At 40.4% G+C, this 72089-nt stretch overlaps 2 long non-coding RNA genes across 2 annotated transcripts; one reads left to right on the top strand and one right to left on the bottom strand.

Moving 5' to 3' along the window:
* Positions 1 to 2028: 2028 nt before the first annotated feature.
* Positions 2029 to 20724, bottom strand: LOC124284833. Its single transcript, XR_006900650.1, has 3 exons — positions 20606 to 20724; positions 13229 to 13230; positions 2029 to 2040 (listed from the first exon to the last, which is right to left on the bottom strand). It is a non-coding gene; the product is annotated as an uncharacterized LOC124284833 (long non-coding RNA).
* Positions 20725 to 40110: 19386 nt separating this feature from the next.
* Positions 40111 to 67669, top strand: LOC124284837. The gene is made up of 2 exons (XR_006900651.1): positions 40111 to 40355; positions 67506 to 67669. It is a non-coding gene; the product is annotated as an uncharacterized LOC124284837 (long non-coding RNA).
* Positions 67670 to 72089: the final 4420 nt, after the last annotated feature.

The following is a 72089-nucleotide window of genomic DNA, read 5'->3' as shown; positions in this document are numbered from 1 at the left end:
GAATTAACTACAACTTTCAACTCGTTTTATGGCAAGCAAGCTACACAATTCCAGATTTTGACTTGTACCATATGGTTACCTGTTTATCTTGCGTTAGGGTTTTGGCTTCTCCGGTGAGCAGTTGATATGGCTTTGCATGTGTTTGTGACGGGTTCCGCCGGTGGTGGAGGATACGCTCATGTTTTGAGAACACCTGGTACTATAACTTTATTGAACTTTTCCATTTTGTTAAGTATATAAGACATCGTTTGTACAACTGTGCATCTTCGTTAAATTTGTATCCAGCCTTCTACTTACCGATGAAGGAGTCAGAGAAATCACTCTCCCCTGAGTACCTCGTCAGTCTGTGGGGTATCACTTGAGTTCGATTAGTTATACTTTATCAGGACTAACACTGACTTACGAGAACGGTATTCGAGGAAAGACACATTTGATTGAACAGTCCGCACGATAGCAAGCTTATCTAATAAACGTGCGTACTGAAGGGAACATATGGAATTACTTACATGAATGAGGGAGAGATGGTGTAGAATTGTCATTGCAGTTATTGTCAATACCATTGGTTGAGACCAGTGAAGACTCGGGTTACGGATGGGCTTCAACAACCCATGTTCGTCGTGAGAGGATTCCGGTTACAACTGACCTTCAGTAACCCATGCGTCGTAAGAGGCGACTAACGGGATCGGGGTGGTCATTCTCGCTGACTTGGTTGATGCATATCATCGTATCCCAGTGGCGTTGGCCGATGCTCACGATGTCAGTCACTGGAGTGTGTGGTTCAGGCTTGAATATTAACAGACTGGAACAATTGTGAGTGCGGCAGGCAAAGAGATGATATTATGCCAGAGAGCCGATCGTGAAAAGCATCTTTTTCTAAACCATGACTTTAAGGCACCTAAAGACATATGACCCTGTTTTGGAATGAGCGAGGTTTTTATGGATTTAAGGAAACACGAAGAATAATGTGTTGTGATTTGTGAACTGAATCACAAGCTTGAATCACAAGCAATGACGTCATGAGTGATAAGTATGTAATACTATTCACGGTGCAATGACGTCATGAGTGATAAGTATGTAATACCATTCACGGTGCAATGACGTCATGAGTGATAAGTATGTAATACTATTCACGGTGCAATGACGTCATGAGTCATAAGTATGTAATACCATTCACAACACGGTTGGATGGCGGTGGGGTAGTCTAGTGGTTAAAGCATCCGCTCGTCACGCCGAAGACACGGGTTCGATTCCCCAGATAGGTGCAATGTGTGAAACCCATTTCTGGTGCCCCTGTATAATTGCTGGAATATTGCTAAATGCGTCTTAAAACTAAACTCACTCACCACAACACGGTGAACACAAAGAACAGATTCTCAAATCACTGTCGACAATCGAACTAAGATCTACAGTGTACTGATCAAAATACTCAAACCAGTAATGCTAGCCTCCCGTCCCTGAGATGGATGTTACTGTGTACACTTTGATATTGCTACTCCGTGGTGTGATAGTTACAGCAGTAAATTGTGCTGACATTAAACCTCTCAAGTTTTAGAATGCGTCGCACACAGTATGCTTCCAATCTAGCATAATTCGTCATGTCTCCTAGGGGTTAATCTGTCCATGATGCAATGAACTCAGCGCTCTAAGATTTGCAACTTCATTGTGAAATTGTGTCTCTCCGTTTGAGCCATCTTAAAGTCTCAGGTGGATGGTCTTATCTAATTTGAAATACAACAATGTGTATCGATCGGGGAAAAGCGTATTATCTCACAAAGAAGACAACCTGTAAAACGAGAAAGCGATACTTTGAAAAGGTTAAATTCCATTGCATTAGAGTCTCGAGATGAGCTCTCACCAGAACCCCTTACTGTGAGATACAAGACAAGGTCGGCTGCCGGTGAATGGCAGGGGGAGCGTGAGGACGGTTTATACTGATAGATTTAAACTGTAACCTCATTTAAACACACACGAACTTTCAAACTGTGACAAACTAGAAGCTGACAGAACGTTCACGTTATAGAATCTCTCGGAAAGTAAGATCTGTATGAGTGAATATGTTTGAAAGACATTCATATGCATGTTCATGATGTGGACAGAATTATAAAATTGGCTCTGAGATTTCTGATGAATGTGAAAAAGATTGTGTTAAAAATATAGGCAACGACCTCTATGAGCGCATTGTATCTCATAGTTCGACTTCAGCCAGAACTGGTATTAGGAAGAGTGACTTAGTAACATAGCAGGGGCGGTGGGGTAGCCTAGTGGTTAAAGCCTTGGCTCGTTACGCCGATGACCCAGGTTCGATTCCCCACATGGGCACAAGTGTGTGAAGCCCATTTCAGGTGTCCCCCGCCGTGATATTGCTGGAATATTGCTAAGCGCGCCGTAAAACCATACTCACTCACTCGTAACATAGCAACAGAGGGATTCGATCATATTCGACGAGATTTATATTATTAATAAATGATAAAGGTCCTGTTTGTAGTTAACAGCATGGGACACAAAGAACAACATATTGGGCAAGATTTGCGAGCTCCAAACTCTCAATGCACACTTCGGCACATGTGCGGGGGAAAAGGAAATTCAATTTTTAATTTTTCAATTTTATCCAATGTGAGCATCGAACAATCTGAAAAGAGGTTCAGTCTCAGTTTTATTCTAAGAGGAAGTGAAGCCCATTTCTGGTGTGCCAACCGTGATATTGCTGGAACATTTACTAAAAGCGGCGTAAAATCATACTCACTCACTCACTATTCTAAGAATATTCCATATCTGGATTTTTGTTTACTGTAAAATTTAGAACAGCTCGTTGCCCCTTTTAACTTCTTTGAGTGGAATTTTAGAAGTAGGGGGCGTACAAGATTGAACAAACATTATGGATAACAACTTCTTTATTTAGTAAGTGTTCAATATCGTAAATTTTTGTCTTCAAACGTTTCGTAAATATAACTTTGTATTTATAAATGATTTTTTGTGTTTTAGTGTAAGCTTGTTTCATCTTTTTATGGCTGAAATAATGCATGACATTCTCAAAATACCCCATTGTATGACCTAACGCGGATGGCATCACCATGATATTGCACCTGAAACATCATAACAATGACTACACAAAAGCACGAATTTTTGATATAAGAGTATCGCATGGGGAACCAAAAGCCATTTAACAGAGGAAGAAGTATAGATACAGCCAGGCTATTATTCTTTAATCTCTAAAAGACAATCACATGTTTCAAATTTAATATTCTATTACCATATTATCCTTGTAATATTTAGGAAAAAAACTTGTAACCAATGTAGATATATGATACCATTGAAATGTAAGTGCGTTCATGAATTATTGTTGTGTGAATGTCATGGATATTCTTGAGGTGACAACATCCAAACAGAGATAATTAGTATGCATGTCTATCAATTGTTTATCGATATGAATTACAATGAAGCGTTAGGCTAAAAAATGTAGTCCTCTATTCCACCACATGCTAACTGTGTTTTACATCAGATTAAATACAAATACTTTATCCTGAAAAAATGCATCTTTAGATAAAACTTCATAAAGACAGCTCCTCGACTTTGAGGTCATGATTCACGATTTGCACGTGCATGTTCATGCATGTCTCAAAGTGTGGATGTTCGCACGTTGGTTGGGGCCATGGTGCTCTCACGCGTGTTTTCGTTATGTGGACTGCATATTCGAGTGTTTCGCTATCTGGTGCTCATTTTAAACGCTTTTGTTTGACAGTAAATAATGCTTATGCAAAGCCATGACCTGCAGAAAAATCAACGTTTACGCTGTGGGAAGGCTGCTAACAGGAATAGCGCAAAACGAAGTTACCAGACATTTTAATGTTCATCAAATAACAATAATACCATCTCTATAGAGATGTTTTCTACAGTAGGACAATATTCCTGAATTGTTACGTCACGTCCACAAGGCAACCATGTTTGGTTGGTGCATCTCCAGAATCGATCCTAAACTGTCTCATAAAGTGCGTGGACATTTCCTAGGCTGAGACCAGTGAGTAGCAGAACCATCGTAACCGGTTGATGGAGCTCAACATACGGCGCGCGGCTACGCCCAGCGATGCATCCAATTGTGCTTCCACGTCACCGGGACGACGTCATTCGAGATTAGCTTCTACGCGCTAGTTCAGGAACGTAACGTCACGTTGCAGCAGAGTAAAGCTCGTCTACATGTTCACCAGGTATAACGGACTTTTGGAGGTGGCACAACCTGGCAGTTCTGTCATGGGTTGTTGTTTCTCCAGACCTCCTGAGATCAGATGGAACAACGCCTGTGACGTGAGCAGTGGTCACTGCAAGGTCATCCAACCTTCACCTTTCCGAGAAAACTCTGTATCTACCAGACATTCCAAACATCCAGGATGGGCAAGGAGATGTCTATTTAACTAGCCCCAAGACTTCACTGTACACCATGTCGTGCTGAATGAGTTAAGCTTGTATTGGAGTGATTGAGTGAGTAAATTTTATTCAATTGTGCATTGACCTGTATTTTTGTTATACCAAGGCGTGCTGATATGAGTGTTAAATCTGAGGTAACATATTAGATGCGGACATAACGTAAAATGTGATCAGGGAAACCCACGATCACCGCTCTATTGCTGCCGGAATTGACTAAATGAATTGGGGATTGTGTGGGATGATAACCATAATATCAGCCAGTGGCCTGTCTGGCCCGAGCTGTGTGCCCATCGCGATGTAACGGCATATTGCTGACAATGACGTTATTTAACACAAGTCCCCCTCCTTACACCCACAACGCACACCCACACACACACACCACACACACACGCCACACACACCCAACACACACACCACACAATCGACACACACACACACACACACATCACCCATGCCAATCGATGCCACATCAGTCAGGATCTTGGTTTTATCAAAAAGCTTGCAATTAACTATGACGTGTGTTAAAGTTTATTGGAAACCTCTTTCTCAAACATTTGAAACCTCACATTAGACGACATTGGTTGACCAGGGTTTTGAGTCGTATAACGGATGATTTGATGCATGTTAAGATCAAAGAAATGATTCTCAGTCAGCATTAGCATTTAAACTCTGTCAGTTCCTGTGTTGATAGGCCATTTTACATATAGAGGTGTTTATTTGCTTGTAGTTGCAAGAAAGAGCCGAATATTATTGCTGACGATAGAAACTATTAGGCTTGAATTAAGTCCAAGTATATGATTATTAATGCATGTAACGTAAGGAGATCGTGGAGACTCGTAAAATTGCACTTATCTACTTACGTTGTTGATTTTACGAGCGTTTCCAAATATTCTGAATTTGCACTTGAGATCCGCACGTTGATGTGAGATCTGTATATGCCAACTTGAAAATATACTGGTATCCATTCTACAAAACACAATCTTAACTAGCATGTATTGCCTTGAATAGAAGTGAGCAAAACCTTATTCATAATCATATGAAATTCTTCTTAAAAGCAGAGTCGGTTGAAGGAGTCCCACCACTAGCATATCAGGAGCATATGTTTATGAATTATGTTCAAATTGTGTTGACACCATGTTTTCTCGAATAGGTGAGCATCGCTTGTCTCACCAGGGATATCAGTCATACTAGTCACTATAGAAGATGTTGACAATTGGAATATTGCCTACCATGGTTTAAAATGATTGTAATGATTACTTTACTCTATATAAAAAACTCAACTCATCTTGAAGGAAAATATGTAACCGACTGAAGGCATTTAGAACACAATAGTGTTTTTTGGTTAACCGATTATTAACAAATTTATCATGAGGTAACTATCAATTGTATTTTGTTGAACGACATTTATTTCCACAACCGCTCCTCAAACACCGATGAAATAAGATTTGGCTTGTGATTAGGAATCATGCATGATGCAATCGCTATATAATTACTAGAGATTGGTGCTGCAGAGGCAACTAAATTATGTTTTTGTTGCGTTCACCACATGTTTTTTGTTTCGTTGTACGGTGTGCAGTTTTGAGGTCAACTGATTTTACTTGTACCACACGTTTGTTTCAGCGCTACTTCTTCTGCAATACCACATCAAAACCAGCTTCAGCAGTGTCATACCATGACTCGACATCTCGGTGTTTTGAAGTTGTTTCCTATGTTTGGTGTGGGATTTACAAGTATGAACAGCCAAGCAAGCAATTTGTACTTTGATAAGTATTTCAGTTATGCCACAACAGACTCGAAACCAACTGGGATCGTAGACAAAATCCACTTCTGTGAAACATGATTGCAAGTGCTGAGAGTAAAAAAATATGTTATCGGGTCGAGTTCAGGTTTCGTACCAACGATTACCATGATTGGCCCTTTGTATTGGGTGTTGTATATTTTTAGGTGGACAACAGACGTGCCTTTTCGTGTGTTTGTGACGTGTGCTACCGACGGGGCAGGATACGCTGATCGTTTTGCGAACACCGGATGTCACCATATTTTGATAGTGATCCATATCACGTGCTAATTATGCTGTCGGGATCGTACTATCGAGTCTGCTTTTCGTAGGAATTTTGTGGGGGGTTATCTGGAATTTATTAATTATGTAAACTTTTGTTTCCAAGGGTTAGGGCTACGAGTGACTGAAACCTCTATAACATTGCTGGTGGTTCCATATTTGACACGTGTCAAAGTAACATACATGTATATTATGGGTTAGATTTTTACATAGTTCACAATGACTTGAAAGTTGACAATACGGTTAACACAGATGGTATTATTGTATCTTTTTTGTCGATTTGAGCTCTATTTGTGTAAACATCCACCACATTTGATGGTGCCAATAAGTGTGTATCGTGAAACGCTAATAAGGTTTGCATGACGCTAAGAAACAGATTCACAGACTTTAATCAGAACCGTTGATCTGCATTGGGTACACACATGCGTATTGATGAAGAAAGCAATGGTGTCATTTTATAAATAGTGGTATCACGTTGTAAAATTACAGATCATTTCATGTGGAAAATACAATCGTATTCAAAACATCATTTCCGTGTACTTACAACAGTTACCGCACAACTAAACACATCTCAGCATCTTGGCAAATATGTGCTTAGGTGTGGTATATCATTTATGTAATGATGCTTTGGAAAGGAAAATAAGTCATGGTGTATTCAAAGGATTGCAATCGATGGTATAAATAATCCTATGACAGTGTAATTTCCTCGATAAGGATATATCATTTGAAGGGAATTTGTGACAATGGGAATCAATTTATGGAGTTCTGGCAACGCCTTTGAAATACTAAGGAACGTTCAATGGCTGGAAACACAGTCAACGTCGGGGGCCACTGTGTTAGGTTTCAGGAAGACATTCTGCCGGGATATATTTACACAAATATTTAGAGTCCATCATCGCACCACAATTGCTTGGTTTTCGGGAGTGGTGAAAAGAATCATGTGCTGGAATCAATGGCCTGTGAGTTTTGGATCTCCTATGGCGTTTCCTTGAGCACTGAGCAAACGCAATGGTCAGGTTTTCTGAGCATGCACATTTGCTATATGATCAATTTAAAACGTCACGTCAGACAATAACCCCTCGATTTTACGGCGCAGTACATTCCTTTGGGAGTGAATGGCAAACCGGCTGTAATTCCAAATTTGCCGCATCACTTTACTTGTACTTAAATTGTTTGTTAAGTTCAAGACTATGTCTTTACTTGCCATTGCATGTGTTACCACCGTTGGGAAGGAGAGTACGGCCAGCTTTACGCTAACATGGGGTATAATCTATAATTATAACTTTAGATGGCGATTCAGAAAGACATTCTTACACACATCACACACACACACACACACACACACACACACACACACACACACACACACACACACACGTGTGCGCGCACGCACGCATGCAAGCAGACACACACACACACACACACATACATGCGTATATATTCATTTCGCATTTAAACCCTATACCTGACTTTTCAACTTATAAATCAATACCTACAATATGTTTTTTTCACATTTGTTCAGAATGATGTGAGATACGACTCAAGTATTTCTACATTCAGTGACATGAGTATTCGTCCATACTACACCCAGTATATAACGACAAAGCCATTTCGAAAACCATAAGATCATTCAGTCCAGTTTACTATTCCAACTACATTATATGCATTTATGAGTTGGAGTGACTATTTTATAGCCTTGATACCAGGAGCAGACATCTGAATACCTCATGATACCACGTGCATACACCGAATCTGCAATAATAAATAACGATAAATGCCATTACTATTGCGTAATAATATATAAAGAAATGGGTAACTGTACGTCTTAAAAATATCAGCAACGTTTAATTTGGGAAGCGTTTAAGCTTTAAGCTGATAGTCAGCCATTGAATTCCGATATATTCCACTTGGAATTATATCAAGTTTTACAGCTCCAAATATTTTGATCAATAAACTCTGCAAATTATAATTTCTGTTCCGCAAAGGATGTGAAATATGACATTATGACGACATTTATCGAAATGCGTATTACCTAACTTTTCTGCAGGACAAAAACAATTTCATTCATCTTGAATGTCAACTTTAGGCTTTTCAAGAAAACAAAAATACGTTCCTTAAGTGCTCTGATGAACACCACAATATCTTCTGAGTCATTGTTCAATGAAGTGTATAAAATGGCACTTTGGCACAAAGAGAGAACTAACTGTTTCGTGCTTTGAAGTAAAGTGACTGGAATTTACTGCATTCTTGCCAATAACGGGAAAAAGGCTACTTTACAACCCGAAGGGTCTCGACCTCATTTTATGTAAAGAGCCGAAGTGAAATGTTGCCACCTTTCAATATGAAATTTACCAGCTATTCAGTGCCAGGCTAACATACGAGGTCCATATTATTGTTGCTAGGCATTATATTGCTGGACGTTCCACTCATGGAAGAATATTGATTGGAAGTATGTGATGTTTCAATGGTAAAATACTGTAATGCTGATTTCTAATCGATGAAATTATCAATAAACATTAGGGTCCTCTGTGAGTTATATTTGGTCAGTTTTAACGTTTAAAGCTTGTAATAAAAGAATGTACCCGCTGTAAACATCCTAATACAGTAACAACACAATTAACCCCCATACAATAAGCACTGCAACACATATCCAATAACCACTAGAAAAAGACTACTGTAATGCTCGTACAAAGAACAATACAACAGACATCAAATAACCGCTGTAACACACATCCAATAACCACTGTAACACTCATACAATAACCGCTGTAACACTCATACAATATATGCTGCAACAATCATACAAAAAAACCTGTTACACACATCCAATAACCGCTGCAAGAATCATTCAATATCCACTGCAACACTCATTCAATAACCACTGCAACACTCATAAAAAAGCCCTGCAACACATATCCAATAAGCCAGTGGATAACACTCACGGAATATCCACTGCAACACACATCCAATAGCCAGTGGATAACACTCATGGAATATCCACTGCAACACTCGTGCGAAAGTCACTGCAACACATCCAATAGCCACAGCAACATATATAATATCCACTACACCATCCTTTCACAAAACACTTAAACGAACATACAATGCCCGTTGTTACACTTGCATGTAACGATCATACAACATCATATACTACCTACTGCAGCACATATACAAGATATAAGAAGATTTATCCGCAAACACCTTCTGGTACACAGGCTTGTATGTTGTTCTAAATGGTGTTTCAATGCAGTTGCCTAATTCAGGCAGTGTAATTTGCCGTTATACACTGGAGTGGCAGTTGTCATACATATAATGACGTGAAGTGCCCCCAGGTAGTTGTTTGTTCCTGGAAATGGAAATTCCACAAAGTCTTTCGGATAAAAGAAACTCAGAATAGGATCATGATCGATCACAATTGCCACGAGACCTGTTCAAAATCGCCGGTCGCTGTCACACTTAACAGCTAATGTGATGCGGTCAAGGCTGTAAGCAAGTTTACATCCGGCGGAGATGGCAGGTCGAAATTGCCCCTTTGTAGAATGCGAAGAATCAATGGAATATCATGTTTCATTAGCAAAAGGCCTGTCAACGGCATGCAAAACAGAATTCGATGACATTTATCCTCAAACCAATGCAACAGAACAAATGGTAGTTACGCTGTGAACAAACGCGGTGCATCAAGGTGAATAAGGGTCTATTTAAGCAATGGTTCACAGATTTCTAACAACTATAAACATTAAATTGATGCATATGTAAGTTAGTACAGGTGTGATACATAGACGCGTTAGTTCGTTCGATCAGGGCGCCCGAAATGAGGCAAAAAGTGCACTTGTTACACTTACCAAAATAATATTATGTGTCCAAGGAGTGAAAACTACTACATTCAAATTTACAATTGTACACCGTCAACTGTTATAGATTATCTATTATTCATAATCTGTTTTCTATTATTTTTTATTGACAGGTTGCCATTTCGAAAGGTCTGTCCCTGCTCGGACGCCTTTGGCCTTTGTCTGTTGGAGTAACTGGGATGCATGTGTTGTTATTGCACACTCCATTGGTAACATCCTGGGTAAATATGGTACATATATGGGCGATTCCCCTTGCAGTGGTCCTGGGCAAATATGTTAGATCCCCCGTGCAGTGGTCCTGGACAAATATGGACTAGTATATTCCCTTTGAAGTGGTCCTGGACAAATATGGTGGATTCCCCTTACAGTGGTCCTGGACAAATATAGTAGACTCAGCCTGCAGTGGTCCTAGGAAAATGTGGTAGATTCCTTCTGCAGTGGTCCTAGGCAAACAAGGTAAATACCTCTTTCAGTGGTCCTGGGCAAATATGGTAGATTCACCTTTCTCTCTTCCTTGGCAAATATGGCAGATTCCCCTTGTAGTGGTACTGGACAAATATGATAGATTCCCCTTGCTCTGGTCCTGGACAAATATGGTAGATTCCCCTCTCAGTGGTCCTAATAGAATCTGGCAGATTAACATTTGCAATTGTCCAGGACAAATATGATAGACTCCCCTTTATGAGGTAGATTCCCCCTGCAGTGGTCCAAGGCAAATATAGTAGATTCCCCTTGTTCTGATCCTGGGCAATTATTTTAGATTCTCCTGGCAATCTTCATGGGTAATTATGGCAGATTTCCTTTCCAATAATCCTTGATAAATGTAACTGTTACAAATTTACATAATTCCCAGGCAAAGAATGTAAACCAAAGGAATCATCAATACTGGCGTAGAGTTTCAAGTACTCTCCTTCCACATAACGGACTCTCACACAAAGGTAACAAGCTGTACAACGTAGCATAATGAGTGACAAATGTGTTTTATGGTGTGTTTGTCCATGTCTGGTTACGTTGCTCATGTAAATATGTTGAATAATTTATTTAAAGAACGACTGTGTTATTTCTAACAAGAATCATGGCAGTTCTGTTTTGTAATCCATTAAGATGCCACTATTCTGAACACTTTGACATGTAATTACAAACATGCATTTATGTTTGGACATCCATGGATACATAAAAGTAGTTTTCTCTCTAATTGGATCCAGTAATTCAACAATAGCTGCTAAAACCAGTCTTTTGAATGACAAAGCAGGACACAACCAATGCTGAGTATAGTCTGTATATTGAGTTGCGTCCATTAGATTGAAAACGAGGTTCAGGTTTTACTTATATGTGATCATTGCATTTGGGCAAAGTATATCTCTTGCCTTGTAAAAGAAGCATTTTATGCACATGAAAATGACTAACAGAACAAATACTTGGTCTTATGTGGTGGAATGTGGTCCAGTGCAAAATTGAGTTTCAGCCAGCTGAAAATAGGTACACCGTGGTATAAGTCATGTTAACCTTCTAGGCAGCTTGCGTCATACAGGGTAACTTGGGTTATCAGGGGTAATAATGTCCATCACGTTGTATGCGCTTAGAGATACCATGCACACTTCTGAGATACCATGCGAGCCCCAGAGATACCATGCAGGCCCCTGAAATACCATGCGAATCTCTGAGATACCACGTGAACCCCATACGAGTCCCAGAGATTCCACCCGGGCCTCTGACATACCATGCGAGCCCCAGAGATTCCATGCAAGCCCCAGAGATACCACATGCATGCCCCACAGATACCACGCAAGCCTGAGATACCATACCCGCCCCATGCGAGCCCAACAGATACCATGCAAGCCTCTCAGGTACCATGTGAACCCCATACGAGCCCCAGAGATACAACGGGAGCCTCTGAGATATCATGCAAGCCCCAGAGATACCATGCGAGTCCCAGAGATACTATCCGAGCCTCGGAGATACCATGAGATGTCATAGGAACCCCATTGACACCACGCAAGCCTCTGAGATATCATGCTAGTCCCTGAGATGTCATGCGAGCCCCAGAGATACCATGCGAGCCCCACAGATACCATGCAAACCCCTGAGATACCACGGGAGCGTCTGAGATATCATGCAAGCCCCCGGGATACCATGCAAGCTCAACAGATACCATACGAGTCCTAGAGATACCATTCAAGGTTCTGAGATACTCCAAGCCCCTGAGATACTATGCAAGGCTCTAGATACTATGCAAGCCCCTGAGACACCATGCACGGTTCTGAGATACCATGGAAACCCCATGGGAGCCCAGGAGATACACACGTGGTCTCACCTTAGCAAAGTGAATTTGTTCAAAATTGCGTTCCGTTCACCCAACAGGTACGTAGTGGGATGATATGCTCATGTGAATATTCGCTTCTGGCGAATGATTTGTCCTTAGCGCCACTGAGCATCTTTAAGGTATATATATCACAACATCATCTGTGACAATCCTGCTTGTACATCGTTCCACAGTCCTTTCAGAAACCAAACGCCTTCAAATCCAGCAAATCATTCGTAAAGTTAAACATTGTGACGTTCCCGTCCATGCACCAATTTCACCGTTTATTGCAAAGCCGAGGAAACACATTTGAAAAGATGGACAGAAAAGACGCACAAGTGCTTAGTATTTTCAATGACAGCAGCTTACACATATCCTGTATATTAGGCCTACTTCTGGACAGATTTAAGCAACATTTTCAATTGGCCAAGTCATGTGATGGCTCAGATATTGATCGGCGACAGCTCAATCAGACCCTTCAATTTGACAATCTGTAGAAATGTGAGATAAAATAGCGACTTTAAAGCGTCGCCTAATGTCAAAATAACGACTTGGCCGCAACTCTAATAAGTGAGAGCGACCACTGAAGGCAACTACTGCTCAAGTGTGGCTTTTAATCAACCAAACAGATGGTCCAAATGACAAAGTAGTCAAAAGGACGATGGAGGCCATATGAATGGCTGATTAAAATTCCTACGGGCAAATAATCAAGAGCGGCAAATCCGTCTAAGTTAGATATTCTTGGGGTCAAGATTGTGTTCTTAAGCCCATCCGCACAAATACCATCTTATCTGATGACGGATGGCTGTGATGACGCCCGGGTTGTATTCGTCCTGAGAGTTTTGCTCAGATGACAAGCAGCTGTTGTACCCATTTTTTATGTAAACTTGTGTAAATATACATACTCGACCCCATGGCTGTGTTTCATTAGCTACCTACAATGGACATTGACCGCATTATTAACTCAGGCACACCGCAGGCATTGTCTCAAGCAGAGCTCAGCTGATCCTCGTGGATGGAGGAAAAAACACTTCACTTGAAATTTACACTATATCTGTCCCTCCCGAAGCACTCACCATGTAGCAGTTCACGCCTCGGGGATACATTTAGCTTTGCATAAGCTAACACCAAGTTCTTCTTTTACCACAGGTGATGCCTACCTTGGTTTCAGTAGAATATATCAACATTGTTACCACAACAGTGATCTGCGGTTCGTGTCTTGTTTTAGTAACATAGTCTGCGTCAGTGTTATGTTGGGGTTTTGAGAATGTCCTAGACAAAGTCAGTAAAGAGTTTAATGAAGGCTTCTTCCTGGATTGATTTCTCCCGAAGGTGGAATGCTGCTTTTTGATCATGGCGAGAACATCAATTTTGTTTCTCTGACCACATGAAAATAATTAAACTATATTTCCAGATAGTTAGTATGGCGACGAAGGTCGGATCATTTATGAGCTTCATATTTGCTCTTCGTTAAGGTTGAGGATATTAAAAGATACAAGATCGTAATTGAAGAGATGACAAGACTTTATGGATGATTTGTTTGAGTGGCATTCTAGAAGTTGGTGGTATAGAGATGACAATCCTTTATGGATGATCAACTTCTTTATTTTGATAATGGCGACGTTTGGGTATAGATTCTTATACCGGTTTCAAGCATATCATTGTAATTGCGTAGATCGATGCTCATGATGTTGATCGCTGAATATCTGCTGGATTATTTACAGACCGCCCCATATAACTGTAACATTGCTGAATGCGGCGTTAAACAACAATCAGTCACGAAACTCGCTGGGATCCTTAAAGCCAAGGCTTTGACAACTAATGGCACGTTTTATAGTTTGTACTCTTCCACGGCCAATATGCACTGAGGTTCACTGCCTGTGATCTCTCCACCTACCACTATAAACCCACGCCCCAAAATCTAGCTGTCGTTCTTTAACGTCCACATGTCGTTCGTCAGGACGGCTCCAGACGTGTCCGCCCAGAAAGCCAAGAATGAATTCACCTGATAACATTACACGACACCATCGGTGATCATATAAGTAGCTTCCGCCGTCTAAACACCATCGGCGTCTGGCTTGTGTGTGTCGAAAGGTGGTACAACACGAGATCGCCGTGCATGTAGATTAGCGACTGGAGGACGACTCCTAATAATCTGGTCAGTTACTCCTGTAGCCTGACGCAAGTGACCAGCAACGTAATTGACTCTCTGTGGTTGATTTAAGCCTGGTTTCGGATTAATTGATCCTGGACTTGACCGAGACGGCAGTGGGCGGGGTCATTCATTAACATTTAGAGTCTCCAGAAACCTGTTCCAAGACCTGTTAGTCTCTGACAGACATACGTGTATGGTAATAACTACATTTGATTCAGTATATAAGACGAAGGAATAGAGCGTCCCGCCCAAAGCCTGGGTTAATTCCCACAAAGGTACAATTATATTAGTGGTTGTGATGGTGGTGGTTTAGTTTAGAAGTTTAGTTTCCTAGTACTAGTAGGTGGTAGTTTAGTTAAGTAGTAGTAGGCGGTTTAGTTTAAAAGTTTAATTTAGTAGCAGTAGTAGTAGTAGTAGTATTAGCAGCAACAGCAGCAGTAGTAGGAGTAGTGACTGAGTAAGTGAGTTTAGTTTTACGCCGCACTCAGCAATATTCCAGCTATATAAATAATCGAATCTGGACCAGACAATCCAGCATGAACATCAATCTGCGCAATTGTGAACCGATGACATGTGTCAACCAAATCAGTGAGCCTGACCACCCGATCCCGTTAGTCGCCTCTTACGACAAGCATGGGTTTTGAAGATCAATATTCTAACCCGGACCTTCACGGGCAGTGTCATCAGTAGTAGTGGCAGTGATGCCGGAGGGTGGCAGCAGCAGCAGCAGTAGTAGTAGTAGTAGTAGTAGTAGAAGCAGTGGCATTAGTAGTAGTAGCAGTGATGGTGGCAGTAGCAGCAGTAGTAGTAGTTGTAGTAGTAGCAGTAACCAGTCATTGGTCGTGCTGATGGTGCTAGTATGGATAGTAGTAGTGGTGGCGCTGGTTAATGTGGTGGTGGTGGGAAACGTAACAGAAGTAATGGAACCATCAAAATATATCTTTTGAAAAAAAAGAAACCGAAATCCTGAAACCAAGTAGTTAACTGACGCCAGTTTTCAATATTGTGACCATGTTTTACTTAGGTCTTTATAGGATGTCATAGCGAACCTGGTGACCTTTTGTGTGCAGACTGAGAATAATTGTATCTGTCACATTACTTACCTCACGAAGCTCATGTATACCAAGCTAGACACATCGATTTGTCAACTTCAGTATCATGCCTGACCACACCGAAACGCGTTCCTGGCCACTCATATCAAATATGCTTGCTAAAGACACAGACGCCGTCCACCTGGCTTATATAACACCTATAATATCATCTATCAAAATTACATCTTGTCGCGTGTATGATGCCATCATGACGCCAAGGTTTTCAGACAGATATTTCAGAATTATGTTGTCAAACAAAACATAAATCTTGGCATTCACAGATAAGACAATTTTACACGTTAGACTTGGAAATCTATCAAGTTCTTTTTCTTTTCAAATTAAACCTTCAACCATTTTCAAAGGCAATGTCACCTGTTTTCAAATGCTTGAACGTTTCACCAGTATTGTGAAAGTTACAAGAATGGATGACTGGAAACCGACAACGTTCAAGATGATGACCTTCCAGGAAGCATACAAAGTCTGCATAAAGACGCAACTCTGAAAAGCTAACTTAAAGCACGGAGCCAGGTTCCGTTCTGAACTTGTCCGTCTGTTCTACTTTTACGTGGCTGTATTTTTATATTTCACAAATATGGCAATCCATTGCAAATCATACTTCCGATCCTGCGATGTCCATTTTGAAGAAGACAGAAACCTCTTTACCAACGTAGGCGCTACATAACACCGACTCCTCCATCTGACATTATGGATGGGGATGACGTCATCGTTTCAAGATGGATTCAGTACAGAGGAAGGATTAGCATGACAAATCATTTCCTGGCATAGCCACGAGACAAATAATATGTTATGATTCTTCGATGTACATTTACTTTCGACTAAAAAATACAGATTTCCGTTTTTTATTTACGGATATATCGTTGTATTGGAAGTGACAATCTCTACAGTCTTACATCTAATTTTTCTTTGGTATTTCGTAAAGAGTTCGCAACGATGTTCCATGAAATGTCATGAAATGAAACGTCTTGCATGAATTTAAAGATGTACAAGGTATAACAATATCTGGACATCGTGCCGTCATCGTTATAAACCAGTATAATAAGTAGAAAGACGATATGTTCCTATAAAAGGGATTGGATGGTTGGATTGTTTGTTGTTTAACGCTGCACTCAGCAATATTCCAGCTATTTGATGGCGGCCTATGAAAGGGAAACCAGAAAGTTTATTATTCCCTGGATTGTGAGCTGAGTTGAGTTTTACATCGCTTTTAGCAACATCATGGTCGTGGACACCAGATGTCGGCTTCATACATTTTACCCATGTGGGGAACAGAACCCGGCTTTAACCACTTGGCTCTACCCCGACGTGTAGTGCAATAAAGTACACTTTAGCCCCGAACTATTACAACTTTAAACCACTCGGACGCAAGCGTTCTCGTACTTTATTACACTATACACGGAGGTAGAGCGAACTGCATTTCTTTTTTTAAGATGCATCTTGTAATACTTTCAGACGATTAATCTTATGCAGAAAACAAACAGAAAAACAACGGTGTCGGTGGCCTAAATTAACGATCCTCGTTCAGGGCTGGAGTGCTGTTCTAATGACGTGTCTGCCTCCTACGTTAAGCCGAGCGTTACGAAGAAAAAGATTACATTCAGATTATATATCTTCTCTGTATTATTATGATTAAATCTGAGATAATCGCAAACCAAATAGGGTAATATGAAAGTCGCGTTCTGGTTTCAATATAGGTTTAGATAAATACATCCATGCCCAGATCTGAGCTCACAAGGGTACGGTTGATTACGAAGGGCAGACTAGAATGGCATAGTGACGTCACCACATTATGACGTAATGCAAAATATTGTACTTTATCGTCTGTCAGCGCCTTTGATTTTTAACGAATCATCATGTTACTATATTCCTTATGTTGATGTTTTGGAGTACAACTTTCAACTCGTTTTATGGCAAGGCTACACAATTCCAGATTTTGACTTGTACCAGGTTTGTTTATATTGCGTTAGGGTTTTGGCATGTGAGTTGATATGGATGTGTTTGTGACGGGTTCCGCCGGTGGTGGAGGATACGCTCATGTCATCTTTGAGAACACCTGGTACTATAACTTTATTGAACTTTTCCATTTTGTTAACGTATATAAGACATCGTTTGTACAACTGTGCATCTTCGTTAAATTTGTATCCAGCCTTCTACTTACCGATGAAGGAGACAGAGAAATCACTCTCCCTGAGTACCTCGTCAGTCTGTGGGGTATCACTTGAGTTCGATTAGTTATACTTTATCAGGACTAACACTGACTTACGAGAACGGTATTCGAGGAAAGACACATTTGATTGAACAGTCCTGTCGCACGATAGCAAGCTTATCTTATAATAAACGTGCGTACTGAAGGGAACATATGGAATTACTTACATGAATGAGGGAGAGATGGTGTAGAATTGTCATTGCAGTTATTGTCAATACCATTGGTTGAGACCAGTGAAGACTCGGGTTACGGATGGGCTTCAACAACCCATGTTCGTCGTGAGAGGATTCCGGTTACAACTGACCTTCAGTAACCCATGCGTCGTAAGAGGCGACTAACGGGATCGGGGTGGTCATTCTCGCTGACTTGGTTGATGCATATCATCGTATCCCAGTGGCGTTGGCCGATGCTCACGATGTCAGTCACTGGAGTGTGTGGTTCAGGCTTGAATATTAACAGACTGGAACAATTGTGAGTGCGGCTATAAAAAGCATGCAGGCAAAGAGATGATATTATGCCAGAGAGCCGATCGTGAAAAGCATCTTTTTCTAAACCATGACTTTAAGGCACCTAAAGACATATGACCCTGTTTTCGAATGAGCGAGGTTTTTATGCATTTAAGGAAACACGAAGAATAATGTGTTGTGATTTGTGAACTGAATCACAAGCTTGAATCATAAGCAATGACGTCATGAGTGATAAGTATGTAATACTATTCACGGTGCAATGACGTCATGAGTGATAAGTATGTAATACTATTCACGGTGCAATGACGTCATGAGTCATAAGTATGTAATACCATTCACAACACGGTTGGATGGCGGTGGGGTAGTCTAGTGGTTAAAGCATCCGCTCGTCACGCCGAAGACACGGGTTCGATTCCCCAGATAGGTGCAATGTGTGAAACCCATTTCTGGTGCCCCTGTATAATTGCTGGAATATTGCTAAATGCGTCTTAAAACTAAACTCACTCACCACAACACGGTGAACACAAAGAACAGATTGTCAAATCACTGTCGACAATCGAACTAAGATCTACAGTGTACTGATCAAAATACTCAAACCAGTAATGCTAGCCTCCCGTCCCTGAAATGGATGTTAACACACTGTGTACACTTTGATATTGCTACTCCGTGGTGTGATAGTTACAGCAGTAAATTGTGCTGACATTAAACCTCTCAAGTTTTAGAATGCGTCGCGCACAGTATGCTTCCAATCTAGCATAATTCGTCATGTCTCCGAGGGTTTAATCTGTCCATGATGCAATGAACTCAGCGCTCTAAGATTTGCAACTTCATTGTGAAATTGTGTCTCTCCGTTTGAGCCATCTTAAAGTCTCAGGTGGATGGTCTTATCTAATTTGAAATACAACAATGTGTATCGATCGGGGAAAAGCGTATTATCTCACAAAGAAGACAACCTGTAAAACGAGAAAGCGATACTTTGAAAAGGTTAAATTCCATTGCATTAGAGTCTCGAGATGAGCTCTCACCAGAACCCCTTACTGTGAGATACAAGACAAGGTCGGCTACCGGTGAATGGCAGGGGGAGCGTGAGGACGGTTTATACTGATAGATTTAAACTGTAACCTCATTTAAACACACACGAACTTTCAAACTGTGACAAACTAGAAGCTGACAGAACGTTCACGTTATAGAATCTCTCGGAAAGTAAGATCTGTATGAGTGAATATGTTTGAAAGACATTCATATGTGCATGTTCATGATGTGGACAGAATTATAGAATTGGCTCTGAGATTTCTGATGAATGTGGAAAAGATTGTGTTAAAAATATAGGCAACGACCTCTATGAGCGCATTGTATCTCATAGTTCGACTTCAGCCAGAACTGGTATTAGGAAGAGTGACTTAGTAACATAGCAGGGGCGGTGGGGTAGCCTAGTGGTTAAAGCGTTGGCTCGTTACGCCGATGACCCGGGTTCGATTCCCCACATGGGCACAATGTGTGAAGCCCATTTCAGGTGTCCCCCGCCGTGATATTGCTGGAATATTGCTAAACGCGCCGTAAAACCATACTCACTCACTCGTAACATAGCAACAGAGGGATTCGATCATATTCGACGAGATTTATATTATTAATAAATGATAAAGGTCCTGTTTGTAGTTAACAGCATGGGACACAAAGAACAACATATTGGGCAAGATTTGCGAGCTCCAAACTCTCAATGCACACTTCGGCACATGTGCGCGGGAAAAGGAAATTCAATTTTCAATTTTTCAATTTTATCCAATGTGAGCATCGAACAATCTGAAAAGAGGTTCAGTCTCAGTTTTATTCTAAGAGGAAGTGAAGCCCATTTCTGGTGTGCCAACCGTGATATTGCAGGAACATTTACTAAAAGCGGCGTAAAACCATACTCACTCACTATTCTAAGAATATTCCATATCTGGATTTTTGTTTACTGTAAAATTTAGAACAGCTCGTTGCCCCTTTTACTCTTTGAGAAGAATTTTAGAAGTAGGGGGCGTACAAGATTGAACAAACTTTATGGATAACAACTTCTTTATTTGGTAAGTGCGACGTTTCGATATAGATTCGTGTACCGTTGTCGAGCAGGAACGATCTGTATCAAAACGTCGCACTCACGAAGTAAAGAAGTTGTTATCCATAAAGTTTGTTCAATATCGTAAACTTTGTCTTCAAACGTTTCGTAAATATAACTTTGTATTTATAAATGATTTTTGTGTTTTAGTGTAAGCTTGTTTCATCTTTTTATGGCTGAACTAATGCATGACATTCTCAAAATACCCCTCTGTATGACCTAACGCGGATGGCATCACCATGATATTGCACCTGAAACATCATAACAATGAATTAATATACACCACTACAAAAGCACGAGTTTGACATAAAAGTATCGCATGGGGAACCAAAAGCCATTTAACAGAGGAAGAAGTATAGATACAGCCAGGCTATTATTCTTTAATCTCTAAAACACAATCACATGTTTCAAATTTGATATTCTATTACCATATTATCCTTGTAATATTTAGGAAAAAAACATGTAACCAATGTAGATATATGATACCGTTGAAATGTAAGTGCGTTCATCAATTATTGTTGTGTGAATGTCATGGATATTCTTGAAGTGACAACATTCAAACAGAGATAATTAGTATGCATGTCTATCAATTGTTTATCGATATGAATTACAATGAAGCGTTAGGCTAAAAAATGTAGTCCTCTATTCCACCACATGCTAACTGTGTTTTACATCAAATTAAATACAAATACTTTATCCTGAAAAAATGCATCTTTAGATAAAACTTCATAAAGACAGCTCCTCGACTTTGAGGTCATGATTCACGATTTGCACGTGCATGTTCATGCATGTCTCAAAGTGTTGACGTTCACACGTTGGTTGGGGCCATGGTGCTCTCACACGTGTTTTCGTTATGTGGACTGTATATTGGAGTGTTTCGCTATCTGGTGCTCATTTTAAACGCTTTTGTTAAATAATGCTTATGCAAAGCCATGACCTGTAGAAAAATCAACGTTTACGCTGTGGGAAGGCTGCTAACAGGAGTAGCGCAAAACGAAGTTACCAGACATTTTAATGTTCATCAAATAACAATAATATCATCTCTATAGAGATGTTTTCTACAGTAGGACAATATTCCTGAATTGTTACGTCACGTCCACAAGGCAACCATGTTTGGTTGGTGCATCTCCAGAATCGATCCTAAACTGACTCATAAAGTGCGTGGACATTTCCTAGGCTGAGACCAGTGAGTAGCAGAACCATCGTAACCGGTTGATGGAGCTCAACATACGGCGCGCGCCTACGCCCAGCGATGCATCCAATTGTGCTTCCACGTCACCGGGACGACGTCATTCGAGATTAGCTTCTACGCGCTAGTTCAGGAACGTAACGTCACGTTGCAGCAAATTAAAGCTCGTCTACATGTTCACCAGGTATAACGGACTTTTGGAGGTAGCCCAACCTGGCAGTTCTGTCATGGGTTGTTGTTTCTCCAGACCTCCTGAGATCAGATGGAACAACGCCTGTGACGTGAGCGGTGGTCACTGCAAGGTCATCCAACCTTCACCTTTCCGAGAAAACTCTGTATCTACCAGACATTCCAAACATCCAGGATGGGCAAGGAGATGTCTATTTAACTAGCCCCAAGACTTCACTGTACACCATGTCGTGCTGAATGAGTTAAGCTTGCATTGGAGTGATTGAGTGAGTAAATTTTATTCAATTGTGCATTTACCTGTATTTTTGTTACACCAAGGCGTGCTGATATGAGTGTTAAATCGGAGGTAAAATATTAGATGCGGACACAACGTAAAATGTGATCGGGGAAACCCACGATCACCGCTCTATTGCTGTCGGAAGTGACTAAATGAATTGGGGATTGCGTGGGATGATAACCATAACATCAGCCAGTGGCCTGTCTGGCCCGAGCTGTGTGCCCATCGCGATGTAACGGCACATTGCTGACAGTGCCGTTATTTAACACAAGTCACCCTCCTTACAGCCACAACGCACACACACACACACACACGCCAAAAAAACCCACCCCCAATCGATGCCACATCAGTCAGGATCTTGGTTTTATCGAATAGCTTGCAATTAACTATGACGTGTGTTAAAGTTTATTGGAAACCTCTTTCTCAAACATTTGAAACCTCACATTAGACGACATTGGTTGACCAGGCCTTTGAGTCGTATAACGGATGATTTGATGCATGTTAAGATCAAAGAAATGTTTCCCAGTCAGCATTAGCATTTATGAAGTCCTAGTATATGATTATTAATGCATGTACCGTAAGGAGATCGTGGAGACTCGTAAAACTGCACTTATCTACTTATGTTGTTGATTTTACGAGCGTTTCCAAATATTCTGATTTCGCACTTGAGATCCGCACGTTGATGTGATATCTGTATATGCCAACTTGGAAGATATCCTGGTATCCATTCTACAAAACACAATCTTAACTAGCATGTATTGCCTTGAATAGAAGTGAGCAAAACCTTATTCATAATCATATGAAATTCTTCTTAAAAGGAGAGTCGGTTGAAGGAATCCCACCACTAGCATATCAGGAGCATATGTTTATGAATTATGTTCAAATTGTGTTGACACCATGTTTTCTCGAATGGGTGAGCACCGCTTGTCTCACCAGGGATATCAGTCATACTAATCACTATAGAAGATGTTGACGATTGGAATATTGCCTACCATGGTTTAAAATGATTGTAATGGTTACTTTACTCTATATAAAAAAACTCAACTCATCTTGAAGGAAAATATGTAACCGACTGACGGCATTTAGAACACAATAGTGTTTTGGGGTTAACCGATTATTAACAAATTTATCATGAGGTAACTATCAATTGCATTTTGTTGAACGACATTTATTTCCACAACCGCTCCTCAAACACCGATGAAATAAGATTTGGCTAGTGATTAGGAATCATGCATGATGCAATCGCTATATAATTACTAGAGATAAAGCCCATTGGTGCTGCAGAGGCAACTAAATTATGTATTTGTTGCGTGTAACATCTTGTTTCTATTGAATCCATGAACAATAATATTTGCTGTTGGCGTCGTTCGCCACATGTGTTTTTTCGTTGTACAGTGTGCAGTTTTGAGGTCAACTGATTTTACTTGTACCACACGTTTGTTTCAGCGCTACTTCTTCTGCAATACCAGATCAAAACCAGTTTAAGCAGTGTCATACCATGACTCGACACCTCGGAGTTTTGAAGTTGTTTCCTAAGTTTGGTGTGGGATTTACAAGTATGAACAGCCAAGCAAGCAATTTGTACTTTGATAAGAATTTCAGTTATGCCACAACAGACTCGAAACCAACTGGGATCGTAGTCAAAATCCACTTCTGTGAAACCTGATTGCAAGTGCTGAGAGTAGAAAATATGTTATCGGGTCGAGTTCAGGTTTCGTACCAACGATCCTCGGCATGATTAGCCCTATGTATTGGGTGTTGTATTTGTTTTAGGTGGACAACAGACGTGCCTTTTCGTGTGTTTGTGACGTGTGCTACCGACGGGGCAGGATACGCTGATCTTTTTGCGAACACCGGATGTCACCACATTTTGATAGTGATCCATGTCACGTGCTAATGATGCTGTCGGGATCGTACTATCGAGTCTGCTTTTTGTAGGAATTTCGTGTGGGTTATTTGGAATTTATTAATTATGTAAACTTTTGTTTCCAAGGGTTAGGGCTACGAGTGACTGAAACGTCTATAACATTGCTGGTAGTTCCATATTTGACACGTGTCAAAGTAACATACATGTATGTTATGGGTTAGATTTTTACATAGTTCACAATGACTTGGAAGTTGACAATATACTGGTCAATTACAGAATTTTTGTATCCTTTTTGTCGATTTGAGCTCTATTTGTGTAAACATCCACCACATTTGATGATGCCAATAAGTGTGTATCGTGAAACGCTAATAAGGTTTGCATGACGATAAGAAACAGATTCACAGACTCTAATCAGAACCGTTGATCTGCATTGGGCACACACATGCGTATTGATGAAGAAAGCAATGGTGTCATTTTATAAATATTTTTATCACGTTGTAAAATTACAGATCATTTCATGTGGAAAATACAATCGTATTCAAAACATCCTTTCCGTGTACTTACAACAGTTACCGCACAACTAAACACATCTCAGCATCTTGGCAAATATGTGCTTAGGTGTGGTATATCATTTATGTAATGATGCTTTGGAAAGGAAAATAAGTCATGGTGTATTCAAAGGATTGCAATCGATGGTATAAATATTCCTATGACAGTGTAATTTCCTCGATAAGGACATATCATTGGAAGGGAATTTGTGACAATGGGAATCAATTTATGGAGTTCTGGCAACGCCTTTGAAATACTAAGGAACGTTCAATGGCTGGAAACACAGTCAACGTCGGGGGCCACTGTGTTAGGTTTCAGGAAGACATTCTGCCGGGATATATATATTTACAAAAATATTTAGAGTCCATCATCGCACCACAGTTGCTTGGTTTTCGGGAGTGGTGAAAAGAATCATGTGCTGTGAATCAATGGCCTGTGAGTTTTGGATCTCCTGGCGTTTCTTTGAGCACTGAGCAAACGGAATGGTCAGGTTTTCTGAGCATGCACATTTGCTATATGATAAATTTAAAACGTCACGTCAGACAATAACCTCTCGATTTTACGCTGCAGTATATTCCTTTGGGAGTGAATGGCAAACCGGCTGTAATTTAAATTTGCCGCATCACTTAACTTGTACTTAAATTGTTTGTTAAGTTCAAGACTATGTCTTTACTTGCCATTGCATGTGTTACCACCGTTGGGAAGGAGAGTACGGCCAGCTTTACGCTAACATGGGGTATAATCTATAATCATTACCAGCGACTTGAGCATGCACCAGTTGCGTGGATATGTGCGCTATATAAATGTACTATAATAATGATAATAAATAATAATAATAATATTCGATGGCGATTCAGAAATACATTCTCATGATGGAGTCGGACTCACACAATGGACTTTCAGCGGATATGTCTGATGTGTAAGGAAAGGGTTTTGTCGCTTGTATTTGCAGCTGAAATGATACCTTATGGGCGAACTCAAAAATGGTTCTTTGTCTGTTACGCAGCAGTTTCAACTGAATCAATCATGCATACCGATTAATAGATGTACTTTGCAACTTGTCAACAACCGGATAACTTTCTTGAAAACTACACATACACACGCATGCACGTCGTCCTATGAGCGAAATATTCTCAAGCACGACGTTCACCTTAAAACTATGCCAACTAAGAGACCATTATCGCGCGCACACACACACACGCATGCAAGCAGACACACGCGCGCACTTATATACATATGTATCTATTCATTTTGCATTTAAATCCTATACCTGATTTTTGAAGTTATAAATTAATACATACAATATGTTTGTTCACATTTGTTCAGAATGATGTGAGAGACGACACAAGTATTACTACATCCAACGACGTGAGTTTTCTTCGTCCATACTACACCCAGTATATAACGACAAAGCCATTTCGAAAACCATAAGATCATTCAGTCCAGTTTACTATTCAAACTACATTATATGCATTTATGAGTTGGAGTGACTATTTTATAGCCTTGATACCAGGAGCAGACATCTGAATACCTCATGATACCACGTGAATACACCGAATCTGCAATAATGAATAACGATTAATGCAGGTACTATTGCGTAATAGTTGATCAAGAAATGGGTAACTGTACGTCTTCAAAATGTCAGCAACATTTAATTTGGGAAGGGTTTAAGCTTTAAGCTGATAGACAGCCATTGAATTCCGATACAGTCCCACTTCGAATTTTATCAATTTTTATAGCTCCAAATATTTTAATCAATAACCTCTACAAATAATCATTTTTGTTCCGCAAAGGATGTGAAATATGACATTATGACGTCATTTATCCAAATGCGTATTACCTAACTTTTCTGCCCCACTAAAAGTGGCTTTACAAGAAAAAAAATATGTTCCTTAAGTGCTCTGATGTGAGTCATTGATTTTGCTGAATAATCTTATCGAACACCACAATATCTTCTCAAAGGGCTATGCCCTAAAGCCTACAGCCATATTTCAAAATGAAGTGTATAAAAATGTCTTGTTCAATACTTTGGCACAAAGGGAGAACTAACTGTTCCGTGCTTTGAAGTAAAGTGACTGGAACTTACTGCATTCTTGCCAATAACGGGAAAAGGCTACTTTACAACCCGAAGGGTCTCGACCTCATTTTATGTAAAGAGCCAAAGTGAAATGTTGCCACCTTTCAATATGAAAATTACCAGCTATTCAGTGCCAGGCTAACATACGAGGTCCATATTATTGTTGCTAAGCATTATATTGGTGGACGTTCCACTCATGGAAGAATATTGATTGGAAGTATGTTATGTTTCTTTTGTAAAATACTGTAATGCTAATCGATGGAATTATCAATAACATTAGGTTCCTTTGTGAGTTATATTTGGTCAGTTTTAAAGTTTAAAGCTTGAAAAGAATGTACAGTAATTAACTCCCGTAACGCAAACTGTATTCACCGTAAAATACACCACGCGATATCAGCAGCTAGAGATATGTAATAACCAATGCACCATACATACCATACCCGCTGTAAACATCCTAATAACACCCTATAACAACACATATAAATAACCATTGCAACACACTAATAATACTCGCTGTAACTGTTGTAACCCCTATACAATAAGCGCTGCAACACATATCCAATAACCACTAGAAAAAAGACAACTGTAATGCTCTCACAAGGAATAATACAACAGACATCAAATAACCGCTGTAACACACATCCAATAACCACTGTAACACTCATACAATAACCGCTGTAACACTCATACAAACACTCACACAATATCCGCTGCAACACTCATAAAATTCACTGCAACACACATCCAATAGCCAGTGGATAACACTCATGGAATATCCACTGCAACACTCGTGCAAAAATCACTGCAACACACATCCAATAGCCACAGCAACATATATAATATCCACTATACCATCCTTTCACAAAACACTTAAACGAACATAGTACAATGCCCGTTGTTACACGTGCATGTAACGATCATACAACATCATATACTACCTACTGCAGCACATATACAAGATATAAGAAGATATATCCACAAACACCTTCTGGTACACAGGCTTGTATGTTGTTCTAAATGGTGTTCCAATGCAGTTACCTAATTCAGGCAGTGTAATTTTTGCCGTTATACACTGGAGTGGCAGTTGTCATACATATAATGACGTGAAGTGCCCCCAGGTAGTTGTTTGTTCCTGGAAATGGACATTCCACAAAGTCTTTCGGATAAAAGAAATTCAGAATACATATAATGACGTGAAGTGCCCCCAGGTAGTTGTTTGTTCCTGGAAATGGACATTCCACAAAGTCTTTCGGATAAAAGAAATTCAGAATAGGATCATGATCGATCACAATTGCCACGAGACCTGTTCAAAATCGCCGGTCGCTGTCACACTTAACAGCTTATGTGATGCGGTCAAGGCTGTAAGCAAGTTTACATCCGGGGGAGATAGCAGGTCGAAATTGCCCCTTTGTAGAATGCGAAGAATCAATGGAATATCATGTTTCATTAGCAAAAGGCCTGTTAGCGGCATGCAAAACAGAATTCGATGACATTTATCCTCAAACCAATGCAACAGAACAAATGGTAGTTACGCTGTGAACAAACGCGGTGCATCAAGGTGAATAAGGGTCTATTTAAGCAATGGTTCACAGATTTCTAACAACTATAAACATTAAATTGATGCATATGTAAGTTAGTACAGGTGTGATACATAGACGCGTTAGCTCGTTAGATCAGGGCGCCCGTAATGAGGCAAAAAGTGCACTTGTTACACTTACCAAAATCTTATTATGTGTCCAAGGAGTGAAAACTACTAGATTCAAACTTACAATTGTACACCGTCAACTGTTATAGATTATCTATTATTCATAATCTGTTTTCTATTATTTGTTTATTGACAGGTTGCCATTTCGAAAGATCTGTCCCTGCTCGGACGCCTTTGGCCTTTGTCTGTTGGAGTAACTGGGGTGCATGTGTTGTTATTGCATACTCCATTGGTAACATCCTGAGTAAATATGGTACAAATATGGGACATTCCCCTTGCAGCGGTCCTGGGCAAAATATTGTAGATTCCCCTTTTAGTGGTCCTTGGGAAATATGTTAGATCCCCCTTGCAGTGGTCCTGGACAAATATAGATTAGTATATTCCCTTTGAAGTGGTCCTAGAAAAATATTGTGGATTCCCATTACAGTGGTCCTGGACAAATATAGCAGACTCCCCTTGCAGTGGTCCTGGGCAAATATGGAAGATTCCCCTTTCAGTGGTCCTGGGCAAATATGGAAGATTCCCCTTGCAGTGATCCTGGGCAAATAAGGGAGACTCCCCTCGCAGAGGTCCTGGACAAATAAGGTAGAACAATGTTCCTTGACAAATATGGTAGCTTCAGCCTGCAGCAGTCCTAGGAAAATGTGGTAGATTCCTTCTGCAGTGGTTCTAGGCAAACAAGGTAGATACCTCTTTCAGTGGTCTTCCTTGGCAATTATGGCAGATTCCCCTTGTAGTGGTACTGGACAAATATAATAGACTCCCCTTCCTCTGGTCCTGGACAATATGGTAGATTCCCCTCGTGTACATCGTTCCACAGTCCTTTCAGAAATCAAAGGCCTTTGAATCCAGCAAATCATTCGTAAAGTTAAACCATTGTGACGTTTCCGTCCATGCACCAATTTCACCGTTTATTGCAAAGCCGAGGAAACACATTTGAAAAGATGGACAGAAAAGACGCACAAGTGCTTAGTATTTTCAATGACAGCAGCTTACACATATCCTGTATATTAGGCCTACTTCTGGGACAGATTTAAGCAACATTTTCAATTGGCCAAGTCATGTGATGGCTCTGATATTGATCGGCGACAGCTCAATCAGACCCTTCAATTTGACAATCTGTAGAAATGTGAGATAAAATAGCGACTTTAAAGCGTCGCCTAATGTCAAACTAACGACTTGGCCGCAACTCTAATAAGTGAGAGCGACCACTGAAGGCAACTACTGCTCAAGTGTGGCTTTTAATCAACCAAACAGATGGTCCAAATGACAAAGTAGTCAAAAGGACGATGGAGGCCATATGAATGGCTGATTAAAATTCCTACGGGCAAATAATCAAGAGCGGCAAATCCGTCTAAGTTAGATATTCTTGGGGTCAAGATTGTGTTCTTAAGCCCATCCGCACAAATACCATCTTATCTGATGACGGATAGCTGTGATGACGCCCGGGTTTGTATTCGTCCTGAGAGTTTTGCTCAGATGACAAACAGCTGTGGTACCCATTTTTTATGTAAGCTTGTGTAAATATACATACTCGACCCTATGGCTGTGTTCCATTAGCTACCTACAATGGACATTGACCGCATTATTAACTCAGGCACACCGCAGGCATTGTCTCAAGCAGAGCTCAGCTGATCCTCGTGGTTGGAGGAAAAACACTTCACTTGAAATTTACGCTATGTCTGTCCCTTCCGAAGCGCTCACCATGTAGCCATTCACGCCTCGGGGATACATTTAGCTTTTCATAAGCTAACACCAAGTTCTTCTTTTACCACAGATGATGCGTGCCTTGGCTTCGGTAGAGAATCAACATTGTTACCACAACAGTGATCTGCGGTTCGTGTCTTGTTTCAGTAACATAGTCTGCATCAGTGTTGTGTTGGGGTTTTGAGAATGTCCTAGACAAAGTCAGTAAAGAGTTTAATGAAGGCTTCTTCCCGGATTGATTTCTCCCGAAGGTGGAATGCTGCTGTTTGATCAGAGAACATCAATTTTGTTTCTCTGACCACATGAAAATAATTAAACTAAATTTCAAGTTAGTTAGTATGGCGACGAAGGTCGGATCATTTATGAGCTTCATATTTGCTCTCCTTTAAGGTTGAGGATATTAAAAGACACAAGATCGTAATTGTTTTATACCACTGTAGGTATTCACGATACGTGCTAACCCGTGAAAATCGGGGTAGAATTGGTCTTCAGCAACCCATGATTGTGGTCGGGTGGTCAGGTTCGCTGACTTGTTTGACACATGTCATTGTAGAGATGACAAGACTTTATGGATGATTTGTTTGAGTGGCATTCTAGAAGTTGGTGGTATAGAGATGACAATCCTTTATGGGTGATCAACTTCTTTATTTTGATAATGGCGACGTTTGGGTATGGATTCTTATACCGGTTTCAAGTATATCATTGTAATTGCGTAGATCGATGCTCATGATGTTGATCATTGAATATCTGCTGGATTATTTACAGACCGCCCCATATAACTGTAACATTGCTGAATGCGGCGTTACACAACAATCAGTCACGAAACTCGCTGGGATCCTTAAAGCCAAAACTTTGACAACTAATGGCACGTTTTCTAGTTTTGTACTCTTCCACGGCCAATATGCACTGAGGTTCACTGCCTGTGATCTCTCCACCTACCAGTATACACCCACGCCCAAAAATCTAGCTGTCGTTCTTTAACGTCCACATGTCGTTCGTCAGGACGGCTTCAGACGTGTCCGCCCAGAAAGCCAACTGAAGAATGAATTCACCTGATAACATTACACGACACCATCGGTGATCATATAAGTAGCTTCCGCCGTCTAAACACCATCGGCGTCTGGCTTGTGTGTGTCGAAAGGTGGTACAACACGAGATCGCCGTGCATGTAGATTAGCGACTGGAGGACGACTCCTAATAATCTGGTCAGTTACTCGTGTAGCCTGACGCAAGTGACCAGCAACGTAATTGGCTCTCTGTGGTTGATTTAAGCCTGGTTTCTGATTAATTTATCCTGGACTTGACCGAGACGGCAGTGGGCGGGGTCATTCATTAACATTTAGAGTCTTCAGAAACCTGTTCCAAGACCTGTTTGTCTCTGACAGACATACGGAGCATAACCTGATGAAGACGTGTATAGTAATAACTACATTTGATTCATAATAATTGAGATTTGCGGGCTTTTAAAATGTGATTTCAAGATATGAGCAAACAGCTTATTAAAATGTTTTGTTCTCGAGTAAGGTTGTCAGTATATAAGACGAAGGAATAGAGCGTCCCGCCCAAAGCCTGGGTTTATTCCCACAAAGGTACAATTATATTAGTGGTTGTGATGGTGGTGGTTTAGTTTAGAAGTTTAGTTTCCTAATACTAGTAGGTGGTAGTTTAGTTAAGTAGTAGTAGGCGCTTTAGTTTAGAATTTTAAAGTAGTAGTAGTAGTATTAGTAGTAGCAGCAGCAGCAGCAGTAGGAGTAGTGACTGAGTGAGTGAGGTTAGTTTTACGCCGCACTCAGCAATATTCCAGCTATATAAATAATCGAATCTGGACCAGACAATCCAGCATGAACATCAATCTGCGCAATTGTGAACCGATGACATGAGTCAACCAAATCAGCGAGCCTGACCACCCGATCCCGTTAGTCGCCTCTTACGACAAGCATGGGTTACTGAAGATCAATATTCTAACCCAGACCTTCACGGGCAGTGGCATTAGTAGTAGTCGCAGTGATGCCGGAGGTGGTGGCAGCAGCAGCAGCAGTAGTAGTAGTAGTAGTAGTAGTAGTAGTAGTAGTAGAAGCAGTGGCATTAGTAGTAGTAGCAGTGATGGTGGCAGTAGCAGCAGTAGTAGTAGTTGTAGTAGTAGCAGTAACCAGTCATTGGTCGTGCTGATGGTGCTAGTATGGATAGTAGGAGTGGTGGCGCTGGTTAATGTGGTGGTGGTGGTATACGTAACAGAAGTAGTGGAACCATCAAAATATATCTTTTGAAAAAGAAAGAAACCGAAATCCTGAAACCAAGTAGTTAACTGACGCCAGTTTTCAATATTGTGACCATGTTTTACTTAGGTCTTTATAGGATGTCATAGGGAACCTGGTGACCTTTTGTGTGCACACTGAGAATAATTGTATCTGTCACATTACTTACCTGACGAAGCTCATGTACACCAAGCTAGACACATCGATTTGTCAACTTCAGTATCATGCCTGACCACACCGAAACGCGTTCCTGGCCACTCATATCAAATATGCTTACTAAAGACACGGACGCCGTCCACCTGGCTTATATAACCCCTATAATATCATCTATCAAAATTACATCTTGTCGCGTGCATGATGCCATCCTGATGCCAAGGTTTTCAGACAAATATTTCAGAATTATGTTGTCAAACAAAACATACATCATGGCATTCACAGATAAGACAATTTTACACGTTAAGGCTTAGAAATCTATCACTTTCTATTTCATTTCAAATTAAACCTTCCAACATTTCCAAAGGCAATGTCACCAGTTTTCAAATGCTTGAACGTTTCACCAGCATTGTGATGACTGGAAACCGACAACGTTCAAGATGATGACCTTCCAGGAAGCATACAAAGTCTGCATAAAGACCCAACTCTGAAAAGCTAACTTAAAGCACTGAGCCAGGTTCCGTTCTGAACTTGTCCGTCTGTTCTACTCTTACGTGGCTGTATTTTTATATTTCACAAATATGGCAATCCATTGCAAATCATATTTCCATCTGCGATGTCCATTTTGAAGAAGACAGAAACCTCTTTACCAACGTAGGCGCTACATAACACCGTCTGACATGATGGATGTGGATGACGTCATCGTTTCAAGATGGACTCAGTACAGAGGAAGGATTAGCATGACAAATCATTTCCTGGCATTGTTTTTCTGAAATAGCCACGAGACAAATAACATGTTATGATTCTTCGATGTACATTTACTTTCGACTAAAAAATACAGATTTCCGTTTTTATTTACGGATATATCGTTGTATTGGAAGTGACAATCTCTACAGTCTTACATCTAATTTTTCTTTGGTATTTCGTAAACAGTTCGCAACGATGTTCCATGAAATGTCATGAAATGAAACGTCTTGCATGAATTTAGAGATGTACAAGGTATAACATCTGACAAAGCAATATCTGGACATCGTGCCGTCATCGTTATAAACCAGTATAATAAGTACAAAGACGATATGTTCCTATAAAAGGGATTGGATGGTTGGATTGTTTGTTGTTTAACGCTGCACTCAGCAATATTCCAGCTATTTGATGGCGGCCTATGAAAGGGAAACCAGAAAGTTTATTATTCCCTGGATTGTGAGCTGAGTTGAGTTTTACATCGCTTTTAGCAACATCATGGTCGTGGACACCAGATGTCGGCTTCATACATTTTATCCATGTGGGGAACAGAACCCGGCTTTAACCACTTGGCTCTACCCCGACGTGTAGTGCAATAAAGTACACTCTAGCCCCGAACTATTACAACTTTAAACCACTCGGACGCAAGCGTACTCGTACTTTATTACACTATACACGGAGGTAGAGCGAACTGCATTTCTTTTTTTAAGATGCATCTTGTAATACTTTCAGACGATTGATCTTATGCAGAAAACAAACAGAAAAACAATGGTGTCGGTGGCCTAAATTAACGATCCTCGTTCAGGGCTGGAGTGCTGTTCTAATGACGTGTCTGCCTCCTACGTTAAGCCGAGCGTTACGAAGAAAACAGATTACATTCAGATTATATATCTTCTCTGTATTATTATGATAAAATCTGAGATAATCGCAAACCAAATAGGGTAATATGAAAATCGCGTTCCTGGTTTCAATATAGGTTTAGATAAATACATCCATGCCAGATCTGAGCTCACAAGGGTACGGTTGATTACGAAGGGGCAGACTAGAATGGCATAGTGACGTCACCACATTATGACGTAATGCAAAATATTGTACTTTATCGTCTGTCAGCGCCTTTGATTTTGTAACGAATCATCATGTTACTATATTCCTTATGTTGATGTTTTGGAGATTATCTGCTCCTTAGAATTAAGTACAACTTTCAACTCGTTTTATGGCAAGCAAGCTACACAATTCCAGATTTTGACTTGTACCATATGGTTACCTGTTTATCTTGCGTTAGGATTTTGGCTTCTCCGGTGAGCAGTTGATATGGCTTTGCATGTGTTTGTGACGGGTTCCGCCGGTGGTGGAGGATACGCTCATGTTTTGAGAACACCTTGCACTATAACTTTATTGAACTGCTCATGGTTCACTCGTCATCTCAGGTAATGTCATGAAGCTTTCTGTTGACATGGAAATATGTTTTTATTGCTTTAAATATTTATTTGGTCCTTCGATCATGTAAATATGACATCATATTGTGGACGACGCTATGTCACACATTGGAATTCGTTATGGAGTAAACCCGGTAATTGACAATCCTGTTACCAAAAACATGGTGTTGGAGCATTGTTTCAACCACGCTGAAAACGGCATGTTAGTACCGACGAGTTTCGTAAGATTGGTAGTAGTGTGAGTTATGAATAAGAGACAATAGTAGGAACAGTGTTTTCCATTTTGTTTAGTATATAAGACATCGTTTGTACAACTGTGCATCTTCGTTAAATTTGTATCCAGCCTTCTACTTACCGATGAAGGAGACAGAGAAATCACTCTCCCTGAGTACCTCGTCAGTCTGTGGGGTATCACTTGAGTTCGATTAGTTATACTTTATCAGGACTAACACTGACTTATGAGAACGGTATTCGAGGAAAGACACATTTGATTGAACAGTCCGCACGATAGCAAGCTTATCTAATAAACGTGCGTACTGAAGGGAACATATGGAATTACTTACATGAATGAGGGAGAGATGGTGTAGAATTGTCATTGCAGTTATTGTCAATACCATTGGTTGAGACCAGTGAAGATCCGGGTTACGGATGGGCTTCAACAACCCATGTTCGTCGTGAGGATTCCGGTTACAACTGACCTTCAGTAACCCATGCGTCGTAAGAGGCGACTAACGGGATCGGGGTGGTCATTCTCGCTGACTTGGTTGATGCATATCATCGTATCCCAGTGGCGTTGGCCGATGCTCACGATGTCAGTCACTGGAGTGTGTGGTTCAGGCTTGAATATTAACAGACTGGAACAATTGTGAGTGCGGCTATAAAAAGCATGCAGGCAAAGAGATGATATTATGCCAGAGAGCCGATCTTGAAAAGCATCTTTTTCTAAACCATGACTTTAAGGCACCTAAAGACATATGACCCTGTTTTCGAATGAGCGAGGTTTTTATGGATTTAAGGAAACACGAAGAATAATGTGTTGTGATTTGTGAACTGAATCACAAGCTTGAATCATAAGCAATGACGTCATGAGTTACAATTGGAACAATTGTGAGTGCGGCTATAAAAAGCATGCAGGCAAAGAGATGATATTATGCCAGAGAGCCGATCTTGAAAAGCATCTTTTTCTAAACCATGACTTTAAGGCACCTAAAGACATATGACCCTGTTTTCGAATGAGCGAGGTTTTTATGGATTTAAGGAAACACGAAGAATAATGTGTTGTGATTTGTGAACTGAATCACAAGCTTGAATCATAAGCAATGACGTCATGAGTGATAAGTATGTAATACTATTCACGGTGCAATGACGTCATGAGTGATAAGTATGTAATACTATTCACGGTGCAATGACGTCATGAGTCATAAGTATGTAATACCATTCACAACACGGTTGGATGGCGGTGGGGTAGTCTAGTGGTTAAAGCATCCGCTCGTCACGCCGAAGACACGGGTTCGATTCCCCAGTTAGGTGCAATGTGTAAAACCCATTTCTGGTGCCCCTGTATAATTGCTGGAATATTGCTAAATGCGTCTTAAAACTAAACTCACTCACCACAACACGGTGAACACAAAGAACAGATTCTCAAATCACTGTCGACAATCGAACTAAGATCTACAGTGTACTGATCAAAATACTCAAACCAGTAATGCTAGCCTCCCGTCCCTGAGATGGATGTTACTGTGTACACTTTGATATTGCTACTCCGTGGTGTGATAGTTACAGCAGTAAATTGTGCTGACATTAAACCTCTCAAGTTTTAGAATGCGTCTCGCACAGTATGCTTCCAATCTAGCATAATTCGTCATGTCTCCGAGGGTTAAATCTGTCCATGATGCAATGAACTCAGCGCTCTAAGATTTGCAACTTCATTGTGAAATTGTGTCTCTCCGTTTGAGCCATCTTAAAGTCTCAGGTGGATGGTCTTATCTAATTTGAAATACAACAATGTGTATCGATCGGGGAAAAGCGTATTATCTCACAAAGAAGACAACCTGTAAAACGAGAAAGCGATACTTTGAAAAGGTTAAATTCCATTGCATTAGAGTCTCGAGATGAGCTCTCACCAGAACCCCTTACTGTGAGATACAAGACAAGGTCGGCTATCGGTGAATGGCAGGGGGAGCGTGAGGACGGTTTATACTGATAGATTTAAACTGTAACCTCATTTAAACACACACGAACTTTCAAACTGTGACAAAACTAGAAGCTGACAGAACGTTCACGTTATAGAATCTCTCGGAAAGTAAGATCTGTATGAGTGAATATGTTTGAAAGACATTCATATGTGCATGTTCATGATGTGGACAGAATTATAAAATTGGCTCTGAGATTTCTGATGAATGTGGAAAAGATTGTGTTAAAAAATGTAGGCAACGACCTCTATGAGCGCATTGTATCTCATAGTTCGACTTCAGCCAGAACTGGTAAATTAGGAAGAGTGACTTAGTAACATAGCAGGGGCGGTGGGGTAGCCTAGTGGTTAAAACGTTGGCTCGTTACGCCGATGACCCAGGTTCGACTCCCCACATGGGCACAAGTGTGTGAAGCCCATTTCAGGTGTCCCCCGCCGTGATATTGCTGGAATATTGCTAAGCGCGCCGTCAAACCATACTCACTCACTCGTAACATAGCAACAGAGGGATTCGATCATATTCGACGAGATTTATATTATTAATAAATGATAAAGGTCCTGTTTGTAGTTAACAGCATGGGACACAAAGAACAACATATTGGGCAAGATTTGCGAGCTCCAAACTCTCAATGCACACTTCGGCACATGTGCGCGGGAAAAGGAAATTCAATTTTTAATTTTTCAATTTTATCCATTGTGAGCATCAAACAATCTGAAAAGAGGTTCAGTCTCAGTTTTATTCTAAGAGGAAGTGAAGCCCATTTCTGGTGTGCCCATCGTGATATTGCTGGAATATTTACCAAAATTGCGTAAAATCATACTCACTCACTCACTATTCTAAGAATATTCCATATCTGGATTTTTGTTTACTGTAAAATTTAGAACAGCTCGTTGCCCCTTTTAACTTCTTTGAGTGGAATTTTAGAAGTAGGGGGCCTACAAGATTGAACAAACTTTATGGATGACAACTTCTTTATTTGGTAAGTGCGACGTTTCGATATAGATTCGTGTACCGTTGTCGAGCAGGAACGATCTGTATCGGAACATCCCACTCACGAAGTAAAGAAGTTGTTATCTATAAAGTTTGTTAAATATCGTAAACTTTTGTCTTCAAACGTTTCGTAAATATAACTTTGTATTTATAAATGATTTTTTGTGTTTTAGTGTAAGCTTGTTTCATCTCTTTATGGCTGAAATAATGCATGACATTCTCAAAATACCCCACTGTATAACCTAACGCGGATGGCATCACCATGATATTGCACCTGAAACATCATAACAATGAATTAATATACACCACTACAAAAGCAAGAATTTGATATAAAAGTATCAAATGGGGAACTAAAAGCCATTTAACAGAGGAAGAAGTATAGATACAGCCAGGCTATTATTCTTTAATCTCTAAAACACAATCACATGTTTCAAATTTGATATTCTATTACCATATCATCTTTCTAATATTTAGGGAAAAAACATGTAACCGATGTAGATATATGATACCGTTGAAATGTAAGTGCGTTCATGAATTATTGTTGTGTGAATGTCATGTATATTCTTGAAGTGACAACATCCAAACAGAGATAATTAGTATGCATGTCTATCAATTGTTTCTGATATAAATTACAAGGGAATTGTTGGGTGAACAATATAGTCCAGTAATCTGACACATACTGGTGTCCTAAAAATACGTAAATGGAAACTTCTGTTGATATCAAGAAACAGTCGGTATAAATTACGTACCTACTCATGTAAATCGTTTCGAAGGGATGTAAATCAATCATTGATTCATAATGCGTCCTGCATATCCTTCGTATCCGTGTACCGTTAGTGTAGACATAAACTAGTATTAATCGTTAACGGTACTGCCCAAAGTCAGCGTTTAACATTCCCGCCTGCCCGACCGTCCGGAACGGTCTATTTTCATCTCGGTCGGTCAAATGTCAAAAGTAGCCTGTCCGGTGGTCTGGTATATATTTTTGAACCAAAGAGTAAATATTTCACAATAACTGACAGGTTCTCTTGTCGTCCGTTTGAGGTGTTTAAGGTATCATGATAATTATATTAAACTACTTACGATTGGACAGTTCATGTTACGATAACCAGTCACAATCATGTACTTTCAGTTAACCTAAACTCGGTAAATTGCCGGTTAGTGCTATGTACTTCATTGCGATGCCTACAAACAGTGAATGGAGCTTGCGCGAGTTGGCAATTGCAGTCACAGTTTTTAATTGTTGAAAACCGGACAGGCAAGTTTGTATCCGGACTGGTAAGTTTGGAAAGTTACCAGTCCGGCTGTCTGGCTTGGAATTTTGGGAGTTTTAAACACTGCCAAAGTACCTGTGTTTTAACTGCATTCAAGGGAAATATTCTGAGTCAACTGATTTCCAGGCATTTCTCATTGCTCATGTTATTCAAATCCTCAGATACATTTTGAACTACGTCAGTGGCATCCATTGGAGCTAGCTCCGCTGTACATAGTTCTCATAGTGGCTGCTTTGATAAATATCATATATACTTACAGAAAAAATTAACTGTGCTTCATATTAAATGAAAACCAAAATCATTAGATACAAATTCATAAAGACAGCGCCTCGACTTTGAGGTCGTGATTCACAGTTTGCCCGTACACATTGGTTGGACCATGATCCTCACACATTGGTTTTCATGTGGACTGCATATTCGAGTGTTTCGCTATATGGTGCTCATTTTAAAACACTTTTGTTTGGCAGTAAAAATGGTGTTTACGCAAAACCATGACCTGCAGAAAATCAACGTTTACGCTGTGGGTAGGCTGCTTGCAGGAATAGTGCAAAACGAACTTCCCGGCCTTTTTAACGTTCATCAAATAACAATAATACCATCTACAACAGAACAATATTCATAACTTGTCATGTCTCGTCAACAAGACAACCATGTTCGGTTGGTGCATCTCTAGAATCGATCCTAAAATGACTCATAAAGTGCGTGGACATTTACTAGGCTAAGACCAGTGAACAGCAAAGCCGTCGTAACCGGTTGAGGGAGCACAACATCCGGCCCCTAGGTAGGGCGTAGCGTCCGGGACGACATCATTCGAGATTAGTTTCTACACGTTCAGGGGACGTAACATCACGTTTCCGTAGAATAGAACCCGCCTACATGTTCACAGGGTGTAACGGACGTTTTGAGGCAGACTTCACTGTACATCATGTCGTGGTGAAACAGTTATGTTGGTATTAGAGTGACTAAGTAAGTAAATTTTGTGCTTTTGAACTGTATTTTAGTTACACCATGGCGTGCTGATATGAGTGCGAGGTGCCCTATTAGATGCGGATAGAACGTAAAATATGATGAAGGAAAACCCACGATCAAAGGTAAGTTCGTTTGAGGGATGAAAGTCAGAAAAGCTTATTCCGCCACCTTAAGTGACCGGGCCACCTCTTCTCCAAGGTTTGTGTGTTTGATATTGGGTGACACTGCACCTCGTATTTGGTCCCGGCTGCTGGTATATTTTGTATAAAATGCGTATAGCGAACTTCTCTTGTAACGAACAAATGTTTAGCGGTATCTTAGAGTTCGTTCCAGGTTTGAGTTTCACATGAACGGAAGTACACTCCGCCGTTTTGTTGAAACATTCCGAGACAAGACATACAAACACGCTCACTTCCCGAGGAGTAACGGAAGATGATCGAATCAAGCACAAAGGATGGCGTTTTGAGATTACGTCGGTCACGACAAAAGCTGTTGAGTGGTGACTCAACGTATATAATTTTCTTTACCTTCTCACCTTGAAGATAACAGTTTGATTAATGCTGTCTAGATCCCAGAAGCCGAGTTTCCCAAGGCGGCGAAACTCCCCATGATGTATACCAATGCTTCAGGGATAGGCTGATCAGAATCCAATATTCATTCCAATTATGATCCTTGATCTGGCAGTACCAGACTATTCTCCTGGGCAGCATCAAAGTGTTGAATGTCTACAATGAACGTCACTTTAAGCTTTCCTTTGACGTTATAAAAATACCACGTTGTGATAATGATGGAATTTTCCCCAAACAATTTTAAAGGAATCAGTTGTCAGTTACGGTAGTATCTAAATGATTGGACAATAATATTTGTGATTTGAAAAGTCCTTGAATCTTAAAAAACGGTTTTGGGTTTACATGTTGAGTGAGTGAGTGAGTGAGTTTAGTTATACGCCGCTTGTAGCAATATTCCAGCAATATCACGGTGGCGGACACCAGAAATGGGCTTCACACATTGTATCCATGTGGGGAATCGAACCCGGATCTTCGGCGTGACGAACGAGTGCTTTAACCACTAGGCTACTCCACCGCCCCTTACATGTGGAGGATATTTGCACATTTGACGTATCATTGACAATACCTATCTGATATAATTCCCTTTTTGACTTGTACATTGTTTCTGTGTTGTGTTTTGTTTTTCGGACGAACAGCTGAATTTTTTCAAGTGAGCAGGATGCGCTCAACTTTTCGAGAACCCCTAGTATCAACACTATATAAAACAGGTTCATCATCTTACACTTATGATATAGTCAGAATCGAACCTTGAATATCTTATGAATATGAAAAATGTTCCCCTTCTGTTCCATCGATTGAGTGTTTGGATGGATTGTTCTCGGCGCGGCATTATAATTTGCCTGATCTTTAGATCAATGTGCACTCAAATTACATTCTCAGAGCCCCGCAGAGTATACAGATGATCCAAGCTACCCTTGAGGCGCAATAAGGTTCAACTGTCACACAATCACCTCATCCCACTGGGTACCCATTCACAACTGGGTGAACAGAGGCATTCTTTGAACAAAGTCTCATGCCTAGAGATTCCGTGTGTTGCTCGTGACTCAGTGTGTGGCACTGTGAGGAGGCCTCAGAAACGCTCCAGACTAAAGATGAAACCGATGCGCCATTCTCTGCCAACACTGTTGTTAAGTGTCACCTGATTACTTTTCAAAACCACGTGACAGCTCATCTTTCCAAGTTCTCTTATATCTCTGTTGTCAGGAAGACGCGACATTTGCATCCTTAAGAAAAACAGAAGTTAAACACACGGTATTTTTCCTGCAACTTTTCCGAGAAACTAATCAAATTCTAATTGTCATAAATACGTTCTAATGTAGGAATAACCGTGGCGAAAATTACATTTAACTGGATTGTTAAGTTTGGTTGGAAGTTGCGTTCTTTATTTTTGTTCAAGTGTTTCACAATGTTTTGGATCTGAATGTTTTAAATATTTACTCAATTATGACCAGTGCTCTCTGATATGTCCTGACCAGGTCAAGTTGCTGTCTAAAATCTCAGGGCTTTTTTCGAGAGTGGAGAAACTAGTTCAAGCTAGTAACCACTGTGTTGATGTTAAATTGTTCTTTTCCTTGTTTCATTGGTGCCAAATATTATTTACATTTTTACTTTGTCATGATTAAAAGATTTTAATATGGTTAATCAAGCATAGTGATTTTGTTGTGGTTTTGCTTTAGAAATCAAGCATTAGCTCGATTATAAGTAGATTTTGGTTATAAAAAAATCTTGCAATACATTGCAATACATATCGCAATATATGCTTTCGCATTGCAATATATCGCAATATGAAAATTCTCTGCAAAACCAACCCCAAGTTTTCTGATGGTTTAGCTTAAATTTCCGCAAGATGACATCCTTCAATATTGACAAAAACGCTATTTTCAGCGACTGTTTACTCACTGGTGTGAATAATGGCGTCCTCCTTCTGTATCACTCAGAAGCGATCGTGCGGAAAATAGCATTCGAAATCATTCGAGTACAAACGTTTTCGAGGTAAAAGCTGTTATGAGAGTGTGTTTTTTTGTAATTTGTAATATGTAATATCACATTGAATAAGTGATAGTTGTTATGGGCCACTATGTTTAAAGTTTTGAGTGTGGGTTTTAGATCGCATCTCGCATCATCAATGGCAATAGTATTTGTAGCGGCATGCCTTTTTGATAACGCTTCAAAGTTGCCTCCCATGGCTGGCTCTATTTTGTTTTGACTTCCGGGTCTTGTCACGTCTTGTGTTTACGATGGCTTTCGTGAACGCTCTGAGAGATTAATGATGGAGCCTAGCTTTGCTAGAATGCTCGAGAACTGTGAAAGTGCTATATAAAGGCTGGCTCTTGAGTAGTGCGGGACGGGACTTATTACATGACTGGAGTTATACACAGCTGTCTGTCATCATGCCAAGAGCGATCGTGCCTGCCTATTCCCCTGATGTCATTGTAAACAACCTTCAATCAGTATATCTGTTCTCACTGTAAATGTCAAGACTCTGGTGAGTTATTATCTTATATTTGTGACCCAGTATTTTAGTTTTGTGACTCAATTGCATTGTACTAGAAATCTGTATTGTCATTCATTGTAGTTTGCTCATTGTTTGTTCAATATATTATTGAATATTTTAGACTTGTCTGTGTTGTATTTTGCTGGTTCAAAGGAGACTCTTAAACCTTTTACGGTATGCGCGAATTTTAACTTTTGCAATTTGGTAAGCTGTGTTCTGATTGGTCAATTCAAACGGTTAGCTGACGCGACCTTCTTCTAGGGTTTGTTAGACTCAGTATCGCTTTGTAACGAATAAGTTTACTTGGACTGCCCCCGAAAGTCAAAATAACTATCTTTTAAGAATCACTCGAATATTTCCTTGGAGTATATTCTAGGTGTTTCTGGAGCATGGCCATCACACAAGTTTAACGTTCATGATCATTTTCATGTAAACGCTGTCGTCGTTTGAGGCTTTTTTGGCACCAAGAATACCGGTGTCACCAAAGACGGATGTACGTCAGGGAATTTTCTGCTTCTGGTTGAGACCAGTGATCATAGATGTACACCATCTGGTGTATTCAGTGTATTCGAGTGGAAACCACAACGACAGATCTGGATTGTAGATATGCTCTCTGGGGTCGCTTATATATGACAATACGTTGAACGTTCTAATCTGCATTGGGCATTGGTTCAGACTGTTTAACTTCACTTGCCAAGAAGCTGACAAGATTGCTTCACTGGAGAGTCTGCGTTCAATGCGTTTAGTTGCTGTAAGTGAATTTACGAAAGGTCCTGGTAACCCTTATTTATTTAACAGTGTCAGTTGTTTCTTACAGTCTTTGGTTCTTGTCTGACCTCGGAATCATAATTAGCCTTTAGCATCATTCTCATTCTTGTTGGGCAAAATTCTGTCAATTTCGGATAATCTCTGATTGGCAAATGAATGTTCCTTTGGGCAGCATTCGCTTTGGATGCTCATCATTCAAGAGAATGGATTGGGTACAAGGTATTCCAAGTGAGTGAAACCCTCTCCTATTTACCGTGCTTACGTGTAAAAGTGAAAGAAACTATATGTGCAGGGACAGAAAGATATATTCAAAAGGAGAATAAGACATTTAAAATAAAGTAATGCATTGAATACATGAATTAGTTAGATCATAATCATTATATCCAATTACTGAACCTTTTGAAGTTTGATATATATTTTTGAACTTCTTTAAAAATCTGACTATTGTCTCTGTACGGAAGATCTGCACTGCCATTTAATAGTACCTCTAGGTTTTGGATGTGTCTTTGGCAAACATTCCTGTGATAATTGTTCAGATGCTCCTGTATCGTCATATAGGTGTAAGGGTAGCCTGGTAGTTTACGCACTCACTTGATACAAATGTTACCTTTCGATTCAAACTGTGGATACAATCTGTAAACTTCGACGAATTACCGGAATCTCTGAGTCATATCTCAGCTCTCAAAGGCTCCGTCGAGCAACATTAATGCGTTCCTCAGGTCGACATGTACTCATTCAAATTTGCATTGATAATTGTCGAGAATTCTGCTCTAGTGCTGTGTCCGTTGAGAACTGGTAACGCTTATATCTGCTTGTGGAAATATCAGAAACACAGTTTTTTATCCCGTGGCACAAATCTCCTTCCCACGCTCTAAAGCCGGTAAATGTCAAAACATGATTTTTGTCTCGCATAATGTTTCGCTAACATTTCAAGTACACAATTCATGTAGGAATTGCCACAATAATAAACACGCTTGCACAGCTCTAAACCCACAGATACACATGCATGCTGACAGCAGAATATATGGATAAACGTTGTCCACGGCATAGTGACGTTCATGCTAACATTGGTCAGCTGAAGCGGGTGGTCTAAAGCTATCACTCCAACTGTACAAGAGTTGAGGATTTCTGTTCCAGAGGGAGATTATTCCAATCCAGTTTTTTCAGTTTTGACTTATTAACTTCAGAATTGTATTGAGGACTTGACTTGAGTGACCTTGCTAGGCGGTGCATATTCACAAGGTCACGTTGATCGCCAGCTGCGATGCCATTCATCTATTGATACGTGAGAGGCAGAGCTTCTTTTTACAGGAAGTGTGCGAATGTCCTTCAACACTGGATTCTGCATGATGACAGGATATATTGAAACTCGGATGTAATGCAGTCTTATATATTATGTGACAGTACGAAAACAACAAATTACCGTTCGATTGAGTTTTTTTCAAAGGATCTGTATAATTATGCCACAATGTACATGTGCATTTGGTTAATAGTGAGTGAGTGAGTTTAGTTTTACTCCGCTTTTAGAAATATTCCAGCAATATCACGGCGGGGAACACCAATAATGGGCTTCACATATTGTACCAATGTGGGGAATCGAACCAAGATCTTCGGCGTGACGAGAGCACGCTTTAACCACTAGGCTACCCCACCGCACACCTTGGATGATAATCACACTAACACAAACTTGTTATTCACATGAATAATTGTTAGTAACGTCTTACCGTCACGGTTAAGGTTATGGAGACTATTTCTGCAACGTTGCTGAGAACTTGTAATCCATTCGGCTGTTCATTTGGTCAAAGCTAGAAACTTTCACATTATTTTTTTAAAGGAAATTGTTGTTTTTTTAGGTAAGGAAATAAGTTATTTTACACGGTTTGAATTTGATTATTCACAGATCTTTTTGTGGCAGTGCTTGTCTGTGATAGTCTAGTTCTTTTACTGCCCCATGTCGACAGATTTTATCGTAATTTGTTCACGATATGACTGAAATAATGCCGAAGTCACTTCAAGTTTTAACTCACTCACCCAAGGCGTAATATAGGTCTGTTAATTTAAACATGTTAGAAGTTCAAAACAAAGTAGTAATAATAATCGTATTTTTTGATAATATAGAAGCATACATGAAGATTTAGACGCACATTAAATATGACCAGCTTTTAAGCAGCAAGGATTACCAAGTATGTTATATTGCGTACCTCGTCTTTCAACTGCCATATGACCTTAAGTCAAAGAGTAATCTGTTCAAAGAACGAGCTTGGGGAAGGGTCGGGGAACTGAGATAGAATGTGATTCTGTTTCAACGTGTTTGGATTTATGTCTTACTGCGCAAATATTTCATGATGATAGGATTTGTATTTCGTAATAAAAGGACATCTTACACCAGGGTTTCATTTCGTTGTTTCTTTTATGAGGCATAACGGTTGTTTGAAATGGCAGAGGATGACATGTTTCATGGATCGTTGTGATAGACAGCATTCCGTGAAGTCTAATCCTTTTCGTTGATACTGAAACACCAGAAATAATAAAGTGTTATATTCCAACCCAAGAGGAACAGATTCTGGATTGGCTGATGTTCCGTATGTACAATAAATGTGTTCCGAGGAGAAGAGGGAGCACTGACATAACCAAACATCTGTGTTCCGTGGATGACAGGAAGCACGGACATAACCAAATATCTGTGTATACTGACGGAAGAAAGTAACTGTGCTTTTGTGTAAATCAGTGAGTAAGAGAGTTAAGTTTTAAGTTTCCAGCTATATGGCGGCGGTCTGTAAATAATCGAGTCTGGACAAGACAATCCATTGATCAACAGCATGAACATCGATCTACGCAGTTGGGATACGATGACATGTGTCAACAAGTCAGCGAGCCTGGCCACCCGACCCCGTTAGTTTTGAGTAAATGATATGTTACTGAAGATAACAACATACTATTTTCTCATTTGTGTAATCAAACCTGGTGTAACCCTGGTGTAACCAACAACCGATAACTGGAGACAGAGAAACGAGCAAAAATGAATGCACAATGTTAATATCATGGGTAAATAGTCATAAGCAGAACCCTTTCCACATTTATAAGAAATCTCTGCTGAAAGCAGAGTTGATTGTGCAATTGTGACTATATCATAAGCATATATCTGCTTCAGCAGCACTGTTTCTGTGGTGCAGGGACAATGCATGGAAGACTGAAAATGTTCCAAATGTCTACCAAACATTGGGTCAACTGAGTTGGCATTTCCGGATGGTTCTGATCTCGTCATAGGCATCGAACCATCTCAAGCAAGGACAAGTACAGTACACAAATGTTGTTATATCAAAAACATTTTGCTTCATGTCCAATGAGTGCAATTTGTTGGCAGATGCGTGGGATATCCTTCTGCAATTTGACGTGTAGCGTAGCTAATGTCATTAACAAGTACGTCGAATAATGATTCGAGGGGATATCTTTCTTACAATGCTTTGAAAGGTGTACAATATATGTAAATAGGTACTATATGTGTGTGTGATTGGAATATTGCAATGTTACGTAAAACCATATACTCTCCCACTCAGTCTCAAGAATCTACCCATCTTCAACTTCGCTCCATCAAAAAAAAAAAACAGCAACACTACAAACAGTTGTGCAAATAGCCTAAATGGCATATCCACTCCGTCAGACCATGGACGGCCCATAGATGCTGCAATTGGCAGTTGCTTCCCTTTAGCGTGTCAGGATCTAGTGATTATTGGTTTTCTCCAATGTGAGGCTGACACGTTATGGAAACTTCAATTAAAATATATAAAAGGTCACAGAGCAGCATGCCCCGGGTATCCGCCGAAACAGATCCACTAGGAGTAAAAAGGAAAGTAGCGATGGAAATTAATACGAAAATATCACGGAAAGGGACTTAAATCTCACTCCCACGCAGGGCCGAATGATGGTTGGGAAATGGGTCACATAGATTACAAACAGGAAAATTCAGTTTACCTTCTTGTAAAACTGGTCAGAGAAAATCATCATTGCTTTCGATTATTTCGATGCACAGATTTTACCTTCATAAGTGTTCAGGCTGGGATATGCACGTATTGAGTTACCGGGCGAGAGCGGGCCGTCAAAACCAGAGAAAAATTAATATACCAGGTCATTGAAAGTAACGTTATTTCCCTCAAATGTTTCTTCTTTTGTTCGAGGAATCGTAAAGACAGAGCGACGCCAAAGAGGAATAGAAATAAACATAAAGCAAATGTTTCATTAATACATTTCATTCGGATAGTTAAACTTCCATCAATCGCCGTGGCGTTTCAATAATTCATCTTGTCATCACATCTACCATCCGACTGCGTTGTGGCGTCGCGTATCAAACGAAGGCGGTAGCTAGGTTATCGTGTCAGCAAAAAAACTATTGGAGAGAAAACAAAGTCCATGAAATTAAACATCATCTCCAAAATTGAAAGCAGCCCAGCCAACAAGTAAGGTCGGAATCTCTTCTCATAACTTGTTATTATGAGTGCGAATGTCTGCAATCGGATGGCGTGTATCGGTTTAATCATTTTTGAACGACAAATGATGTATATAACCACAAATTCTGTGATGAAAACCTTAGATGAAGTATTTATTGACAGAAATAATAACCGATTAAATTTTGAATGTAAACTTATTTTACCATGTATAGTATCTGCTCTTAACAACATGTTGAAATGAACAACGATAATTTAATGGAATATATATTGCATATGTTCAGTGTGTGAAACTGTTTCTTCCTTCCTGGTTTCTGTTTCCTTACATCCTCGGGACACCGATGTTTGTTTATATCTGTGTTTCCTTACATCCTCGGGACAGCGATGTTTGTTTATATCTGTGTTTCCTTACAACCTCGGGACACCGATGTTTGTTTATATCTGTGTTTCCTTACATCCTCGGGACAGCGATGTTTGTTTATATCTGTGTTTCCTTACATCCTCGGGACAGCGATGTTTGTTTATATCTGTGTTTCCTTACAACCTCGGACCACCGATGTTTGTTTATATCTGTGTTTCCTTACAACCTCGGACCACCGATGTTTGTTTATATCTGTGTTTCCTTACAACCTCGGACCACCGATGTTTGTTTATATCTGTGTTTCCTTATATCCTCGGACCACCGATGTTTGTTTATATCTGTGTTTCCTTACATCCTCGGGACACCGATGTTTGTTTATATCTGTGTTTTCTTATATCCTCGGACCACCGATGTTTGTTTATATCTGTGTTTCCTTACAACCTCGGACCACCGATGTTTGTTTATATCTGTGTTTCCTTACAACCTCGGACCACCGATGTTTGTTTATATCTGTGTTTCCTTACAACCTCGGACCACCGATGTTTGTTTATATCTGTGTTTCCTTACATCCTCGGACCACCGATGTTTGTTTATATCTGTGTTTCCTTATATCCTCGGGACACCGATGTTTGTTTATATCTGTGTTTCCTTACATCCTCGGGACAGCGATGTTTGTTTATATCTGTGTTTCCTTATATCCTCGGGACACCGATGTTTGTTTATATCTATGTTTCCTTACAACCTCGGACCACCGATGTTTGTTTATATCTGTGTTTCCTTACAACCTCGGACCACCGATGTTTGTTTATATCTGTGTTTCCTTATATCCTCGGACCACCGATGTTTGTTTATATCTGTGTTTCCTTATATCCTCGGGACACCGATGCTTTTTTGTGTTTCCTTACATTCTCAGAACACAACTGTTTGGTGAAGTCTGTTCTTCCTTACAGCCTCGGAACAGTATAAGGCGCTATGAGGCAATTTTGGCGAGACCACATGTATTGTAGGGCAAGACTGAAGTCCAAGAAACTCTCAGGAGTCAAACTGCCAGACACGGTCACCCATCCAAAGACTCTCCGCGACCAACGCTGCTTAAATTCATTTGGTGTGTGGCCTGAGTTCCATCAGGGATAATCTACAACACGTCTTGTAGTCTCCCTGGTTCCATACACCACATAACATTCCCTCCTATCATACCCATACTTCGCCATTTTGTTCACTGGAGGCATTTTTTAGATATTGGTTAGCTCAATTGCATTAGTGGGTCCCTTCCGGGTACAAACACAGACTTTCGTGAGTATGTGCATCAGCTGCTGTGCATGCAAAATGTGAAATTTCTTTGTGATCAGATTTTGCGTTTAGATGCAACGAGACGCTATTGTAATAAATGGACATCTTAACGGTAGCTGCATTCGATTAACTAACTTCCTCAGTTTTTGTCGTTTATCTATTTACTTAAGTTGGTGATACCACTACATATTCAAGAGAAAAACTTTCATCTGCAAATGAAAGATAACTCTTAATAAACGTCCACTTGTCTAAAATAATCATATTGTTTACAAACGTTCCAAACTACTGCACAGAAACGAACACGTTTAAATACATTTTTTCCTGATCAGTATGTTTGCGAGATGTGATTTATAAATGACAATGTTTAAATTCAAGTTGAAAGTCTAAAAGCAAAACCATGTATGGACAACAGTAGCAGCCAATAAATATGTCAAGTCAACGAAGACTTGATGAAAATGTCGTTTTCATGCTTATTTATAACGAAATCTGAAATATAACCCGAGTAACATAGTGGGGAAGAGCATTGCACATATCATTAGAATTGACATTTAATGCGCTTTCTTTACGATGCAAAATGTCAGTAGATGATATATATCCCTGAAACTGTAAACTTCCCACTTCCACAGTCAACTTTATTGAAAATATAAATCCTAGATGGAAGTATTTACTCTCAAGTGAAAAATATAGATTAACGTTGTCACGAGAAAGCCTTGTAAAAAGAAACGTGCTTCGAAAAAAAATTCCATATGTGACAATGCCTCATCTACAAAAAGGATCATTTCAGGGCTTCCTCGATATGAAAAACTAGTCTGATGAATTTAGATTTACGAATATTTGAAAGGAAATAAATCAAGCAGGAACCAGGTTTACTTAATTCTTGTTTTCTCTCATCTTTTACTCAATGTTTCTTACAAGTAAGTCCCGTAAAGATCCGAATTGATATTCAGTAACCCATGCTTAGGGTAAGAGGAGACTAACGGGATCGTGTGGTCAGGCTCGCTGACTTGGTTGACACATGTCATCGTATCCCAATTGCGTAGATTGATGCTCATGGTGTTGTTCACTGGATTGTCTGGTCCAGGCTAAATCATTTACAGACCGCCGCCATAAAGCTGGAATATTGCTGCGTGTGGCGTAAAACTAAACTCAAGCACTAACTTTCACAAGTTACGATGGTGGTTCTCAAGTGTTCGTTTTACTTACAAGCCTGTATAAAATTTGACACTCTTCTTGTCTTAAATCCTTTACAACTTATTGGCGATTTGTAACAAATGCTGTAGTTTACTATGATGAGAAGGGGGAAAGATGGATCTATGGTGGTGGGGCCCCTGAGAACTGTCCAGTGTTGCCAATGTGCTAAGATCGCCATGAAGGAATCTTCAGTGAGTAAAACTCATTCACTTGTTATAAATTCCTTGAAACATATGAATATTATGTCAGAGGTATATTTCTGTCATAGCTAGAGGTACATCTACCGAGACTAAGTCAAACATTTTCGTCAGTCGTGTCAATCGTTAACAGGACATTACTTCGCCGTTTCAACGTAACAGGCATAGATACCCCCATGTTCTGAGTCGCCTTAGAAATGAGTGAGTTTAGTTTTACGCCGCTTTTAGCAATATTCCAGCAATATCACGAAAGGGAACACCAGAAATGGGTTTCACACATTATACCCATGTAGGGAATTGAACCCGGGTCTTCGGCGTGGCGAGTGCTTTGAACATCAGGCTAACCCACCGCCCCCTTAGAAATGAAGTAAGCCTTAAGTCATTTTTCATGGTACTGTGAGTAAGTGTGGTTTTAAGTCGCTTTAGCAGTATTCCATCCATATCGGTGGGGGACCAGAAATGGGCTTCACACATTGTACCCGTCTCGGGAATCGAACCAGGATACTCGTCGTGACGAGCTTACGTTTTAACCACAACCCTCTTCCCTCATAGTATGAAAGGGTTGTAATGTATTGTTCTAAGACACAACAATTCGATAGCTTCTTCTGATTGTGGTCAGAATTGAAACATTAGCACATTATACCCCTTGATGAGAATACATAAGTTGTTAACCCTCCATGACCTGTCAGTCTACATCAAACCGTCCCCAAACTGGTTAACCCTCCATGACTTGTCATTCTGCATCAAACTGTCTCCAAACATGGTAACCCTCTATAACTTGTCAGTCTGCATTAAACCTGTCTCCAAGCTGGTTAACCCTATATGGTCTATCAGTGTGCATTAAACCCGTCTCCAAAACAGTTAACCCTCTATGGTTCTGTCAGTCTGTATTAAACTCATCTCCAGAGTGGCTAACCTGTCAGTCTGCATAAAACCCGTCTCCAAACTGGATAACCCTCTATGATCCGTCTCCTAACCAGTAAACCCTCCATGACTTGTCATTCTACATCAAATCGTCTCCAGAGTATTTAACCCTCTGTGACCTGTCAGTGTGCATCAAACCCGTCTCCAAACTGGTTAATCCTCTATGACCCGCGTCTAAACTGGTTAACCCTCCATGGCTGGACATGCTCCATCAACCCGTCTCCAAAGTAGTTAACCCTCTATCACCTGTAAGTGTGCATCAGACCCATCTCCAAACTGGTTAACCCTCCATGACCCGTCTCTAAACTGGTTAATCCTCTATGACCCGTCTCCAACTGGTCAACCCTCCATGACTCATCTCCAAACTGGTCAACCCTCTATAACCCGTCTCCAAACTGGTTAACCCTCCATGACCCGTCCAAACTGGTCAACCCTCCATGACTCATCGCCTCAACCCTCCAAACTGGTAAACCCTCTATAACCCGTCTCCAAACTGTTTAACCCTCTATGACCCGTCTCCAAACTGGTCAACCCTCCATGACTCATCTCCAAACTGGTTAATCCTCTATAACCCGTCTCCAAACTGGTCAACCCTCTATGACCCGTCTCCAAACTGGTCAACCCTCCATGACTCATCTCCAAACTGGTTAATCCTCTATAACCCGTCTCCAAACTGGTCAACCCTCCATGACTCATCTCCAAACTGGTTAATCCTCTATAACCCGTCTCCAAACTGGTTAACCCTCTATGACTCCAAACTGGTCAACCTCTCTCCAAACTGGTCAACCTCCATGACTCACTGGTTAACCCTCTATCTCCAAACTGGTCAACCCTCCATGACCCATCTCCAAACTGGTTAATCCTCTATAACCTATGACCCGTCTCCAAACTGGTCAACCCTCCATGACTCATCTCCAAACTGGTTAATCCTCTATAACCCGTCTCCAAACTGGTTAACCCGTCTCCAAACTGGTCTATGACTCACCCGTCTCCAAACTGGTCAACCCTCCATGACTCATCTCCAAACTGGTTAATCCTCTATAACCCGTCTCCAAACTGGTCAACCCTCCATGACTCATCTCCAAACTGGTTAATCCTCTATGACCCGTCTCCAAACTGGTCAACCCTCCATGACTCATCTCCAAACTGGTTAATCCTCTATAACCCGTATCCAAACTGGTTAACCCTCCATGACCCGTCTCCAAACTGGTCAACCCTCCATGACTCATCTCCAAACTGGTTAATCCTCTATAACCCGTCTCCAAACTGGTTAACCCTCTATGACCCGTCTCCAAACTGGTTAACCCTCTATGACCCACCAAATTGGTTAACCTGCCAGTCAACATCAAACCGTGTCTACATTGGTTGACCGTCTGTGACCTGTCAGTCTACATTAAACCCGTCTCCATATTGTTTAACATGTCAGTCTACATTAAATCGTCTCCAAACTGGTGAAGGGGCGGTGGGGTAGCCTAGTGGTTAAAGCGTTGGCTCGTCACGCCGAAGACCCGGGTTCGAATCCCCACATGGGTACAATGTGTGAAGCCCATTTCTGGTGTCCCCCGCCGTGATGTTGCTGGAATATTGCTAAAAGCGGCGTAAAACCAAACTCAGTCAGTCAGTCAGTCTAAACTGATTAACCGTCAATCTGCATCAAGCACATGTATACCTCATTTTTAAATGTAATCACTTGTGCTTGGACATTTTGTTGTTTGTATTCGCTGTATGGCATCAATACTTTTCATCGCCACGCTTTGGCAACTTATTACTGTGGGCTGAAAAAATTAAAAGAAACTTTTTTCATAAATGTCTCATAAATAATTGATGCAATCAGTTTTTGTAACATGAGTTCGTTCGGAACAAAATACCTGAACAAAGGTATGTCTGCATGCCTGATTTCACTCAACGTACTCCTGATGCTTTGATCATGTCCCATGCATTTTCATTTATTCAATATGCCAGCGCTGTCAGTTAAATCATCAGTCAATAGCGACCTTATATTCTAGTGTATGTGTATGTTTGTTTTCTGTTTTATAGAGGAACAATGTTGCTTTCGATAAACGTATAATTAAGTTCCATAGCTGTTGCTATGGTAGAGAGGTACTGTGATTCTATGCCAGGCTTGGGGCGGTATTCATAAATTAAAAGCTTCTAAGATTTTTCTTAAGAGTTAAGAATTCATAATCCACTAAGAAATCTTAGTTTCCATAACAACGTTCTTAACTTGTAAGAAAAAAATTAGACAAGTCATTTTGTTCTTAGTTTACTTCTTAACTTTAAGAAACCTCATGAGGACACCTAACTAATTAAGAAAATTCGTAGTTATCCAATATGTTCCTCCGTCCATTTAGGTTGTCTTCATGTTTTTGTCGGAGGATCCATTTTCCTGTCGTCTGCCTTAAAAGGTTTTCCTATCTTTTCGACTGAGGAGTTCGTTTCCATTACTAAAATTAGACTTGGGGTTTTCCGAAATGTCATTCGCGTATCGCTAATACGGGTACATACGATCCCATCATGCTTTATAATTTCTACTTAGAACATTCTAGGTTATAAGAACCTTTTTAGCTAAGATTTTTACTTAGTTTGGGTTAAGAAAGAAACTAAGAATTGTTCTTAAACTTAAGAATTCTTAAGGAAACTTTAGTTAAAAAATAAGAAAATTCTTAGAAGCTTTATGAATACCGCCCTTGGTCCCGAGTAAGCCCTGTAACACGTGGACATGTTGGGGGATACATATCACTGTCTCCCCTTGTGATGTCATTGAAGGACAGGTCCCAAGTGTCACATGCTTGTCTCCCAATGCCGATGTAAGAGAAGGACAGGTCCCAAGTCTCACATGCTTGTCTCCCAATGCCGATGTCGGGGAAGGACAGGTCCCAAGTGTCACATACTTGTCTCCCAATGCCGATGTCGGGGAAGGACAGGTCCGTAGTGTCACATGCTTGTCTCCCAATGCTTATGTCGGGGAAGGACAGGTCCCAAGTGTCACATGCTTGTCTCCCAATGCTTATATCGGGGAAGGACAGGTCTCAAGTGTCACATGCTTGTCTCCCCATGCCGATGTCGGGGAAGGACAGGTCCCAAATGTCACATGCTTGTCTCCCCATGCCGATGTCGGGGAAGTAGAGGTCCCAAGTGTCACATACTTGACTCCCCATGCCGATGTCGAGGAAGGACAGGCCCCAAGTGTCACATGCTTGTCTCCCAATGCCGATGTCGGGGAAGGACAGGTCCCAAGTCTCACATGCTTGTCTCCCAATGTCGATATCGGGGAAGGACAGGTCCCAAGTGTCACATGCTTGCATCCCCATGCCGATGTCGGGGAAGGACAGGCCCCAAGTGTCATATGCTTGTCTCCCTATGCCGATGTAAGAGAAGGACAGGCCCCCAAGTATCACATGCTTGTCTCCCAATGCCGATGTAAGAGAAGGACAGGCCCCAAGTGTCATATGCTTTTCTGCCAATACTTATGTCGGGGAAGGACAAGCCCCAAGTGTCACATGCTTGTCTCCCAATGCTTATGTCGGGGAAGGACAGGTCCCAAGTGTCACATACTTGTCTCCCAATGCCGATGTCGGGGAAGGACAGGTCTCAAGAGTCACATGCTTGTCTCCCAATGCCGATGTCGGGGAAGGACAGGTCCCAAGTGTCACATGCTTGTCTCCCAATGCCGATGTCAGGGAAGGACAGGCCCCAAGTGTCACATGCTTGTCTCCCAATGCCGATGTCGGGGAAGGACAGGCCCCAAGTATCACATGCTTGTCTCCCAATGCCGATGTCAGGGAAGGACAGGTCCCAAGTGCCACAAGCTTGTCTCCCAATGTCGATATCGGGGAAGGACAGGTCCCAAGTGTCACATGCTTGCATCCCCATGCCGATGTCGGGGAAGGACAGGCCCCAAGTGTCACATGCTTGTCTCCAAATGCTTTTGTCAGGGAAGGAAGGACATCATTTGCAAAATGCTTGTCAGACAGTCAGAGTATTGGAGAGGTGGAAATGTGACGGCGCCAAATCTGGTGAAAATGACAATGTTAAAAAGGATGGTTGTTCCTGAAACAATCATCGTTGAAACAGGAATGGGTCGAGCAACCGCCCTCATCTACCTTCAAATAAACTACCAGCCAGACACATATCAATTTGTATTTTGTTTACCCTTTATATTGTCTTTTATGGGATTAATTATCGTTTGAGTCGTTAATTATTGAACATAGTTGTGTAACCATTTACTAATTTCACAATCCAGTTCATATCGTTCAGAATTCAATTCGAAACTCAACACGTTACGGTATTATGTTGGGATTTGGTAAGCATGTTCTTATCGTTAGTACTTAATCCATACTTGCACAGGCGGCAGTTGAGCAAATCACTCAACAGCATATTTTAGGCAATATCGAGATCTCGCACACAGACTAAAATGTGCGTTGCCTGGACCCTTGAGTCTGTCATTTCCAAGAATCATTTGTCAAACTTTTGGATGTTAGTAGTACTCAATTTCCTCTAATAGACGCCCGGACGTCTATCAATTTCACGCAAGCCGTTGAGGGACCACCGCCTATTCTGCTTAATGCTGGCACAGTGGCAACGCACAACCCTAAAGAATCCCATGTTTTTCAAAATGTACTGTCGAAGCAAGCGGCCGTAATCAATCACACGGAGTCGAATCAATGCCCGGCTCATATTTTTGGACAGAGTTTATGATCCTCGCCAATTAGAAACCGGCGTGAATTGGAAATTTCAACGCCTTGTAAAGAAAATGCATGTACCGTTTACAATACCAAAGAGTTTCATTCAGAACACACGGTGTAAACCGTCAGATGCAAATGTTAAGATTTGATTTCTCTGACAGGTTTCAATCAAACGCGTGGTGTGAGGTGCAACATCCATGCCGTTTCAAACTTGGGATAAGTAGAAATTGTATTCGTGAGGACCAAAGACATTCAGGATTTTGAGTCATGATTTCCAACGTTTCCTTGAGCAATGTCATTTCGGCACAGGCGGCCGTTCGTTTCACAAAGGCATTTCATCTTGTAGTTTACATTATCTTCTCTCATAATATGATCTTCATACAAGTACACGTATTCTCTGAGACATATGCTCATGCACTGGAAGGAACTTCTCTCTTAAATGAAAGCTGGGAATCAAAAAGAACATAGAGAACGAAATCTCTAGTTCCAGAATCAACTAAGAATTGGCTTCGATTTGATTAAACTGCATCGGGTCGCCTTGGTTTGACTTGGGTGGCTTTGGGTTTGTCGAAAAAAAAAAGAGATGAATTGCTTTTTCGAGTGACTGCTCACTGTATTTATCATATGAAGATTAACCGTTAGGGCAATGTAAGCCACAGATACAATCTAATACGGCAAGGTTACCTCGGTACATCAGTTTAACAAATTGCCAACGAATTGGTTTTCAAATTTGCAACATTTCTTATAGCCGATCGGGCGATGTGGCTCCAGTACGCAGTGAGATTACGCGAGACATTTCTTGATCAAGGCGACATATCGTACCAAAATCAATTCAGTTTAACATAAGGGGCTGTGCAACGAACAAAGCCTGTTTTGAGTTACTTGCAATGTATTTACTACTTCTGTCCGACTACCCACTCTTAAACGCTAAGGCATACACGTCGTTTAGCAAATCAACATCCGAAAGGTTTACCTTAAAACGAATAACACATTTCCATGGAGTGTGCAATATTGGCTTTGCACTTAGCCGTGCTCAAATGCATTTAACACTTTCTAAGAGATGCCCAAAAAGGAAACTAGTTATTTGCTGTATCGTCACATAGCAATTAACACGGACGAAAATGTTAAAGTCATCAAAAGCCACCCAAATATGTTGATCTTATACATATACGACTGCTTGTGGTTCTTTTACAATACAAGTCTGGTTGCACTTGACTTCAAGCTTCCAGAGTGCAAAGCTATGACCTTTTATTTCATGTCATCAATGATGGCAAATATATACCACTTCAAAGACCTTTTCATCCCGTCAGTCTTTTCTCAGTACCCATTCAACGATAAAATATTACGTTCATCCCCAGCAAACAACGATTACGCGTCGAAGTACTTTCATGACCAGGTTAAGATGTATAGACAAACATAGTGAAAAAAATTGAATGCCCATGACGCTGGTGTGGCTTGAAGATCAAATTCGTTCAATGTATGGATCATGCGGAGTCGTAAAAATGCTTAACTTGATGAATTGATACTAAAAAATGTGGATACTCGAGGAGTCATTGGAGCCCCGTGTTTAGTAAAGCAGCATGAAATAACCTTTGGCGGAAACATAACGTCATTACCGATTTTCAGTGATCCATTTATGTAATTTGCACAGTGAAATCTGTTCCAGCGGATAATCGAGGCTGAGGATTCTTTGACGTTGACGTTTTTTTATTTAACGAAGAACCGAAGTGGAGTTAGTTTAATTTCTGATGATTATGCTTTAACAAGAACTTCATAGTACGCTGGGCTTGGAACATGTCAGATGGAATTGGGATTAACGTCGCGTTCATGGTTATTGTTAAAGGTTCAAAGACTTGAGTGTTGGCAAATAGACCCGGGGTACATAGGTCCATAACAAAAACCTGAGTAGGCGTATTGTTAACATGTCACCTTCTGGTGCAGAGGGGCGGTAGGGTAGCCTAGTGGGTACAGCGTTAGCTCGTCACGCCAACGACCCGGGTTCGATACCCCACATGGGTACAATGTGTGAAGCCCATTTCAGGTGTCTCCCGCCGTGATATTGCAGGAATATTGTTAAAAGTGGTGTAAACCTAATACAGAGCCTGTACAGTAAACAGTAACCTACCTTTATAACATAACTAACCGCTCTGTTGGTCCCGGCCAGTTGACGTATGTTTTAGTTGAATCACACTTAACGAACTACGACCATAACGAACTACAAGTAGCGGTGCTTTGACTTCATTACAAGCGTATTATACTATGTTTAGATAACTGGAGCGGTTGTCTTACTTCTCAGCTGTACTTTGTCATATGTTTTGTGGTAAACCTTCATTGATATTATCTGTTACAATAGTGTCTCTCCATGAGTGAGTGAGTGAGTGAGTTTAGTTTTACGTCGCACTCAGCAATATTCCAGCTATATGGCGGCGGTCTGTAAATAATCGAGTCTGGAACAGAGAATTCAGTGATCAACAGCATGAGCATCGATCAGCGCAACTGGGAACCGATGACATGTGTCAACCAAGTCAGCCAGCCGATCACGCTAGTCGCCTCTTACGACAAGCATGGGTTACTGAAGATCAATATTCTAGTAGTCTTGATCACTGGAGTGACTAGTAAAGACTCGATTATTTACAGACCGCCGCCATATAGCTGGAATATTGCTGTGTGCGGCGTAAAACGGAACTCACTCACTTATCCCGTTAAGGTCGAGCGCTTACGGCATAACAAGCACAATCGCCATCTCTGAACGTCCTTTGGTATGACGCGACCAGGGGATAAATACGCAGACATTTTGTTACCTGGCAGACTCTCTCTATCCATTGCACCACGGCGGCGTCCAGAATAGATTCGATCGTGTTTGCCTTGGTAATGCTAATATTCATTGTGGAAAAAGCGGCGGAAATTGATTTCTATTTTTTAAGTAAGTCTTAATATGAAATGAAACACCGTTCGTCAGGACAGTACGATTCCCACTGAAATCCTCCGGATTAACTTTTTTTCTGAAAAACAAATCATTAGGCAGAAAATGTCACCTCTTATATTCCTCAGTGAAAGGGTTTCATTACTTAACCTAACCATGTTTGACATTTTGAATAAATAAAAAATACACGCAGAAAAAAAGTAATTATGCTCTGTAAGTGTATTAAATTAATGAGATATTGTGATGTACCACATGATTTTGTGAACAATAATTACGCTTTTATTAAATGTCAGTTTAAACAAATCCCAAAGGTGTATAAGTCTACAGACACGTCTGCGAATTAATCGATTTGATTAGTTCCTGATTGCCGAGGGGATTAACGAACGATTATGACGCCTACGCTTGAGTACTGCTTCACCCACAGGGGAGCTGAGTCGGAGCTATCAAAACAGTTTACATGCGAGGGTGAGTGTACACACATGTGAAAGAAGAAAATAATTAAAAAAATTAAAAGTCGACTGCATTAAGGCCCCTTGGCAAGGATAAAACAACAGCAGTCTAAGGATTTATGAATGCTAGACAATAATCAAACAAGCTAAAGTTCTGGCTTGAAGCAAGCAATACTTGGTCTCTGGGAAAACCAAAAGGAAATCTTAAGCAAACTTCGCGGCGACGCTTTTTCAGTGTGGAGAATACCACAGAGACACTCGATTATACAGTTTGCTATCGAACGATCAGTTGGAAATAACACTGTGAAATCGAGTTTCAACCATTTCAATGCAAATGGCGGCGGGTTGCTTTGGACACTGACATGTCGTCTTTCGAGAGTGTTGGATTATTTCATTTAACAGTAATATGTTATCAAAGGGATTCGTTACGATGGGCTTTATGGAATGTCAGACTGTTGCGATGAAGTGGCCGACGACGACCATCTTATCACTGAGCATCCATGGACTGACTGACTGAGTTTGGTTTTACGCCGCTTTTAGCAATATTCCAGCAACATCACGGCGGGGGGACACCAGAAATGGGCTTCACACATTGTACCCATGTGGGGATTCGAACCTGGGTCTTCGGCGTGATGAGCGAAGGCTTTAACCACCAGGCTACCCCACCGTCCTGAGCATCCATGGAGGTGTGGCCGACGCAGTTCCTACCTGACCATGTTTTAGCTTTACAAGACCTTCAATACAGGATCACAGAAAAAGGAGGTACGAAGTAATTGTAAGAATCTGTGTTTTATGTTCTGATGGATGCCCAAGGATAATAGACATCCTCACCGAAAGCCAGGTACGTGAAAACGTTCAAATGTTTGTGAAAATAATATATTTCGAAATATTAATGACACATATATAAAATATGTGGGTTTGTTTATTCGATATTGTAATCCAAATATATTAACAACTAACAAGTGTCATTTGGGGAAAGATTTCCGCGCGTAACCCCCGTTTTATTTTATCATTCTATACCTAAGAACAAATGTTTTTTTATTATCAAAAACCCTTAACACTAACCCTTACCCTAAATCTAAACCACACCCTAACCCTAACCTTAAGACCCTAAACTTAACCCTAAAACCTCGAAATAATCCTAATAAATAGAATACATTTCAAACGGGGGTAACGGGCGGAACTCTTGCCCTGTTGTTGACTCAAAACATTTTATATTTCCAGGAAGGGTGAGAGATCGCATCCGCTGTGGCCAGTTTCGCAAGCGCAGATCCCTGTTCACAGAACAGGGGTTATGCAAAACACAACTTAGCTGAACTTAAATATGTTACACTCAGGTATTAAATGAAATATTAAATAACTAAATGTATCTACATAAGGTCATGTTTACAGGGTAATCTACATTTTTCCGAATAGTCGAATCAGGTACAGAACATAACGGAGAATCTTTATTAAAATAGTCACACCAGGTTTGAACCTAATCATTTGGCAAAGAGCCTGCAGCACCCCTTGAATGCTCCAGATAATTTTTCAACGTGTACTTACTCCTTATTTTTTCAATATAGGTGTAGTGGAAAGCCTTAAGAGTACATTTAGAGAACTGAATGGAATTTAATGGTGTATCAGTAATCTTGTATTTCGTTTCATATATGCACCAAACCATTGCTGGTCTTGTGTAAACAGGTCAATAAACAATAAAACAATACTTTTTCAGATAAATACGTCTGTAAATGATTCTAAGACAATAGACCATTGCTGTGGTGCGTATCTGCTACGTTTTCTAAATTATTTCCTACCATATCGTCCATATTTTTTTCCGTACATACGCCGATACGGCCCTTATCTGGAGCCCTGTACCCCTCCCCTTAATGTTTTTTTTTTAAACATGATGGGTTTTTCATAACTTCATTATTAAAGCGGCGTAAACTTAAACTCACTCACTCACTCACTCACTCACTCACTCACTCACTCACTCATAACTTCATTAACTTATAAGTAAACTTTTAAAACTATTCATAAACATGATAAAGGGTCCAATGTTGTAACTAACAAAGTTTCTTTTTTTATTATTCTCTGACATCCAGCATCCCTCTCCGTGGTGTATTGGTTAGAGCGTCCGCCCTGAGAGCCTCGACCGCATCATACCAAAAGACCAAAATATGCTTATGGTACTTGTTGGTCCAACTTGGGTACAACAAGGACTGGTCGGCTTGGAGTCAGTACAATGTGTTTGAGTGGGGTATTCATGCTTAACTGCGGCATGGTATCTCAGTGAGTTAGCACAATAAAACCAGCTTAAACCTGGGCACACATTTTCACACACATATGAGCGAAATTTCCTAAGTATCAACCGTGAAGGTCCGGGTTAGAATGAACCTTCAGTAACCCATGCTTGTCGTAAGAGGCGACTAACGGGATAGGGTGGTCAGGCTCGCTGGCTTGGTTGACACATGTCATCGGTTCCCAATTGCGCAGATCGATGCTCATGCTGTTGAACACAGGATTGTCTGGTCCAGACTCGATTATTTACAGACCGCCACCATATACAGTAAACTCTTCCTATATATATATATTTATCATTATTTTTGTATTTATATCTCGAAGTTCGAGATTGACATACACACGATTATAATTCGGTTAGATAAAAGGAATGTTTTAAAAATATAGGCAATTTAATCTGAAGTTTGATTCGATCAGGAAACCGATGTTTTTTACAACAAATCCGCAATCAAAGGACTGCATAAGAACATGCATTGATGGAAGGAAACATTGTGGATATGCAAAGCAGGTTACAAAGCGCTCTGCCTCATGACCCCAATTTTCAAGTACAAAGAGGCCGCTTAGACAACCACAACACTAAATTAACAATAGTTTATTGGAGATTTCAGTTCTGTCAAGTAGTGATAAGAATATATGACAGGCATGTCAATCATGATGAAAAATATAATAATTCAGTGTCGTAGCAATGTGTTGTTGTCACACCATAACCTAGCAACTCGAGAAAAAACAACATTTAAATGCTCTGGCAGCACCAGAAAATAACCTTGCCACATCGTCATGTTGTATTTTTGGGTGGTTTTTTTTGCGCCATGCTAATTAACCAGCAAGAATGATATGATCAAGATTTTGTAATTCAGAAAGCACACAGCCGCCCTCAGCAGTTTTCCAGCAAAATGACAAAAATCTGGACAAGACAATCCAATGGCTGACATCATGAGCATCGATCCACACAGTTGGGATACGATGACAGCATCAACCAAATCTGCGAGCGTGACCATCCAATCCCGTTAGAAGACCAATTCCAGCCCGGATCTTCAGGGGTCTCCTTGTTTGTGAATTAGGGCTAAATCATAATATCCACACCCGTGACGATCTGGGTTAGAATTGGTGTCCAACTGGTGGTTGTGGTCAGAGGCGAGTAACGGGATGGGGTGGTCAGACTCGCTGACTTGGTTGACACATGTCGTATCTCAATTGCAAAGATCGATGCTCATGATGTTGATCACTGGATTGTCTGGTTCAGACTGCGGCGTTAAACCAACCAACCAACCATAATATGAACAGTAGTTCAGTTGACTCTGCACCCCTTTCCTAAATGCCGTTCAGTAACTGAACTAACCACCACCTTTTCCCACATAATCGTCGGCTTGGAACAGATGTGTTTATTATGATCCTGATATTATAAGATCAATCCCCTTTTTATCTTGTGTATTGTACCTATTGATAGTTTGGATTTAAGATAGACATTCATCCAATCTGGTATTGCCATTCAACACCATGTGGACACATTCTTTTTCACTCGGATTATTTGGATTTCCCTCATATAGTTTGAGGGGCGGTGGGGTAGCCTGGTGGTTAAAGCGTTCTCCCGTCACACCGAAGGGTCGGGTTCGATTCCCCACTCGGGTACAATGTGTGAAGCCCTTTTCTGGTGATGTTGCTGGAATATTGCTAACAGCGGCGTAAAACCATACTCACTCATTTCCCTCACTCATATAGTTTTAGAAGTAGACAGTTTTGTATTTAAAACCAGATCCAATTGGACTAATTCACAAAACGACTTATAAAACGTCTGGGACAGTGAAATAACACCCCATGAAAAAAAGATTTTCCCAATTGACCATTCGTGTTTTCAGTTTGGACATTGTCAGTGCATTTTGCACTCTTATCCACTTGTTTATATTCCCCAGAAGAGTGATCACACATCATTTTACTTGATTTGATTACATTTTTGTTCCCTTAGCTATCAATAAAACAGTGTTAAGTAATAAATGATGAGCTTGAAAAAGTTCCAATAACTCTGGAAATTCTTAAACCAATGTTATATGCATTCTTTGAATGACATTTAGAAGTCATAAACATAAAGGGCGAATATTATGGGAAATACAGACGATGGCAATAAAACAACGTCTCTCTCTCCCTACGAATATAGTTAATAACATGCCTAATCTGTCTACGTCGTGAACAAATGAAATCATGTCATCTACGCCAAAATAACGATAGTACAATGAACTCCTCTTCATACAGGGGCGGTGGTGTAGCCAAGTGGTTAAAGCGTTGGCTCGTCAAGCCGAAGACCCGGGTTCGATTCTCCACATGGGTACAATGTGTGGAGCCCATTTCTGGTGTCCTCAGCCGTGATGTTGTTGGAATATTGCTAAAAGCGGCGTAAAACCAAGACCCATGAAGATCCGGGGTAGAATAGGTCTTCAGCAACCCATGCTTGCCACACAAGGCGACTATGCTTGTCGTAAGAGGCGACTAACGGGATCGGGTGGTCAGGCTCGCTGACTTTGTTGACACATGTCATGGTATCCCAATTGCGCAGATCGATGCTAATGCTGCTGATCACTGGATTGTCTAGTCCAGACTCGATTATTTACGGACCGCCGCCATATAGCTGGAATATTGCTGAGTGCGGCGTAAATCTAAACTCATTCACTCGTAAAACCAAACTCACTCAGTCAGTCCTCTTCAAACAAACAGAAGCATTCGTTCCATGCAGTTAATCGGTACATGTTGTACATTGATCACGGAATGCATGAGATAAGTGTTTTACACGGACTCTACATGTGAAATAAGCAATGTGCGTGCAATACACAGGATAACGGTTAATGTATGTGTTTCCTGATTGCTAACACATATTTCACCATGTGATACTCCACCCTGATCACGACACGCTAACAAGAAGTGTACTGTACAATTTTGGAAAGGTGTATCTTGTAATCAGAAGGTTTTTTAATGTAAAATATATAATTTTTCTGGTAATTATGTATTTATTGCGACCTTTGCTCAAGTGAATGACATGAATCCAGATGTGTTCAATCTGATGTACATGTCAGATGGAATCAGGAGCAAGACATTTGTGATGCCTTTTTCCATAATTTGAATTGTTAAAAAGTGCCACACCTCGAAGATCAGACTATCTTGTCGGAACGGTGAGGATGTTCCCTCAATTTTAATTATGAACTAGTGATATGTGTCAGACCCGCTTTTATTGACTTCGAGGGCGAAAATATCGGGGTTAATATTTTTCATACGATGCCCTCGGGCAAAATATCACTTTGTCATGGTGACGTGACGTCATGAACAATGTTAAGACGTCACGTTTCTTCTGTGACGTTGCGTTCTACATTCGGCGACGGCGGATAGCCAACCTATGTTTGAAAGTAGATTTGGGTTTATCATCCAAAACTGTGTTCCACAGGAGATATCGCTTGTGTGAGATCAAACGATATCTCCTAGGAGATATCGTTTTGACAGTAGATTTTGTACAATGCCCTGACAATGCTATGACGTCATGTACTTGATGACGTCACAATGCTATGACATCGCTGCACTGCAAGTCTAATGGCAGTACCATGTTCAGAGATGTACATTTTTTCATTGAAAATTAATGAAGAGTGATTTTGGATGATAAATAGAATCTCACCCTCGTGTCTTCTGATATCAAATATATCAACACTCGTTGATAAAGTAAAAATATCCTCGGCAAGCCTCGGATATTTGTAACTTTATCAACGAGTGTTGATATAATTGATATCAGAAGACACTTGGGTGAGATTCTCTATTTATTATCCCCCGCAACTTCGTTGTTGCGGGGGATATAGAAACGAGTTCCGTCAATCCGTGCGTCCGTCACACTTTGTCCGAGGCATATCTCCTAAACTATTCGGGATAGCTTAACCAAACTTGGTACACATGTCAACCATGATCCCTAGATGTGCCTTTTGGGGTTTGGACCCAGTTATGAATTTTATTTTTTGCTGTTTCCATGGAAACGTGACTTAGGCTGTGACTATGAGGATGTGATCTTGTCCGGAGCAGATCTTCCAAACTATACATGCTAGCTTCATCAAACTTGGTACACACATCAACCATGATCCCTAGATGTGCCTTGGAGACGTGACTTAGGCTGTGGCTATGAGGATGTCATGATCTTATCCGGAGTAGATCTGCTAAATTATACATGCTAGCTTCATCAAACATGGTACACATATCAAGCATGATCCCTAGATGTGCCTTGGAAACATGACTTAGGATGTGACTATGAGGATGTTATCTTGTTGCATTTCCATGGCAACAAGTTATGCTTCAACTGAATTTAGTGGTAGTGCTCCTTTCTGGAGCAGATCTTAAACACCTTTCAATACTCTCCTTCCACTTTGCTGTATACACTCCAAAACATTTGACATAATCATAACTAGTAGACATATTCATAAAGAGTATTTTGCCGTTGCGGGGGATATTGATGATTTTGTCTTCTTGTTTTTCTCAATTTGACGACTTCGGTAACATACAGAATATTATATTTGCGAGTTTACGGCACTCGTGCCAAAATATCGGTATATCACTCGCTTTCGCCAACATTTACGCACTCGTGTCGTAAACATTGTACGGCATGGGCACACATATAATATCCTCTATATATACTATACATATACGTTCATGCATTTACCACAATATATTTCCATTGCAGGCAGCGACGATAGATGACTAATCCTTCAAGAATCCGCATTCCAGCTACCAGTAATACACGATCGGCTGTGTTGATTCAATTTTTCAAGTAAAATTCTATTTCTTTGAAAATGTATTCCAGTTTTAACAATTGTATATCAATAAAGGCAACCGTTTGATATGTAATTTCGGTTACCGAATAGTTTTTATGGGGTATATAAATAAGTAGTATCGCGCGCGACCTGCATCGCGATGAGGCCATTTATATTCCATTGGAATTGATTAAGGAGTATTATGTTGTGGAAACTGTTGCCGAATGTGCTAATCCCTTCCTGCTGTTTGACACGTGTTAAAATGGACGTTTTGGGGAATTAGTTGAGAGCCTTGTGTTCAGCTTGGAATGTTTGGCTATCTCGTATTGCTGTTCGGTGTATGTACTCGTGTGAGTGAGTGAGTGAGTTTGGTTTTACGCCGCACTCAGCAATATTCCAGCCTTATGGTGGCGGTCTAAATAATCGAATCTGGACCAGACAATCCAGTGATCATTTCAGATATGAATTAATTCTCATAATGTTCCCATTCTTTGGAAAACCTCTAAAATTGTTCCATTGCCAAAAAAGAAAAATCCCTCTGTTAATAATGACTTCAGACCAGTGGCCCTAACTTCTGTTGCCATGAAATGTTTAGAACGCATTGTTAAGACCTTTATTGTTGAATGAAGTCAGCCATGTTCTTGACCCATTACAATTTGCATACAGAACAAGGTGTGGGGTAGATGATGCAACAATCACTCTGTTAAACAATATCTATAAGAATTTAGAAAATATGGTACTTATGTGGGAATAATGTTTGTTGATTTTTCATCTGCCTTTTTCAATGAACTTTTCAGAATGAATGTTAATTCTAACATCATCGAATGGATAAATTCATTTCTAGTTAACAAACAACAATTTGTACAGGTTAATAATGTGAAATCATCAATTGTAAACACATCAACTGGCGCTCCATAAGGGTTGCGATATTTCACCAAATTGGTATATATTGTACACCAATAACTGTGTATCCAACGCAGAAACATGTTTTACAGTTAAAATCGCTGATGATGATGCATCGGTAGGCCTTGTTAGGGAATCAGAACTTAGTTACAGAGCTGAAATTTCCAAATTTGTAGAATGGTGTAAATCAAACTTTTTATTTTTGAATGTGCAAAAATCCAAATAAATGATCATAGATTTTAGAAAAGCTAAGTCAACAATAAATGCTGTAAGTATTGAAGATAATGAAATAGAAAGATTAATTGAATACAAATATTTGGGTACTGTCTTAGATTCAAAACTCTCCTGGAACGAAACCACTGAGAAAATATATAAGAAAGGACAACAACGCTTTAATTTTTTGTGGAATTTGAAACATTTTAGAATCGACAAAACTATCATGATGTTATTTTACAAAACCTTTATTCAAAGTGTCATAACCTTTAATTTGTCCAGAATAAAAGCAAACTAAAAAATACTGCGTAAATACTGCGTCTAAAATTATTGGGCTTCCTATCGAAAGTATCGAAAGTTGTTATGAGCAGCAAATTTCAAAAATGGCAAACAAAATGTTAAGTGATCCTATGCCGACATTTAGAACAAATAGGGTTCGCCACTCATTTGTTCCAGCAAGTGTTAGATGAATTAACAACAAATTCAATGAATAACTTGGCTTCCAACTGTCCAAATTCTAGTCAGTGACAATGTTTGTGTACTAAATTAATGTATTTATATCCTGATTATTTTAAACAATAGTTTTATGATTATCATTTGCAATGTTATATATGCTGTCTTATGAAAGAAAAACTGGAGAACTGCATATGATGCAAAACAAATTTCCCTTGGGATAATAAAGAAATTATCTTATCTTATCTTATCAACAGCATGAGCATCGGTCTACGTTATTGGGATGTGATGACATGTATCAACCAAGTTAGCGAGGCTGACCACCTGATGCCGTTAGGTGCCTTTTACGACAACCAAGGGTTACTGAAGACCAATTCTAAACCGGATCTTCACGGGTCGTTGATTTACTCACAGGCGATATCATTGTTTTACAAAATGTGTCTAAAAGCGTCTAAGCAATTCGCTTTGTTGAGCTGCCTTTCTTTGGGACGACAGAAATCTTTGGTCAAGGGTTCGAATCCAGGCTGCCCATATTATGATTCAAGGTTTGTCAGTATCACGCATGTGATAATGGATTTTACCCCTAACCCCTGCGTCATCCTTCCTCAAGCTCACACGCCGTAATACAACTGGCGTAGTATCCAACTCACTCACTCACTCACTCACTCACTCACTCACTCACTCACTCACTCACACTCACACTCACTCACTCACTCACTCACTCACTCACTCCACCACTCACTCACTCACTCACTCACCCACCCACCCACTGTGTTATTTCAGCCGATTTACAGCCGGTTTCAGTTTAGCCTGTTAACCGAAACAATGTCAGCATCTGACATTTAAATTAGATGGAGTGTGAGTACTAACTGACAATCAATGTCACATAAGATATTTGTTGTCACAGTGATATTCATAAATATCATGCTCATGACGAAGTCGGTATCTGACGATGGAGCGAGCTTTCAACATAATCGACGTGATCGTTGAAATACAGTGCCGCTTATATTTTCACGAACTTTCTTAATCCACACAGCGTTGTTTTTCTGAAAATGGCATTGAACGAGAACTTGTGAAGTAGTGTCCCCGTGAGGATCCGGGTTAGAACTGGTTTTCAGTAACCCATGCTTGCCGTAAGAGGCGACTAACGGGATCAGGCGGTCAGACTTTGTTGATACATGTCATCGTATCCCAATTGCGTAGATTGATGCTCATGTTGTTGACCACTGGAATGTCTGGTCCAGACTCGATTATTTACAGACAGCCGCCATATAGCTGGAATATTGTTGAGTGCGGCGTAAAACTCACTCGTCAATCGTGAAGAAGTCTCTTTATTGTACATTACAACCGTAATACCTACAGAGCATTGGCGCCAAGTTTTATGTAGTGTGAGTGAGTTTAGTTTTACGCCTCCTTCAGCAATATCACGACGGGTGATACCAGAAATGGGCTTCACATATTGTACTCATGTGGGGAATCGAACTCGGGTCTTCGGCATGACGAGCGAACGCTTTAACCACAAGGCTACCCCACAACCCCAGTTTTATGTTGCCGTTCTGTCTGACCTTCAGTTATGCCATAACGAAATCCGGATAATAGAAAAGTCAGTGAATAATATTTGAATACAGAAATGTACCATAACACTCAGTTGTCATTTAGAATCTAATAAAAAGCATTTCAACTGCGATACCTATTTATGACAAAAGTGAAAACACACTGCTGACAGGTGTCAGATTCCAGAAAGAAGTTTGCTTCGCCAACTCGTAACTAGGTTGCAGAATTGCATTACATGTACACAAAAGGACGTTCTATTTCTATCCAAATACATGTGCTAGTTTTGTTGCGCTTCACCTATACATTGCTTTTGCGAAATGTTGATTACGAGATTTATGATGATAATGACAGGGTTATCTATATAGTTCAATGCACTTCTCTGGTTTATCAGCAAATTCAAATTTCATTTTCTATTTCGGTCCAAATACATGTGCTTGGTTTGTTGCGCTTCACCTACACATTTCTATTGCGAAACAGATTTATGATGATAATGACAGGGTTATCTCATTCAATGCACTGCTCTGATTTGTCTGTAAATTCAAATTTCATGTTGTGTTTCTATCCAAATACATGTGCTTGTTTTGTTGCGTTTTACCTACACATTGCTATTGCGAAAGGTTGATTAAGAGATTTATGATGATAATGACAGGGTTATCTCGTTCAATGCACTGCTCTGATTTGTCTGCAAATTCAAATTTCATTTTGTGTTATAATGGCAATCCAGCACAGCAGGTCATGGTTAACGTAATGACGCACAATGTATTAGGTCAGATGTGGCTTCATGAAACGACGACGGTGATGATGATGATGTTGGTGGTGATGGAAATGATGATGGTGATGATGAATCAGTCGTCGACGTGTACTTTGGGGTCCAAAGTGTCCCATTAATCTAAGCACCGTGATTCATTTGTATTTGAATTTTTGAATTCCAGATTTACCCTGACCATGTCCTTTGGCTTGTTATAACGATATCCATGATCACTTAAGCCTTTTGACTAAACGTATTTGGGGCTGGGATGTGGGAGGTTGGAAGCCAAGCGATTGAGGTCATTGTATCGTTGGTCCTGGATAAGTCGTATAGCCGTGCAGGTTCTTGTTCAGACAAGGTGGGGAAAAAATGAAGGAAGTGCCGATTTGTAACAATGCTGAGAGAACCCAGTAGAACGCAAATATGCTCGCAACACGGATTGTAAGTATCAACGTCGTAATATGTTGTGTCAAACCCGAACAAACATGATTCTGATCAATCCTGAATCGAATCATTCGTGGGACGTAGGGAAAATGTTTAGTTGTGAAATCACATGCTTCACAGTTTTAAACAATCAATGCTCCAGGCTTACATTACCTGCAACTGAAGTGCACCAAGACACGAGGAACAATAGCTATTGTTC

Source organism: Haliotis rubra, unplaced genomic scaffold, assembly GCF_003918875.1.
Source record: "Haliotis rubra isolate DU_JTF1 unplaced genomic scaffold, ASM391887v1 Scf346, whole genome shotgun sequence".
Lineage (NCBI taxonomy): Eukaryota > Metazoa > Mollusca > Gastropoda > Lepetellida > Haliotidae > Haliotis > Haliotis rubra.
Note: the sequence above shows the minus strand (reverse complement) of the source record. Positions and strands in the feature narration are given on the sequence as shown.